The sequence below is a fragment of the Bombus vosnesenskii genome, unplaced genomic scaffold (assembly GCF_011952255.1).
Source record: "Bombus vosnesenskii isolate JDL3184/JDL3185 unplaced genomic scaffold, Bvos_JDL3184-5_v1.1 scf7180000013309, whole genome shotgun sequence".
In the NCBI taxonomy this organism is placed as follows: Eukaryota; Metazoa; Arthropoda; class Insecta; order Hymenoptera; family Apidae; genus Bombus; species Bombus vosnesenskii.
In genome coordinates, this window is record NW_022882958.1 from 268,820 (window position 1) to 325,329 (window position 56,510).

The 56,510-nt window shown below is 32.3% G+C and overlaps 18 protein-coding genes and 1 long non-coding RNA gene across 27 annotated transcripts; 10 read left to right on the forward strand and 9 right to left on the reverse strand.

Annotated features, from left to right (window-relative positions):
- The first annotated feature begins 487 nt into the window (after positions 1–487).
- LOC117234855 lies at positions 488–1,789 on the forward strand. Of its 2 annotated transcripts, none has more exons than XM_033496435.1 (3): positions 488–1,003; positions 1,065–1,185; positions 1,421–1,789. In XM_033496435.1, the coding sequence occupies exons 1-3, from the start codon at positions 728–730 to the stop codon at positions 1,729–1,731; spliced, it is 708 nt and encodes a 235-aa protein (XP_033352326.1). In that variant the 5' UTR covers positions 488–727; the 3' UTR covers positions 1,732–1,789. The 2 variants fall into 2 exon arrangements, with proteins under 2 accessions (XP_033352326.1, XP_033352327.1); XM_033496436.1 differs by having other exon boundaries at positions 1,104–1,185.
- A 530-nt stretch (positions 1,790–2,319) lies between these two features.
- Positions 2,320–4,036, forward strand: LOC117234863. The gene is made up of 3 exons (XM_033496445.1): positions 2,320–2,537; positions 2,892–3,218; positions 3,591–4,036. The coding sequence occupies exons 1-3, from the start codon at positions 2,358–2,360 to the stop codon at positions 3,990–3,992; spliced, it is 909 nt and encodes a 302-aa protein (XP_033352336.1). The 5' UTR covers positions 2,320–2,357; the 3' UTR covers positions 3,993–4,036.
- Positions 4,037–4,574: 538 nt separating this feature from the next.
- LOC117234857 lies at positions 4,575–6,211 on the forward strand. The gene is made up of 5 exons (XM_033496439.1): positions 4,575–4,616; positions 4,810–5,053; positions 5,229–5,386; positions 5,447–5,623; positions 5,993–6,211. Exons 2-5 carry the CDS (start codon positions 4,869–4,871, stop codon positions 6,148–6,150), a joined length of 678 nt encoding a protein of 225 aa, XP_033352330.1. The 5' UTR covers positions 4,575–4,616; positions 4,810–4,868; the 3' UTR covers positions 6,151–6,211.
- A 1,627-nt stretch (positions 6,212–7,838) lies between these two features.
- Positions 7,839–9,289, forward strand: LOC117234861 (heme transporter hrg1-B-like). The gene is made up of 3 exons (XM_033496443.1): positions 7,839–8,231; positions 8,686–8,859; positions 9,008–9,289. Exons 1-3 carry the CDS (start codon positions 8,105–8,107, stop codon positions 9,157–9,159), a joined length of 453 nt encoding a protein of 150 aa, XP_033352334.1. The 5' UTR covers positions 7,839–8,104; the 3' UTR covers positions 9,160–9,289.
- A 249-nt stretch (positions 9,290–9,538) lies between these two features.
- LOC117234856 (peroxisomal membrane protein 11B) lies at positions 9,539–11,080 on the reverse strand. The gene is made up of 3 exons (XM_033496437.1): positions 10,681–11,080; positions 10,227–10,342; positions 9,539–10,152 (listed from the first exon to the last, which is right to left on the reverse strand). Exons 1-3 carry the CDS (start codon positions 10,734–10,736, stop codon positions 9,626–9,628), a joined length of 699 nt encoding a protein of 232 aa, XP_033352328.1. The 5' UTR covers positions 10,737–11,080; the 3' UTR covers positions 9,539–9,625.
- A 174-nt stretch (positions 11,081–11,254) lies between these two features.
- On the reverse strand, positions 11,255–12,786 carry LOC117234860 (ADP-ribosylation factor-like protein 6-interacting protein 1). The gene is made up of 5 exons (XM_033496442.1): positions 12,728–12,786; positions 12,423–12,556; positions 11,911–12,148; positions 11,706–11,790; positions 11,255–11,616 (listed from the first exon to the last, which is right to left on the reverse strand). The coding sequence occupies exons 1-5, from the start codon at positions 12,752–12,754 to the stop codon at positions 11,513–11,515; spliced, it is 588 nt and encodes a 195-aa protein (XP_033352333.1). The 5' UTR covers positions 12,755–12,786; the 3' UTR covers positions 11,255–11,512.
- Positions 12,787–12,810: 24 nt separating this feature from the next.
- LOC117234858 (ubiquitin-conjugating enzyme E2 S) lies at positions 12,811–14,935 on the forward strand. The gene is made up of 5 exons (XM_033496440.1): positions 12,811–13,190; positions 13,338–13,485; positions 13,965–14,155; positions 14,236–14,364; positions 14,448–14,935. The coding sequence occupies exons 1-5, from the start codon at positions 13,173–13,175 to the stop codon at positions 14,598–14,600; spliced, it is 639 nt and encodes a 212-aa protein (XP_033352331.1). The 5' UTR covers positions 12,811–13,172; the 3' UTR covers positions 14,601–14,935.
- A 550-nt stretch (positions 14,936–15,485) lies between these two features.
- LOC117234853 (THO complex subunit 4) lies at positions 15,486–18,798 on the reverse strand. The gene is made up of 5 exons (XM_033496434.1): positions 18,436–18,798; positions 17,727–17,864; positions 16,461–16,608; positions 16,040–16,180; positions 15,486–15,965 (listed from the first exon to the last, which is right to left on the reverse strand). Exons 1-5 carry the CDS (start codon positions 18,643–18,645, stop codon positions 15,853–15,855), a joined length of 750 nt encoding a protein of 249 aa, XP_033352325.1. The 5' UTR covers positions 18,646–18,798; the 3' UTR covers positions 15,486–15,852.
- A 256-nt stretch (positions 18,799–19,054) lies between these two features.
- Positions 19,055–20,067, reverse strand: LOC117234859 (protein seele). The gene is made up of 5 exons (XM_033496441.1): positions 20,025–20,067; positions 19,850–19,940; positions 19,643–19,758; positions 19,365–19,571; positions 19,055–19,292 (listed from the first exon to the last, which is right to left on the reverse strand). Exons 1-5 carry the CDS (start codon positions 20,040–20,042, stop codon positions 19,113–19,115), a joined length of 612 nt encoding a protein of 203 aa, XP_033352332.1. The 5' UTR covers positions 20,043–20,067; the 3' UTR covers positions 19,055–19,112.
- Positions 20,068–20,696: 629 nt separating this feature from the next.
- LOC117234826 (protein dispatched) lies at positions 20,697–26,221 on the forward strand. Its single transcript, XM_033496392.1, has 11 exons — positions 20,697–21,121; positions 21,236–21,412; positions 21,492–21,617; positions 21,734–22,354; positions 22,436–22,823; positions 22,912–23,113; positions 23,211–23,598; positions 23,671–24,249; positions 24,912–25,212; positions 25,279–25,579; positions 25,668–26,221. Exons 2-11 carry the CDS (start codon positions 21,275–21,277, stop codon positions 25,900–25,902), a joined length of 3,279 nt encoding a protein of 1,092 aa, XP_033352283.1. The 5' UTR covers positions 20,697–21,121; positions 21,236–21,274; the 3' UTR covers positions 25,903–26,221.
- A 2,152-nt stretch (positions 26,222–28,373) lies between these two features.
- On the reverse strand, positions 28,374–30,247 carry LOC117234832 (protein WVD2-like 1). The gene is made up of 7 exons (XM_033496406.1): positions 29,689–30,247; positions 29,530–29,620; positions 29,313–29,439; positions 29,112–29,240; positions 28,967–29,044; positions 28,736–28,894; positions 28,374–28,646 (listed from the first exon to the last, which is right to left on the reverse strand). The coding sequence occupies exons 1-7, from the start codon at positions 29,933–29,935 to the stop codon at positions 28,473–28,475; spliced, it is 1,005 nt and encodes a 334-aa protein (XP_033352297.1). The 5' UTR covers positions 29,936–30,247; the 3' UTR covers positions 28,374–28,472.
- Positions 30,248–30,759: 512 nt separating this feature from the next.
- Positions 30,760–33,211, forward strand: LOC117234828 (Bardet-Biedl syndrome 1 protein homolog). The gene is made up of 7 exons (XM_033496394.1): positions 30,760–30,803; positions 30,912–31,086; positions 31,156–31,365; positions 31,443–31,738; positions 31,827–32,076; positions 32,154–32,333; positions 32,410–33,211. Exons 1-7 carry the CDS (start codon positions 30,790–30,792, stop codon positions 33,034–33,036), a joined length of 1,752 nt encoding a protein of 583 aa, XP_033352285.1. The 5' UTR covers positions 30,760–30,789; the 3' UTR covers positions 33,037–33,211.
- A 57-nt stretch (positions 33,212–33,268) lies between these two features.
- LOC117234838 lies at positions 33,269–33,708 on the reverse strand. The gene is made up of 2 exons (XR_004493577.1): positions 33,510–33,708; positions 33,269–33,388 (listed from the first exon to the last, which is right to left on the reverse strand). It is a non-coding gene; the product is annotated as an uncharacterized LOC117234838 (long non-coding RNA).
- A 303-nt stretch (positions 33,709–34,011) lies between these two features.
- LOC117234827 (post-GPI attachment to proteins factor 6-like) lies at positions 34,012–40,268 on the forward strand. Its single transcript, XM_033496393.1, has 13 exons — positions 34,012–34,384; positions 34,621–34,792; positions 34,870–35,083; positions 35,156–35,283; positions 35,357–35,640; positions 35,727–35,989; positions 36,079–36,207; positions 36,279–36,484; positions 36,572–36,729; positions 36,815–37,047; positions 37,120–37,314; positions 37,378–37,518; positions 37,606–40,268. The coding sequence occupies exons 1-13, from the start codon at positions 34,282–34,284 to the stop codon at positions 37,804–37,806; spliced, it is 2,427 nt and encodes an 808-aa protein (XP_033352284.1). The 5' UTR covers positions 34,012–34,281; the 3' UTR covers positions 37,807–40,268.
- LOC117234837 (dynein-1-beta heavy chain, flagellar inner arm I1 complex-like) lies at positions 40,014–43,650 on the reverse strand. The gene is made up of 10 exons (XM_033496410.1): positions 43,410–43,650; positions 43,098–43,180; positions 42,278–42,617; positions 41,777–42,106; positions 41,399–41,681; positions 41,163–41,328; positions 40,951–41,093; positions 40,545–40,872; positions 40,288–40,460; positions 40,014–40,134 (listed from the first exon to the last, which is right to left on the reverse strand). The coding sequence occupies exons 1-10, from the start codon at positions 43,522–43,524 to the stop codon at positions 40,038–40,040; spliced, it is 2,058 nt and encodes a 685-aa protein (XP_033352301.1). The 5' UTR covers positions 43,525–43,650; the 3' UTR covers positions 40,014–40,037.
- LOC117234830 (guanine deaminase) lies at positions 42,785–45,804 on the forward strand. 7 transcript variants are annotated; one of them, XM_033496397.1, is made up of 10 exons: positions 42,785–43,049; positions 43,130–43,174; positions 43,935–43,985; positions 44,113–44,355; positions 44,440–44,658; positions 44,743–44,850; positions 44,931–45,038; positions 45,102–45,267; positions 45,354–45,500; positions 45,578–45,804. In XM_033496397.1, the coding sequence occupies exons 1-10, from the start codon at positions 43,029–43,031 to the stop codon at positions 45,775–45,777; spliced, it is 1,308 nt and encodes a 435-aa protein (XP_033352288.1). In that variant the 5' UTR covers positions 42,785–43,028; the 3' UTR covers positions 45,778–45,804. The 7 variants fall into 7 exon arrangements, with proteins under 7 accessions (XP_033352288.1, XP_033352295.1, XP_033352291.1 ...); XM_033496404.1 differs by lacking the exon at positions 43,935–43,985 and having other exon boundaries at positions 42,786–43,049; positions 44,246–44,355; XM_033496400.1 differs by lacking the exon at positions 43,130–43,174 and having other exon boundaries at positions 42,786–42,936; positions 43,844–43,985.
- LOC117234836 (low molecular weight phosphotyrosine protein phosphatase-like) lies at positions 45,790–46,860 on the reverse strand. The gene is made up of 5 exons (XM_033496409.1): positions 46,640–46,860; positions 46,366–46,556; positions 46,144–46,305; positions 45,986–46,064; positions 45,790–45,895 (listed from the first exon to the last, which is right to left on the reverse strand). The coding sequence occupies exons 1-5, from the start codon at positions 46,674–46,676 to the stop codon at positions 45,879–45,881; spliced, it is 486 nt and encodes a 161-aa protein (XP_033352300.1). The 5' UTR covers positions 46,677–46,860; the 3' UTR covers positions 45,790–45,878.
- Positions 46,861–47,074: 214 nt separating this feature from the next.
- On the reverse strand, positions 47,075–48,236 carry LOC117234835 (low molecular weight phosphotyrosine protein phosphatase-like). Its single transcript, XM_033496408.1, has 5 exons — positions 47,851–48,236; positions 47,577–47,767; positions 47,350–47,511; positions 47,187–47,265; positions 47,075–47,101 (listed from the first exon to the last, which is right to left on the reverse strand). The coding sequence occupies exons 1-5, from the start codon at positions 47,885–47,887 to the stop codon at positions 47,079–47,081; spliced, it is 492 nt and encodes a 163-aa protein (XP_033352299.1). The 5' UTR covers positions 47,888–48,236; the 3' UTR covers positions 47,075–47,078.
- Positions 48,237–48,376: 140 nt separating this feature from the next.
- Positions 48,377–50,560, forward strand: LOC117234829 (U3 small nucleolar RNA-interacting protein 2). 2 transcript variants are annotated; one of them, XM_033496395.1, is made up of 8 exons: positions 48,377–48,578; positions 48,707–48,819; positions 48,891–48,988; positions 49,058–49,285; positions 49,357–49,466; positions 49,545–49,741; positions 49,817–50,154; positions 50,243–50,560. In XM_033496395.1, exons 1-8 carry the CDS (start codon positions 48,528–48,530, stop codon positions 50,473–50,475), a joined length of 1,368 nt encoding a protein of 455 aa, XP_033352286.1. In that variant the 5' UTR covers positions 48,377–48,527; the 3' UTR covers positions 50,476–50,560. The 2 variants fall into 2 exon arrangements, with proteins under 2 accessions (XP_033352286.1, XP_033352287.1); XM_033496396.1 differs by having other exon boundaries at positions 48,894–48,988.
- The last annotated feature ends 5,950 nt before the right edge of the window (positions 50,561–56,510 follow it).

Below are 56,510 nucleotides of genomic sequence, written 5' to 3' on the forward strand. Positions count from 1 at the left end.
TGAACTTTCGGGTCGCTAACTGTTACGACTGTTACGACTGTTCGGGAACGATGAAAACGCCTGAATGTCGCCAATGGTTCCCCTTCGCTGCCAGAACTTTGCTGCTTAACCGATCAAATTCTGTCAACTTTGTCCGTAAATTTTCCGCCGATTAACATCGACCAAAACATGTACCATAAAACACTACGATGATTAAGATAAAACCATTAGTCAACGAAACACACGCGCAGATACAAACGACGGAGTAACGTTGGATCATTCGATAATCTCTGAAAGAAATTCTAGTAAGCAAATATACGCAAGATATGGGGGTTAATCGTAGATATCGCGACTGAACGAAGATGTAAGTGAAACCGAACATCGTCACGATCAAACAATTATTCCGTATTAATACTATCTACGATCTTTATCTACGATAGTAGATCTTTTCTAGATCTACTATCTACGAATTTTGATCGTAATTGTTGATCGTAAATTTCAGCAATTGCCACTTGATTTTACCTTCGAAATTCGAACTAGTAAAGCAACGGATGATACTTTTTATGGGATGGCCTGGAACGAAAAGATTCGACGCGAAATTTAATTATAACACGCGTGACTCACCTTTCGTCGCATATACCTTTCGTCGAAATTAGACTGATATGAAAAATGCGAGATATAAAAAGTCTATAATGAACCATCGATTCAAAAATAAAATCACCGCTGGAAAATAAGAGGTGAACGCGCTATGGCCCGATACCTTACGACGTATAAAAAGGATTACACGTGGCCCTCGACCAGGTACAAACGCAAGATAACTTCGCTAAGCGAATATGCTTCTTGCAAATGCCACGATCGTCCACGAGAGATAAAGCCGCTGGTACGTTGCGGGGACGATTACGACTGGAGTCGCACGGGTCCCATGGGGCGGCTTCTGGACCCAAAGCTTTATCCTGCAAAAACGGGACCGCATCCGGAAACCGAAGCCACGAGATTCGATCAACCAGCCACGTACATGAGAAAGGTAAACGCAATAATGGTGTAAATCGCCTTACGATCGCATTACGTCGAGACGCTCGTTTCAGTTGGAAGAGAAACATCCTAATCTCTATGGAGTTCTACAGAGTACTCCTATCGACGAAGTAATTAAACGCGTTGACGAAGATCGACTGAAGACAACGTACCAGTTGGATTATTCCGACAGAGGTGAGTTTTTTCGAGAACGCAACCAAGAATATACGCGTATAATTCCGCAGAACGTAATTGTCGGTCGAGATAAAAACGTAGAAACTCTGATCCAGCTGAAGAATTTGTAAAATATCTTGTAATTTGAAAGTCTATACCTGATACGTTCTATTTTATTTCCTACGAACGCGCCGTGCGTTACTTTCGGTGTTATCGGAAAACAAATTTTCTGAATCGTCGTTCGATGTTACAACAGCCGCGCCAATGGAGGATATCTCTACGGGGGCTCCCTGTGGTATCGGACAAGAAGAAGCAAAGGACATAGACTGTCGACCCTCTACTCGAGCTAAGCTATCGAAAGTATCTAGTGGAGATGACAGAGACAAAATAGGAAAGAGGCGGTCGAAGAGAGTGGCCGGGGCTGAAGACGAATCGCAGGAAACGCGATTACTTCCGTGGCGATCGGAATACCAAGATACTATCAGTAAACTAGGTCAATCGATTCTAAAATACAACATTCATCAAAAACACGATAGTGCACCAGCTTGGGCGGCAGCTGCCTTGTAGAAATTAATTGTATCGCTGTGTTCAATAAACGATATTCCATCCGGATCCAGTTCTCGAATACGTTTAACGCGATCTTCACTCCTATTGCCGATACGTGTAAAAGAGCGTTCTTATTTCACAGAAATACGTAATGTCCCTTTCCTCGCAGAAATAAATAATATCGAAATATTCGAAGACATTCAGAAATATCTAAAACCTTGAAGTTGCTCGAGGAACTCAGTCAGCCTGCTCGCAGTATGGAAGACGGACAAATTACGTAGAACTAGAAAATAATATAGTACATCAAATTCTGTGTAATAATGCACAAAAGCGCTATGCATCTCTCGACAACGTGTTTCGCAGAATAAATTAAAATAGCAACTTTCTCTTCGAATCGTGTTCGCAACGAACTATCCAACGGGTAATCTCCCTCCTCTAATAACCTACATCTGCTGTAACTTACGAATTTTCTTCGAAACTAATATTATCGTAATTATTTTTTCTTTTTTCATCGTATATTTCTTTACTTTTATCTCCTTTGTTTCTATTTACATTCTATTTACCTCTCTTATTACATATATATTTATTTATTAATTTTACCGTGTAATATTATGTAACGCTATAATCGAAGGTGCCTTCAAAGCGAAATGGACAATCATCGGGAAACATCGTCGCATAGAGAAATACACCATAATTTGCCACGTTATAGTACTTCGAACGCTTATCAAGAGGCTTACAACAGCGAGCACGATATCCGATTGCCAGAAGAGAGATCTTCCGTGGAAAGTGTCTCGGAGATTGAGGAACCTGGCATTAATAAAAACAACGTATGATTAAACGGCGTTTATTTTAGCATCGTTGCGTATTTATAAATCGAATTATATGACGTAAGAACGCGAGACATTGTAAGTGCCAAAAATGAAATTTTTGGTATTCTACAGGCGAGTGGTTTTCCCTTCTGTTTATATTTATGTAATTAAGTAGAAATTGAACACGAAATTAGATTTCTACGATTCTCGTGTGTTCTTGTTATCCCTGTGTTAAGCATGGACCAACGATTTTTAATCTGTTCGACCTACGAATCGAAAAGAAATTACGATTCGTTTAAACGAGCGGCGGGAATTTTTATTCGAAGCTTTCGTCCATTGCAATTTCACCAGGCGGAAAATTTGTTTGTATAGATATATAATCCATACCCGAATGAACCGGTTTACGGCAAAGTGCTGCCAAAGAGTAAGCACGCCACGCTTCGTGAGAGATACCAACGATTCAACGATTACTCGGAGCTGAATATGCCAGAGGCGGTAACCGCGATGCAAAAATTACAAAGGCTGAAGGAGCTACAGATGAAACGAGACATTAGCGAAAGATACTACTCGCAAGAAATCAAACGATTGATCGGCGAATATTATTTCGGCCCGAGAGTTGCCTCACCGTCCTCCAAGTTCACCACCGGAACGTTGCAAAGTTCCAGTTTTCATCCATCTTCGGGAGGTCGGTTGAAAAACGTATGTAAAGTATCGTCGAGAGACAAACTACTATTTTAGACATAAAATATTTTATACGTATAACATTTTACGTTAGGAAACTCGTTGCTCGATGCTTAACTGCATCTGTTAACGTATCTGTTAACTATAAACCTCTATAATTATGAAATTAAAAACGAAGAGTAAAGACAATTTGTTCGAGATCGTGGATTTTAGTGTTTGTACATCTATATCCGAAAGGTTAATAAGTTAACAACGAAATCAAATTTCCACTGTAGTTAAGAGTATCTTTTAAATGTAGCGTTTAACGGAATGAAAATATTAAAATATATTTTAATTGTATTTAATCGATTAATATGTGATCGACTGCATCGTAATTGTCTGACGATTCAGAATCTCGAGCCATGTGGCACAATGACGACGATCACACGGTTGGACTGTGGGTGTATTCAGGAGACGACGAGGCCAATTTTTACGACGGCAAGGGGCCGCGTTCAAAGGAGAAAATGCAATCTATCTCAAGATGAGAAGCTTTTGAAGTTGACTTCGTTGAACCCCCAGGAACACTTGTTTTCGTCGTTAGAGCAACCTAAGGATACGTATCGCGCGAAAATGAAGAAACGGTTGTCCCTGGACTCGCGAATGTGCCCGAAGATCTCTCCTGCCGGCGATCAGGAGTTTGAGACGGAAAACGAGAAGAAAAACAAGGAACCGGAACAAAAGATATCCGAACATATTTCGAGAACAACGTCCCCTCAACGAAAATTTAGCGATACATCAGCGACTTCGTATTAAAATGCAAATTTATTTTCTACTTAAACGTACTGTATTTCGTGTATAATTAACAACGATATGTCGTCCTGATGCGTACTTTTATTAACGATGAAAATTGTCATATCGATTACTCTCGTTTCGGGCATCGTGAAATTACCTGAAAGTATTTAATAAACGTGAACTCTTCGAACTGAATCGTTTGTATCAAATATCAGATTGGTAGAACACGAGTCAGTTTCGATAAATCACCAGTGAATTATACAAAGCTTATTACGTCTACGGACATTTGAAACGACTAAAACGACGAAATAATTCCCAAATTTCAAGATGAACGATTTAAGATTAACAACCGATTCCGTGATCGCGCACATTGGTATCACGTTTTTAAACGCTATATTACATTACGCGCTTTACAGAGCTGTCATTGCCACGATCATGCTGATCAAAGAAACGATTCTTTGGCTGTTCCGGAAGGTGATGAAATTTCGTAATACTAGAACCGACGAATCGATTCAGTCCCCATTGCCATGTAACGTTTAGTCGCTGTTTCTTTTTTTTTTTTTTTTTTTCGCGAAGAAATTTCTGCCGAGACAAATTTTCCTTCGAAATCCGTTGATTTCGTCGATAAAAATGAAGATTAACCAGGTATGACGTAATTCAGAATCTTTTACCTTTCATTATAACCTTTAATTATAAATGTTTGTTTAAAAAGAATGTTAACCTCGACGAATGAAAAATTGTTGTTTCTCTATTTTTTCTTCTTTCATTTTTGACGAGTTAATTGTATTTTCGTACGGCGAAGAAATATCGTACATTTAAACGAATATTCTTTCAACAGAGACCCATGTAAATCCTGATTGTATGCTCTAACTCGCGATTAAATTACCGGTATACACGATGACCACCGCGTTGGAAAATTTTATCACGATCACTCATCGTGACTTTAATTGGCCGTATCCTGTACCTCTTATTACGAAACCGGCACAACCACCGAAGAGTACGGGAATTCGATTATACACCCCCAGAATCGATCCCGAGGATTGTTCGTGCGACGAACATGGCCAACAGAGTAATAAGGATAGGTAAAAGTAAAATGAAAATACAAAGTGATTTGTACGATATGAATATTCTGCACGCTGTATAATCCTTCGTTAAATTAAGACTCAAATTAATTAAATTAAAATCACGACTTTCGACGTCGTTATCCGTGGCGAAGGAATGGAAATTTAAAGTAATATTTTAAAAAAATGCATCCAGATACAAATACCTGGCTGACAAGGAACGCCAATTTCTGGACCAACTGAAGAAAGTGAACAGTGAAATGACGAATCTCACGAAGGCTATGCTAGACGCTAACTGCGAGCCAATGGACGAGACGATGAAGAGTATTTATAAAACGGATTACGCGAAGAGAGGTATGGACCGGCATCGAAGGAACGTGATATCGTGCAAATAACTCGTTCGAATGAATTCAGGATTGCCTATCAAAGTGTACAGGCAGCTACAGGCTGCGGTCGACTCATCGTACTGTTCACCTTTTCCGGCGGAAGTTACGAAAATAAAGGAGGGTTACAGAGATCCAACGAGATTTCGATACACCGCCATCGAAAGACCGCATATTCAGCCAGCCAAAACGATTAATTTGTTCCAAGGTATGAAATATTTTCGAATGTTCCCGTTCCTTTTAAATCTCCAAACATTGTAGATGAAACGGATATTATTAGAGGAAAAGTGTTATATTTTAATCTAAGAAAAAATATTTCATATTTTTGGCGTGAATATTAAATACCAGCGACTAGACGTATGCGTGTATATTATATTATTGATCAATAACTGTTATAACAAAAAATGCTACTTCGTTTTGGCAGACGTTCCTGCTCGACAAAAGATTCCTAAATAAAATACAATTTTTACGAAGGAAAGATATTTTGTAGAATGTTATTAGGCTGCTGCTCGCGAATGTTTCTACGATAACAGAAGTTAAACGATGAGAATTTAATATTATGAAAATTCATTTGCAGTTCCAGAATCTTTCTCTATGTGGGAGACACCTTTCACCGGTCGCTCGGAATACATGGATACTATCAGCAAGATGGGTCTCAGTAACATAAAAAATCGACAACAATATCTGGAACCGCTACCTTCGTCAAGAAGAAGATTTGGGGACTGTAAATTATAAATTCGAATGATAAAAATTTCTCTCATCGACCAGACACTGCCGATTTCTCAAATATTTTATTGTACAAATATTCGATTATATGAATACAATTGTTAATTATTCGCTCGCGTTCTCGTGTTTCTAATGTATAAGAAAAAAAGATACGAATCCCTTAAATTTCCCCAAAAATTCAGCGTAAAAAATAAGAGACATACGATTACTAGCATTTATTTGTTATTATAACCAATTAAGTTCAAACCGACGGAATCATATGTGTATAACCTAATTTTTTTGTATCTCGCGTTTTTCTTTCTACTTTTTTTTTCTTTTTTTATTTTTTTACCACTTCATAATGACAGATTTATGTGAATTTTTTTCTACGGAATATAGCCGCAACTTTAGGAAGAAAAAGCTACAACCAGCTGAGATGTAAGAAAAAAAGATGTATATTATCGAAATTACAAACAGATGGACAAATTCTATCTAGGAACAGGAATTATATATATTTTCAGAATATATCACAAAGATTATTTTACGGATCGTATAGAAGAAGGAGAAATCGATCCTCGTATAGCATCGATCCCTACACGATTGGACGAAGCTGCTGAACAATTGGTTCGTAAACATATCCTCGACAGACTGCGATCTGTTTATCAAGTCACCTATAGACATCCTAGTAAGCTAATAACGTATAGAAATGACATGATAAATAGTCGATTTCTTGAAAAATTGGTACATGATGAAGTATAGAGGCTCCGCGCGATACGAGAGAAGTTGGGGAAGAGATCAAAGAAAAGGATCTGCAAAGTGAATTAGTAGCGTATATTCATGATTTATATTTCAATGCTCAAGATGAAAAAGTTCTTGCACCTCCAGTGACGGCAAAAAGAAGCGAGTACAAAGATTTTTAAATATAACTTCAACTTTAACTACTAAAATACATCTAAATATATTTAAATGTATATAGTGCTCGGCTATATAAGACCGAAACTATTGCACGGAGATCTTTCGATATACCAAGATACTTTCAGTCGTACAGGTGCGACAATAATTATAGAAGAACACGAGAAGAAAAAGGCAAGAACTTCCAAAAATGCAAAAATACCGAAAGATCCTTGCGCGGACCTTGATTATAAAAAATAAATAATTTAATTTTTCTACCTTTCTTTATATTTATATTAAATTTGTTGTACATTTACTACATACGCAACGTACACAGTGAAAATAGGCCTCTTACTGCTTTCATAAGTGACACAATTATTTGGAAACTTTTACATTGCACGAATAACCATAGAAAACACTTATCTATCGTTTGGTAATTAAAAGACTTGTGAAGTCATCGTTTACGCAATGTTACATATATGTAGGTATAGCAGAAAAAACTTACAAATGTAAAAAGTAATCGAATTCTTGTACCTCGATTTCTCTTCACTTGTCGAATATGAAACATCACAAAGGAATTTTTACGCAACCGAAACACGCAGACCAAGTATCTATAAATTATATTCTCCGCGAATATATTAATAATATTATTCACAATAATTTTTAAATAAACTAAATGAGATTGTAAAGTCTTCGCTAAAGTCAGAGAAAATATTGCAGCAAAATTGGCAAACATCGTTTCCACGTAACCTCGATAGATGGCGCATCGATTTATCAAGGAATGACACTCATTTAATGGTATTAAATTTGGTTACATGAATTTCACCAATTATTCAGTACATATGTTTCACAAATGTTATTCACAAATGTTTAGAATGTAATCCAATTTAGAGAATAAGGTTCGATAAAATACTTCTGAAACTTCATTAATACAATAATTGTAAAAAATATTGTTATTAATTACCAATAACTTATTTTGTACAATTTGAAATATCAAGACGGGCATCTACACAAGCAAACTAAGTTTCCTTAAGGCATGACGTGATACGGTCGGCTAGTGCACTACGTAGTAGATAATTACAAGAACCTAAAAATGCCGCGAGGTGTTATAATACATTTAATAATAAGCGTCTTTGGTATGATTTTTGCTATATCAGCATTTATTGTACTCTTTGTTGTGTATGGGAATTTCGACGTTGGATTTTGGTCTATCTTATCAGGTTAGCATCACGCGTTACATGATGAACGTCTTATTATATAAATTATCTAATTTTGCAACCTTAAATATGGTTTAAAATTAATAGCAAACGATTTGAAAGTTCACCAGACAAATATTTTACAGTAATAACAAACCATATTCTTCGTTTATTACATACGAAATAAAAATTACCTCTTTATTGCTGTGCATATTTATCTTCTAATAATTATGGTTTTAATTATGGAACTATGCTTTTTCATTCAATAATTAGGCAATATTTTTCGTAATATTTGTAGGAATATTACCCTCTGCTCATTTTTTAAACATATTACAAATAGTAGAAATTATTACTTCAGAAATTTCATATTCTTAATAGTACATAAGAGTTATTCGTATGCTAAGAGATATTTTTATATAATAAATTTAACACAAAATTAATATAAATAAAATCTTGCTTTACTTCACGTATCACATAGGTATGTTAGCTGCGGTTTGTTTTCACCTGCATTGGCTTAAAGGAAAAGAAATTTTAGAAAGATGGCATACCGCATCTACATTGAAAAATTTAAATGTCGTTGGTTTTGTCAGTACTGTAGCAGGAACTACTGCGCTAATTTGGTATCTCTTCCTCACATTTTATTACAAGATCCGTATGTATATTATTTAATCTCCAGTTAAATATATGTATATTATTTAATCTCCAGTTATATATATATATATATATATATGTATGTATATATATATGTATATACATGGCAAAGTAAATGTAAACACGTACACATATTTCTGATATTTTAGCCATTGTACCCATTGGGGAAAGTACAACGATATCAGCTATTTGGTCTATGATTTGTGGAAAGTGGGGAATTTTCTTGATGTACTATTCTCACAAATATGGATTAATTATCGCAATAAACTCTCCAGCCATATTAACAGAAGATAATGCTTAAGAATTTTTTATACAAATGAATATAACAATTTTTATATAGAGTATTTTTATTAAATGTATTTATAAAAAATGTTTTGTTTGCAAATATAAACTTATTTATAATAACATGACATAGAGATAAGTTACATTGTAAATATTATGTAAATATATTTACTGAAATATAATTTTATGATATAAAACAGATTTCTCAATTTTATGTATAGTATTTTATGCTACTTTCATGATACTTTATTTAAAAATTTGCAAAAAATTGGTCACAAAATAGTTATTTAAGTATCACAGTGTAGAAACATATAGTTTTTTTTTCTAGACGCACAGTAAAAATATATACATCAAAAATATATATAGAAATCATGAAAATCCATAAAAAAAATATTAATTTAATTTTAATGATATACTTCCTTTAATTTGAATAAATGCTTTGTAATCGTATTCGTGTACATAAAAAATAATTATGTTGATTAATTTTAAGTTGGTGTTAATTTATACAGAGGATAAGTTAATGTATACAGACTTACAATTGAAGATATCACACCAAGTATACCGATTGTTCCAGGGGTAAATTTGGTAAAACCTAGTGCTGTTAGAGGAATACACAAGTCACATCCATTTTTAATTGTATCCATTACAACATCTTTGTGATTTCTTAAATGACAGAGTAATTTATATCGTTTCCATAAATGATGCGAGAACTTCGATGTCCTCGTTAATACACTCTCTCTTTCATGTTCAAAAATTTTTACGATTTCATAAATATCTCTTATTAGATTCATTATAATACCCATTAACCAATACTTATTAGATATTTTGCTCCATTTTTCAATATTAACCCTATATAAACCCACACGGCCGACCCAAATTATATGATCCGTTAATAAGAATAGAGCATTGGCAATTTTTGATAGTGTCAAAGTGGCTCTTATAGTTAGATCTGGATATTTCATCATTTTTAAAGCAGAATATAAACTGTCCAAACATCTCCCTAGGCGTAACACTATAAAGAAAATGGGAATAAACTGTTATTATCGATAGTAATTGTATTAAAATTATAAATATCGCTTTAAATACATTTTCTAAAGGAACTAAATGTATATTCTAAACTTCTTAAGACTTCTGCGGAATGTTGTGTACTACGAATATTCTGACCATAATACCAATAAGCTCTGCTTCCATATTGTAGCAATCTGTAAAAGTATTATTAAAAAGTAATTATATAATGTTAATATTATCTATTTACTTTTAATTGTACTAAATTTGTTAAATAAAATTAGTATATTCTTTTATGTAGAAAATTAATATACAGGTTTTTATGAAATTTTTAATAACATGCATTTTTGAATATATTATGAGAAAAATAGTAGCATTAAACATAATGGTAAATAATAAAATTTAGGTTATGTAAAACGTACCATTAAATTTATATCAATTCAAAATAATTTAGATCGTATAATAAATATATATCAATTAAATCAATTATTCTTAATGCGGTTAAATATGTTTCAGAAGTAAATAAATTATATACCTGATAATTCTGTCTCTGCCTATCGTTTGCTCATTTAGCTTTATTACTATATCCATAATGAGCGATATATTTCAAAACGCAACGATTAATTGCAATAAATTTTTATATAAAAGTAATTTATGAGAGTTTCACCATAGTAACGTTTATTTGTAAGCACATATAAACAATTAATATAAACTATTAATATTCATATTGAATAACTTACTCTAAACGAATTGATACGTAAAATAACGTTTACTAATGATTATCAAAGAATCCACATTGACGATTATTTGCAACATAATGACGCTATGCATTTCTTGCTTCAGTCGCAATGTTTATCTCGTAATATACATAAATTATACATAAATTATAGTATTAAATGAGCAACTCCCACTTCGAAAAATTAGGTATATATAATATTCTTATTTATACCACTAGCGCCATCGGATATTTAATTTAATTAACCCGCCATTTTCAAACATTTTCATAAAACATGTTCATAAAAGTATAAAATTAACGCTAACATTTAATCCAATCTCATTAACGGAAATCTCATTACTTAAGTAACCACTTTCGTGGAAATAAAGTCTGATGAAAGATGAAATAATTTTATTGTTATCGATGAATGGAGAATAATGTGGAAGTGTATTTATATTATAAAAGTGCGTGTAAAACGAACTGCAATCTTAAATATCACATAAAACGATGAAAATAGATGAAGACACAATTTATATTACAGTACTTGTACGTTTAAAAAGCTGAAAAGCTAGTTATCCCTAACTATGAATTAATAAATTACAAATTAATTTATTGTAGTTAAAGTCAGAGGAAAACACATACAAAATGATGATTATGATTGTCTTTCGTGAAATAGAAATTCGCACACATATGCTATACTAACTGACATCGCACGTCCCTTATGTCTGAATCCTGGTGTAAGTAAAAGGACACTCACTGTAACATTTAAGTAAAGCAAAGTTTACATTAACATACATTCATCTTACAAAATACAATATCAAATAAATTAATTAAAAAATTATTACCTGCAATATAAAATAGAAGCAAGTTATTAACTGTGCTTCCAATCCATATACAAAGAACAAGACAAAGTATTATGCCTGGATAATACTGCAGAAGATAAAAAATAGTTTAGAGCAATTTTTCTTGTAAATACTGTACTTAATATTTGTTACATAAATATCTTCTAAAACAAAGATTCCTTTTATCTAGGATAGCTTCTTAACTCACCACATTGGGACGATCATTTCGTGTTTTTAACAACAATTTCCACAAACTTTGTAACTGTAAGATTGTTACAGATAAATTTTGACATATCTCATTTAACTTTTTCTCTTTCTGGCCTGTCCATTTGTTGACAGGGCTCAGCAATGATAATACAACTGGTACAAGATAATCAACCAAAGCCAATATAAGAAGGGTTATAGATATTATTGTAAGTATAGCAGGTTCCAACATCCATATTAGACTACAAGCAAATTTTTATGAACATTGTAAAACATATATTAACATATAATTATTTACAAATATGTAACATATAAAAATAATCAATGACTGATATAGTAATACATATAGTATAGTATATATTCATATTTTATTCTAAAGTCAATGTTAAGAAACAATTAAAATGAGAAAGAAGGAAAAAATGCATTTCTTTTATAGTATTAAAAAATAACACATAAAACAAATAACTTATGACAAAAAATATATATATGGTTATATGTTTTAAAGTTTCTACTCACAAAAATGTTATGGTTGTAATTCCAAATATAAGGCCAGGGTACCAGGACCGTTCCCATAATAGAATGGAATTCAGTGGAAGTATTACTTCACGCCAACATTCCATTCTACGTTTTAATTGTTTCATATGCTTTTCCTGCAATGAGATTATGTTGTTTGAGGACAAAAATGAGCGTCACTGTCATTGATTTTTCTACCATAGTAAGACTACATGGTATAATACAAAAATCCGGCATTGATTAAACATTCAATAAAACGCATTGATCATACGTTAAATATTCAACCTTTAAAAGATGTGAAGTCTTACCCTTTCTATTGCTGCACTATCAGCCATCCTGGCTACTAAATAAAGTATTCAAATTCGCTGTGAAGAAACAGTATAATACGACAAAGACTTGAAACTACGCCGAAGTTATAGTACAATGCAACTACAATTTATTCACATCATCTAGGTTTATATTCCGTTTCATTCAAACATTTCTTTGTTCTTTAATTTGATTATCGTGATATGCCCTCGGTGAAACTCAGAGACGCCGGATGCTTCTTGCTTGAAAACACACGAAATGACGAAGAATCGACTTCTAGTTTCGAGATTATTGTAACTCGCACGCGATTGGCTATCAGTTCAAAATGTTGGTTATTGCAGGCGATACTGTGCTGATGTTGTGACGTTAAAGATTTTCTAACAGTATACTTCAAACAATCGCGTCCTAAACGCGTTTAATTGAAACTTTATTCAAAATTTGCTAAATATGGCTGCTGTGAGTTCTGTAAGTACTCGATGATACGTATTAATTTCTGTCTGCGAACTTTAACAGCGGTACTTCTTGTTTATGTCCTGGTTAAGGGGACAGGTTTCTCTGAATATATCTTCGTTCTCAAATAAATAAATCATCTGTCACCGTCTATTATTTCAGATATCAAATGTCGAAAACTTATCTCCACAAATTATTCGACGTGTGGCTAAAGAAATGAGTGAATTAGCTGAACAACCACCCGAGGGTATTCGAGTTGTTTTAAACGAAGAAGATGTTACTGACATTCAAGCTATTATAGAAGGACCCTGTAAGATTAAAGTTCATTTAAAAAAACTCTTCTTGCAAAATTTCAATGAAGTATTATGTACTATATAAAAAATCGCACAGTTATTGAAGTATAACCTATCCAAATGTCAGATTTACATGCACACCTAAATACATTTATGCATGTATATATATATACATACATACATACATACATACATACATACAGATATAGATATACATATAATTTTATTTCTATCAATTATAAGAGAAAATATTATTTGCATAATCAATTTGATAGATCAACAGAAATAATACTAATAAAAACCTATATATTCTATAATATAACTTTTAATATTCACATCTATTCAGATATAATTCAATGTCATTGAAAGTTTTTATTTAACATTACATATTTCACAAATTTATATACATGTAGGATATTTGTTTCATTAAAATTTATGGAGGTTTGTGTATATTATAATGTTTATAAGTTAAAAGTATAAATTTTCCTAATATTAGCGGGAACGCCATATGCTGGCGGTTTCTTCAGAGTAAAATTAGCTCTTGGCAAAGATTTTCCTCAAGGACCACCAAAGGCATTTTTCCTTACAAAAATTTTTCATCCAAATGTTGCAAAAAATGGAGAAATTTGTGTCAATACCTTAAAAAAGGATTGGAAATCAGATCTCGGAATTAAACATATATTACTAGTAAGCTATTAATTGGTATAACTGATACAAGAGATATTTAATGGATTTATTGAATTAACATATCTATTTTATATTTGCAGACTGTAAAATGTCTCTTAATAGTGCCAAATGCAGAATCTGCTTTAAATGAAGAAGCTGGTAAATTATTATTAGAAAGGTATGACGATTATTCCGAACGAGCAAAAATGATGACAGAAATACATGCACAGGTAAACCTGTTGTCATATACATATATTAAAATTGAGTTTCGCATACATAATAATAAATAATGAAAAATACATTTATGTTTTAGGGAGGCGGGAAAGGCAGCAAAGCAGGTCTGGATAGTTGCACATCCTCTGAAGTCGGAGGACCCCTCCCAAAAAAGCATGCAGGAGATAAAAAACTATCAGCAGAAAAGAAAAAGATATTGAAGGACAAGAAGAGGACACTCAAAAGATTATAAAAAAATCAACACAATTTATCTATCTTTTATAATTTAAAACACTGGTGTGGTAACATTGCCTCATATTGTACACAATTATTGCATAGTAAAAATTTATTATCTAAACTCGACTGATCTTATTATTAAGTATTTAGAAAATTAATAATTCTAGAAGCATTAAAAATGACTTCCTAAGATACAAACAAGTACAACTTTGTAGTGATCTACTTTACAATCAGGAGTGGAAAATAATATAGTCCACTCTGTGGTATCTATTAGCGAATATTTTTACATATGTACAAAATGATACCTCATGTGACTATTTAAATTAAATAAAAAGTGTTCTTCAAATAAAAGTTTTGTTTCTACTTTAATATTTGCAATTATGCACTAATTTTGTATACCTTTTAAATGAAATTTATTTCTGCAATACTTAAGAGAATTAAACATAAATCTTTGATTAGGTGAGAAATGAAGATGGTCATTTTCAAGAACATTATTCTTTATTAGGTAATGGCTCATCAGTTTCTTTGCTTCAGTCTTGTACCACTGCATTGGCATTCATATGCTGCATGAATAAAACCATGTACATTGCCTTACAAGCCCATTACTGCGCAGTAAAATATTTCATTAGTAGATGACTAGACGATAACAGTATGTCACAGCCTTATTCCACTAGAAGCTATTAGCTACATATAGTGGTGCGTACGTTTTATTATTCATGGTAAAAAACAATTCATTAAACATAATTTACAAAGATCTGATGCTACTAAACATAGTGATACACGTATATCAGTATATAAACTATGTTCAAAGATAGGTTTTGAATATTTTGATAGTTAATTATTCATATGAACTAATTAGATTGTGGGCTAGAAGCACTTCTGTACTTAGATAAACAACAACTTGTAAAGATGAATTTTACTGTATTTTTCATCTGATAACCACACACGCACGATAGTACATACAAATCCATACAGTCTTTACATTATAACTTTTTATTATTATTTTTTTTGTTCTTGTTACGATACCATAAAAAAATCTATGAACTCCTACAAATCATTTTTCTTAAGTGTCTGTAAAAATTGTACGCCAATTTTCAAAGAAACTGTCAAAAATAAAAAATACCCACTTAAAAAGAATTTCTTACAACATTTTGCTAATGATATATTTATACTTATTTTTATATATTCTCGTGAAAATTAGAGAAACACATTGTATTGTGTTAAGTCAGATCAGAACAAAATCTTAAGTGCGAAGATTTGTGACGTTGTTACTTTACTTCTTTCACATAAGCTTCCAGTTCTGCATCTAATTCTTCAGCCGTAGGAGTTTTCGTTACTTGCCGACTGCCGCCTCTGCCGCCACGTCGACCAGTTCCACGACCTTTAAAAAAGTAAATATTAATGTACTTTTTGATAACTCACTCGCCTCATTTTTAATATACACCAATTACATACCTCTGACGGATCCTGCTCCACGGCTACCCCTAAAGCGGGACTGAGGTCTCTGTGTAAAATTACTGCCGCTAAGTCTCGGTCCTCCTCGGATAGATGTGACTGGTATTTCAGAGGTAGCAACTTGTATGTTCATTTCACGACCTGCCGATGTATACCACATATTGCAATAATAGATGTGAATAGTTGTGCAAATCATAATTCACAATAACTTCTTTGAAATTTGTTTTTCTTTAATGTCATCCCATGTTGGAGTATTTATGGAAGGATAAAAGAGAAAATGCTCAAACTGTATGTTGCTAGGTATAAACTGGAGACCAGATTAATAAGTGATACTGAAACCCTAAATATAGGCGGAATTTTATAATTAAAAAGAGACATTCAAAGCAAAACTTATAGTACAGACACAAATTTAACTACACACCATCTAAGGGTACGCCATTATATTGTTTCATTGCTTTAATAGCATCTGCTCTTCTTTCAAATATAACATCTGCAGACCCTAATGATCGACCTGATCTATCGTAATGTACTGCTGCTGACTTTAAGGGGCCAAATTCACTAAATAATTCCTAGAACAAACAAATACATAGATTATTGCAATTTTATAGTAACTTTTTAAAAATGAAAAAGCTAAATGATTTTTATGAACTTGAGACTGAAAATTTATCTAATTTTTGAATTTGAAGTAATATTGGAGCACTAGAACTACCACACCAGTCAAAATGGCTGGTTTGACAACTTTATTTAAAATTTCTATTTCATGTTGTATTTCTTCTCCGCAATGGCGTAATGACTTTTACAGGGATAGCTAAAGGAACAATATAATGAACTTTAATTTCGTTTTATTCATTTAAAATAAAAGTAATTTTGTATCATGGCTACTTATACAAAATTGGAAAAAACGAAAAGGGCCTACCTGAAATGGTCGAATTTTATAATAAAACAAAATTTGGGGTAGATATAGCAGACTAAATGGCGAAAAAATATGGTATGAAGTCGGGATCAAGAAGACAGACACTTCAAGTATTTTTTAATATTTTAGATTTAGCTGGCATAAATGCCTGGATTTTATATAAGGAAACCACAGGTGAGCAGATATCCAGAAAAGATTTTATTTTTCAATTAGCAGATGAACTTTCCACTGACAATGAAAAATCATGGATAGAACAAAGAGCATCCGAGATCCACAATATGTCAAAGAACTCACCTTATTCACACAAATGGCGTCAGATAGGGTACTGTAATAATAATAATAAGACCACCGCCATTTGCAATCTTTGTAAAAAAATATGTATGCGGAAGGTACACGCGGAAGAACTTTTACTTTTGTAAGAAATATGACTAATGATAAGTTTTGTACTTAATAATTTAAGTTATATTTGTATTTTATTTATTCCGTTATGCTTATTATTATATCATACTTCTTATATTTACCAATGGAAATTTATTTTAACATTCTTGTTACCAAAGATCTTGGTACTAAATATCCTTCATTACTGTACTTATTGTTATTATATAGTTTTTATCTCAGAACATGGAGTTCCTTTTGCAAGGTAATAATAAATCAATAAATATAAATATATTCTACTATTACGTATTTTTTAAAGACCGGTCATTTTGCCTGGTTTTGGTAGAGATAACTACATCTCAAATGTCGGTAGTTCCAGTGTGAAATAATAAAAAGTACCTGAATGTCTGAATCGGATACTCCAAAGTCTAGATTTGATACAAGGAGCTTGGTTGTCCCTGCGCTACCTATTGAACTTCGGCCAACCTTTTTTACTCCATCAAACATGTCGTGTTTCCAAGCACTGTTTACATCACCCTATGAATGAAAATTATTTATTACTGTACAAAATTTGTGGTATCTTGCAATACTTAAGGACATAGTATTAGTCGCATGTGTATTTTTATAAACTAAAAAAATTACTAAATCTATAACAATTACATCTAAAACTAAAAACATTTCATATATATATATTTTTACTAAACATTTCACATTATTTTATATAATAAGCTATTCCATGCTATTCCATTAGCATTTGAATATGTAAAAAATACACATGGTCGTCTTTAAAATTAACGAACATCCCACCATAAAAGCGCGGACTTTTATCATTTCCGAAAAATTCTAAGTTGAATACTCCCTCGAAATACGTAAAGTATTCCTCATCTGAACAGTATAAGAATCACAGGAATCACGTTTCTATCTTACACAATTATTTTACCTTAAAATACGATCGTTAATCTATCTCATGATTAAACTGTTTCATACATAAGCACTTAAGGCGGAAGTAATACGATAGGTTCTCATATACGGTACACGTGACAAAATTAATATAACATTAATAATGACGATAATAATAGAAAGAAGAATAAATAATTTGATTTCTTACCCTTGTGTATGGAAGAGAATTTCTTGTAATGCCACCACGATTGCGTCCCCGCATGACGCCACCACCAACTCTTTGGGTTCTCCGTGCTCCTCTACGTGGTGAATTACCGGCACCTCTTCCACGTCTGCTACTGCCGCCGCGTGGTCTTGTTCCTTTATTTTGCTTGATAATATCGTCGAGACTCATGTCTATTTTATCAACCATCTTCATTTGTGCTGGATTTCGTATAATGACACTGCCACACGAAAATGAATGAAACCAACCTCTTTCGTCTTCGTAATGATGGCGACGAACGAAGACGAAACAATCGCGCACAGAAGCCTGGGTATAAATGACCGTAACTCACAGAACGATTTCTTAGAACCCCTACGTATTTGATTCGTCGATCAGAGCGCTCTCTATCGGGAAATCAATGAAATAAAATAACGGTTTTAATAAATACTTTTAATAAATATTGTCTTTTGTTATTAAAGTACGTATTTACATTTGTTACTTATACCTAGCATATAAGCGCATTTCTTTCTTAGAAAAGTGAATTTATATTTTAACATTTATATTTTTGTAGTTTATTCCTGTTCTAGACATGCTACATTATAAATAGTATATTTAATTTTTTAAATTTTGAATATCAAAAATATATATAGATACAAATGTATCTCATTTTCCCCTATACATTACTATAATTCATAATGTTCTTCATTTGTATCATTTTCCTCATTATCTTCATCATCCTCATTAAGATCTGTAGAATTACATAGCTTTGAAACATTTGTGCATAATTGTTCTTTAATATCATTTTCTTTGCGAATAAATAGTGAAATCATAGAGTCTTCAAATTCTTCCACTATTCCCTCACACTGAAATAAAGCACATCAAAATAATAACTGATAAAATCTATTATGAAGTATAAATAAAAAGAGAAAACTTACATAATATTTTAAACTTTTATTTAAATCGCCATCCTGAATAATATCAACTTTGCTCATTTCAGGATTCATACTACCAGATGGACTCATTAAATTTAAGATTGTTAATTGACCATTTGATTTATATGTTGCTCTTACATAGTCTGACATTTTTTCACAAATATTATCTAGGATGTCAGATATATGTACCTCAGATTGTGCAAGTGGAATCTTTAAATAAAGGTATTTATGTAGAAATATGTTTTGATTATAATCCAAGAAATATAAAAATTTATTATTACCTTCTTTTGAATAGCATTTCCTTGTGCATCTAATCTATAATTTCCTATCTCAATTTCTCTTGAAGGATCAATTTTTGCTAATTCTTCTTCAATTTCTTTTACTGTTGACCTACAAACTACAAATATTACAAATATTAACTTATTATAATCATTCTTTATATTCAAGGTAAATAGCTATGACTTACTATTAACACTTATTTTACATACCTAAACATTTTAAAAGCTTATTGTCAATTTCCGCAGTTTTGACAAAACCATTTGTGAGAAAGAGGGAAAATGTTACTATTAGAATTTTCATCTATAATGAAAATATGCATTAATAAGTTGAATTGTTAAAAATAACATAAAGAAATGGAATTGTAAACATTTAATTTATACTTACATCGTATTTAATCAACATATTTAATAATATTTATCTATTTATTTATTTTTTTAACGCTGAAGAAGACACGTGTATATTACTTATAATTTTATACATACGTACTGATGTATACATATTAACTATCGTATATATACTTAAATACTCCACAAAACACGAATAAGCTTTCATCACGTGTCACTTTGAGAGATACCAATATAAAAGAATATGGACTAAAGACACTATTAAATGCAAAAAGACACTATTGAATGCAACAACACAGTACATTATCGCAGTTTAAAACTGTAACAATGTAACCAGCTATAATCGATCTTCCAAAAATCAACTAATCTTCTAAACAAAATCATAAAACATAAATTTCAATAAATGTATGGAACAGTTTTTAAAACTTTTCATAGTTATCCTTATCTAAACTCATTTTATTTAAACAAATATATACAATATATATGGAAGCTGGCAGAAATAAGAAAATTTATTTATTGTCCCTGTAGTTTTCTAGGATAAAGTTAAATTTAAATTTTAAAAAAGCAAAGAATATTTTAATACTATATTAGCAGAATAAAATGTTTTTATTTTATACTCTAGAGAATTATACACATATATGCGTATATATGTACATATATATATCAGTATACTAGTGTATATTGTATATGTACATATACATGTGTATGTATATCTATCCACCATAGCCTACGGATCACGATCGTTGTCTCTACGGATCATCCCATTTGTTACTGCAATGTGAACACGTGCCATTCCTTAAAGTGGGAAGTCCATGTTGCTTTTTAAATTGAACAACCATGCTTCAATGTTTTATATAAAATTACGTTTATATTTCGAAGTCCTTACATAAATAGTGGCCATAATTTCACTCTTGTAATATTTATATCTATTAGTTAGTTATAAGTCTTCAAAAAATAGACAAAATGATTATGCGAAAATATTACAAATTTAATGACGATTACAATAAAAGAAAACATAAAAATGTATGAAACTTCAAGTTATTTATAGTACATGTTCTATTCAGTGGTTCATTATTGAACTATACGCGTCAAAAACTGATTTTCGCTAGTACTATACTACAAAATATAATTTTTAATGTGAGTTTTTCCAATCTGAAAATTGTTTAAAAAATAAAACTATAACATCGTATGATTTAGACAAAGATTAAGACAATCCTGCCTTAGTAACTTGTATATTACAATAATTTATAAGAAAATATGACTTAAGTTAAAAAAGATATAATTGTCAAAATGGAAATATGGTGGATTTCTCGAGTAATAGCTCATCATCCTTATACCATTCTAATGGCAATATTTATTTTTTCTTCAACATGTGTGATTGTTCCCTTAGCTATTAAAAAGTTTCCTGACTTCTCTGATCCTCAGTTAGTAAGTATATAAAATTAAGGTAGAAATATAATATATGTATAATGTTTTTATTAATTTATACCTTATTTGTGCTGTTAAGGGTTTTGAGGCAAGAGGCACAATGTTAGCACAAAGACTTATCGCTTGGCAAAACTTATTAGAATCAAATAAGCCAAGCGGTCAATTGATTGATAATCCTTTGGAACATTATTATTATATGCAACAGGTATGTCTGTCGAGCTTTGTATGTAATATATTATTTTAACTGTGTATAAGTTGCTTAGGATATTGCACGTAAAATATAAGCCATTGGATTTACAAACTAACACTACAATATTTCAGAACTTAAACGTAAGAACAAAACCCAAAAATAAGAGAAAAGGAAAGAAAAAGTATCAAAAACAAGTAACTAATAAAGAAGAAAAAGTAAATAAAGCTGAAATTAAAGATAAATGGGAAGAACTAATAGAGCTAAAAAATAAAAATGCGAGTCAAGACTATATTGAAAATGAGAAATTTTTTTGTAATCTACCATTACCTGGTTATGCACGCGTGGTTATTGGTAGAAAGTCTGAAGATTCAAACTTATGGTCAATGGAAGGTGTACTAGCGCAATGCTATATTGATGCAGAACTTAGATCAAACCCACACTTTCCTTCTTTATGTCAAACACAAATAGGACATAATAATATAGGACAAAAGTGTTGCAGAAGTTGGTCACCGGCAAATTACGTTGCACTTCTGTCTAATCGAAGTTCTTGCCTGGGTGTAACAGAAAACGATCTTAGCCGTGTAGAAACTCTTTTGAAACAATGTGTTTATTATTATAAAAATGGTCATCTAACATCAAATTGTGAAGAAGACTTAAATTGTCAGAAACATGTTCCAAGTGAATGCTATACGCACAATGCAGCCTATCACTTGTTGCATTACTTATTAGATATTGATTTTATTTCAGATCATGTAAGAGAAAACTTTTATATCATAGAAATTATTATGAAGAATAGAACAATTGTCAATAAAATGTTTCATATTTTGTTCTAGAGACAAGATCCTCAAAATAAACAAAACTCAACGTTGAAGTATGCAATGTTATTTTTACCGATTGCTACAAGCTCAGCAACTTTAGACTTTTATAAAGGACTTGGTGATAATGATCTATCCTATGGAAAATTTTGCGTGAAGGGCATGCAATTGGGTTTAAAAAGTACATTGTTTAACCAATTGTTAGTGTCAGATTCTATCTTACTGCTTGTTGGTTTCGCCTTTGTAACAGTTTGCATATGGGCATATACTGGTTCTTTTCTATTAACTGTCACAACCATTATTGCTGTAATTTTTAGTCTTGGCATTTCATATGCATTTTACACTTTAATTTTACATATCAAGTTTTTCCCATTCATGAATCTCTTGGCAATCGTCGTTGTTGTAGGTGAGAAACTAAAGAATATATGAAAATTGTTAAATTTACGATTTTTAATAATAAAAGTTATTTAACATACAATTTTATTTTTTTAAAGGAATAGGAGCAGATGATGCATTTATATATTGTAAAATTTGGGAGAAAGAAAAAGAAAAAAAGATATCAAATAATGGATTGGTCAGACTGGTGCAAGAAACAATGAAACATGCTGTTCCATCTATGTTTGTTACATCTTTAACTACTGCAGTAGCATTTTTTGCATCAGTTGTTAGTAACGTTACCGCTATAAATTGCTTTAGGTATGTGAAATAATTATTTAACTAATATTAAAATATTAAGGAAAGATAATATAAAAATAATAAAGAAATATGAACTTTACTAATCCCATAAATACAGTCTATTTTCAGGAATGACTGTTATTGCAAACTTCTTCTTAATGATTACTTGGCTGCCGGCATGTGTCGTTGTGTCGGAACGATTCAAACTAGGCGTTTTATCTCCTGCAAATTTCATAACACGAAAAATTATTCGACCTTTACGATTATTTGGAGATAAAATGACGATAGGTTTTAATACTATCCTTACAAGGGTAGTTATAAATTTTCGATGGTGCTGGTCGTTAAGTTTAGGTATTATAGCAATAGCATGTTGCATCATTGTTTTTCAATACCCTGGCTTACAGTTGCCGGATACTGCTGATTTCCAATTATTTGATAGTTCTCATCCATTTGAAAAATATGATTTAGTATATTCGCGAAAATTTTGGTTTGAAAAACATGGGATGGTATGTACAGAAAATTACAAAGTTTCTTTTAATGTATCTCTCACAAAAATTTTGAATAATTAATAATTGCAGATTGATAATGAAGATGTGTTACCATTAAGATTTGTATGGGGCATTAAACCAGTTGATAATGGCAATTATTTAGATCCTAGTTTAATTGGTACGCCAGAATGGGATGAATCTTTTGATGTATCTCATCCAGAATCACAAGTATGGCTTGAAAAATTTTGCCGCGATTTACGAGCTCAACCTTTCTATCGCGATACATTAGGACCTTTATTACCCAACTGTTTTATTGAATCGTTACATCATTGGATGCAAAGACGTTGTGAAGATCCCATTGATTCACATATTAATTATACACCGTGTTGTAAAAAAAGTGAATTTCCATATAATGCTAGCACTTTACAACGATGTGCGGTTGAAGCAAATGCAAAATTATATAGCACTCCATCGTATTTGTGGGTTCGTAATGGTGTTTCTGCTGGTTTAAAATTTTTGAATGAACCAAATCTTAAACAATTACAAGTATCAAATGAAACAAATTCTATAATAATGCCAACGCCTAAAATTAAAGCTCTAGTCGTCGAGTATGACAGCATATATAATTATAGCCTTTCATTTGCAAATATGGATCAGTTTTTTCATCAGGTAAAATAAAATCGTATTTCGTAAGTATGTATATATATATATATATATGTGTCGAGTTATGATCCGAGTCACGATCCGAGTCCGGGCTCGAGTCGCTATCGCGGCGAGGACTTGGGGTAGGTAATGATTCGTCACTGAAGTTATCCATCTTCGTACAGCACGGAAGTGCCTTTGTGCTGTGTAAGTGCCTCAACATTTGGTATTCATTGTCCGAAGGAACCGTTGGCATGTTTTACTGTCAGGTATTTACTGTCAGGTAGCTCTATGGGTATTTCCTTTAATGAGGGTCATAACATCACTCCACACCTTTGTTAGACGAAGCGCTCGTCCCGTTGACCGCGGCTACGTTGGGCGACAGACTGTCGCCCCGAGCCAAAGCTCACTGTCACTAATCCCGGACAATTACAATCGGCTTGGGTGACTACGGTTGTTTAATTACAGCTATAGTAGACTAGCTTAGACTAGTATACTAGATAGACTAGTAGTCTAGATTACAATGTCGGGGGGTTATCCTGAAGTTCCAATGGGCGGCTCCGACGTCCTTTCGTCTCCGACATATATATATATATATATATATTTGTTTTTTAATATTTCATATTTTTGGAAGCAATCATAATGCTTAGTTATTGATAAAACATTAATAAAAATTATATTTTTTACAGGTTGAAACATGGATGCAAAATCAGTTAAAAAAAGCTCCGTTAGGAATGCGCGGTGGTTGGTTCGTTAGTAGATTAGAATTTTATGAATTACAGAGAACATTGTACGAAGGAACGCTTTGGGCAATGGGCGTTTCATTGGTTCTAGCTCTCATAGTGTTAGCTTTAGTAACATTTAATCCTCTTATCAGTTTGTATGCAATTGTAACAATTGGAGCAGCAATTGTAGTAACAATTGCTGGTTTGATTCTTCTTGGTTGGAAATTAAATGTCCTAGAAAGTGTCGCAATATCTACAGCAATAGGTATTTTTTAATAATAGGTAATTTTAATCTTCATAATGTACATAACTGAACATATATTATTTTTAGGTTTGACTGTAGATTTTAGTTTACATTATGTAGTAAGTTACAGAGCATGTACTTCTAAAGAGAAAGAAGATAAAGTAAAAACGGCTCTTGCACAGATGGCTGGTCCAACTTTAATGGCTTCTCTCACAAGCGGTGCGGCTGGTGTTCTTATGTTACCTTCGTGTGTATTAGCATATATACAAATTGGAATCTTTTTGTTCCTTGTAATGAGTATAAGTTGGATATATGCTACATTTTTTTTATGTTCGGTATTAGCTGTAATAGGTCCATCGTCTCAGTTTGCTCAGTTTCAATATCCCAGGTAAATAACGCGTAGTTGTAATTCGCAAGTAATTTCGCAAGTATCAGTTTAAAATGTTTATATAATTTAACATTTCAAATTCATGCAGATTAAATCTATTATGGAAATATCTTCGCAAGAACAAGTCTGGAGATGTGCCTGAATCAAGTACAGATAATAGTGGAGCTAGAAGAAAGATTAAAGGAAGAGGAATGTGGTCAGAATCTACTTTAAGTACATCTAGTACAGTATGTCAATTCCACTGTAATGAAATAGAAACTTTCACAAGACCACCGCCATCACCATCGCTACCTCCATCACCGTCATCAGCATTACTTCAGTAAGATGAAGATTAAGTGATAAGATGGGCATATTTTAGACAAAAGGGGAAAAAATAATTATGATATGATATATACACTTCCGGATTTTAAACCGATGAATTTACTTGTTCATGTATAACTTATGTCCTATATAATCTATGATAATGTGTGTGACTAATGTGTCATTGGCTGTGTTCAAAATAGTTTTAGGATAATTATTCGTATATTTGCCTATCATTAACATTCAGTGGGCTTCCTATCAGTTACGCAAGAATATGCATATTGTATACATTGTGATATGAGTCAGGCTTTATGTGCCAAATATATCGCAGACTGTTTTATATTTTACGATCTATTTTAGTTTCGGTTTCTAAACAATTTTGAAATTGCTCTATATTCATAGATGTAGCTTTAATGTAATTGTTACGTCCGGTGACACTTTGCGTACCGCAATAATCCTAGGATTGTTCCTTGCGGTCCGACTAATTCTATCGACCGCCCCGATCGAGGGATAGATTCTGGACTACGCAGAGTCACCGGACGTAACAGTAACTGATGATACTGATAGATTATTGTACTGTTAGACTTGCATTTACATATCTATGAATGCATTTAAACTTAAACTTTTTTATTAAAACTTTTCTATTATTCGTTTATATTTAATTTGACATAGATATAGATATCTTTTACATTTGAGTATTAATAGGTTTAGTTACCTTTTTTGATAACATTAAATTTATATATTACAAAATAACTTTTTAAAATAAATAGACTTTAATTCTACGAATAATTTAATATGTTAATTATTATACCAGTTTAAGGGAAAGAAATAAAAAATGTTATTTCCGATATAGGTTTGTAAAATTCATAACAAAGTTTACATATAGAGACTGTTTAGTTTTCGAATAAAATATTACAATAAATTTAATGGAATGAATGAATTTATTACATATTAAAAAATAACGAGGTATCGATTCAGCTGTTTTACCGAATAATGCTTTCAACCTCATAAAAAGATGTGTATGTCTGCAATTAAATTTAAGAAAAAGTAACGAAATGTGGTATAGATATCACACATGATTTTGTTTCAAAATTATCTATATTTATAAACTGTATAAAGTATATACTAAAAAAAAAAAAAAAAAGAAAAAAAAGACTGACGGGTTTTTATGATTTTTATCAATAGATATTATTGAATATATAAGACAACATTTAAAACAACTTTTCTTTTCAGAAGCATTTATCTAGAAATATCTTTTGAGCTGTCATGTAGTACAGCTAGTACTACGTATAGCAGCAATATTTAATATTAAATGAATATTTATTATGTTTTTCGATAGCTTGATTAATTATTTTTATTAAGTTTGTAATATTGCAAATTATTGCATGTAACAGAAAATGAAGTTCATCACCTTATACACATTTCGTTATTTTAAAAAGGAAGCTACGAATTGACAGTTTATGTAGTGCAACATCATGCCTTCGAAAACATAAGAATTTATGCTCTTAAAAAACATTCATTTTTGTAATTACTGTATATGTGTTTATCAATTATTTAAATATTTGTAACTATCGTATGTTAGAAATATATATCGATATTAATCTAGAATGCACACTGGCAATCTTTCATCATATATCTACAATATATATATATACTATATGGATATCTATGTTACAATATATTAGAGCGAGCTTGTTATGTATGTTAAATATTTCATGTTAATATTTATCCAGCATAAGCTGTGGTAAATATAAATTATAAAAAATTACATCTAAGTTTCACTATATCATATCTACATCTACAAAAACTTTTTTCTAGTATTTTAACTAACAGTTATTTAGCATTTACAAGTATATTCCGAATAATTGTTATGTTTTATAAGAAATGTGTTGGACCGTTCGCGGAGAGACGCGATCGCGAGGAAGCGCGCCAACGAGAGTCGTAAATTTCCGTTACGATTATACGATCGACGCCACGAAATGATCGATCCCCTATTTCGTTTAGGTCAATAGAGGTGACCAGCGATGTTGACCGAGTTAAAAATGTAAAGCCAGTGAAAAAATGTTGACTGATCTGATGATGAGAAACGAGAGAAGTTCGGTGACGATGCTGTCGCAGAGGAGAACTCTTGTTGGGTGGCGATCGCCTCACCACTGGTCGCTTGCGGGTGGAAATCTATTATGGGAAAACGTTTGCCCCTTTTTACCTGATGAGGCAATAACCGTAAGGAAATGCTTTGTTATACTACAGTTTCTTAGGATTATTACGGTCCGAGGGATGGAATTCAGCCCGTATTCAGGGACCTAACAAATGTTATTTTGAGAAATTAGAGATACAGATCTAAGAAAATTGCCTTTACTGACAAAATTTATAGAGTCAAAATGTATATGAATGTGCTACTATATTACTAGGTGTAATATCAAGTATTATTAATTTACATCATTATATAAATATATTTATTTGAAAAGAAGGGAGTAAAAAGAAAAATATCTAATTCAAACGTAATTACTAATGTACTGATACGAATGAGATACAGAATCTTTTACAATGTGCCATACTATTCCCGAGATATATATATATATATTTTAAATATTTATATGCGGCGACGACGTTTCAATACTATCGGACTTACAGGATCGGTTAAAGGTCGTTTTTTAATTTGCGGTAAACCAATTTTATATTTGTGAATTGGTTGAGCTTTATGAACCATTTGTCTTCTTAGTAATGCAATTTCTTCCTCCTCTTGCTTTTTCTTAGCAGCAATTGCCTATTATATATATACATATTTCTTAGGATATATATTATAATATTGAAAACAGAATATTATTTAATTACAAAATTACAGAATATTATTACCATTTGTATCATTTGCTCTTTTTGTTTGTTCTTCTCCTGCATATTTTCGTCAAAGCGTTTTCTTTCTTGCGCTCGAGTCGCTGTACGTAAAGGTGGAGATTTTGGTGGTGGTAATTTCTGTTTTGACAAATATGGTACAAATGGTGGTTTCTTCCACAGCTGGTTTATTTCAAAAGCAGAAAAATATATTTATTACTTGTTAATGCGAAGTTTGATGTTGTTTATACTTACGTCGGTACTCCTCTTCATTTTCTTATTGCAATTATTTGATTTTTCTACCCCCTTCGCTTTGTTCTCATCTTTCAATATCTAAGAATAATACAAAAGTATATATCCTTTTAATAGCCTGTAAGATTAAAGGGTGTGATTTTCATACCTTTTTAATATTTTCTTGTTTTCCCTCTTGCGTATTTTTTTTTTGCAAATTAAAAGTGAAGGGGTATACGGCCCCGATTCTCTGCATCATTCTTGTTTTATTACATGCTTTGACGTTAGCTTTAGGCTCCTAAAATGTTAACCTCGATCTTTTACAGATCAATCATAATAATGACAATATCAGCTATGTAAATTGACATACCAGTTTGCTAGCATTATGAACCACATAGTTTTCTTTCTCTTTTTGCCCCTGAGAATCATCACGATTTACGTATGTTCTTTCATGATTATCGAATGTTATATCGGATAAATAGAAATTGCTTAGAGATCTAAAAGATATTAAGTGACATTTTTTATTATCAGATGAGAAGAAAATAACTTAAATCTGATTTAAAGAAATTCACAATTGTAACCCTTACGCAGTCAACGTTTCATCGTCTACTACCATATTCGGATGTTTTGTGTTTGTATGACCCTGATTTGGCGTGCTTGTAGTTACAATTGCTTTGCCTGAAAATAATAAAGAGGAATGGACACCAGGATTCAAGAATTGTCCGATCTTTATAATTTTTATTTACTGAAAAACGAATCTCCTATATCCGATGGATTAAAAAAATCCACAAATTGCGGAGATTCAATCTCGTCCCAATTGTGATCCTTTCTCGAATCTCTATATTTTCTCCAACAATGTCCAGATCGATGGTTCGAATTGGTGTCATCAGTTTTCGGTTTTACGTTCTCCTGCCAAAATATCCAGAATGGTATTTTCGAATCATTCTTCGTGGCTCCTACCGGTGTTAATGTTTGTTCGAATGTTGCGTCCATTATTATCGAGTATGTCCGTATTATTCTTAATTCTAAGAGAAACCGTTACAAAATGAACTTTGTCAATAAGGGTCAACAATTATCGGTTTCGAAAATTCGATGTAAATGCTTCACTACCCGGCGAAGAATTCATTGAAAACATGCTTCATCTCGAAATCCGCTTTATATATACAAGCTATATAAAGGTCAAATTGGATTTAATCTTCGAAGGAAAGGAAACACGCGACAATAACAATGCTTTAAATAGAATCTACCTGAAAACATAGAATAGGAACGTTACCTGAAAACATAAAGTAAGAAACTGAATTTTACGATCGACTCATCGATCTAATCTATCATAAAGATAATCTAGGTTTATCTTATATTGATACCTTATATTGATTAAAATTCTACAATATCTGTTATATAAATTACTTCTCATTCATTACGATGTAATATTAAATGAGACGAGCTGCGCGCGATCATTGATATTCTGTGCACGTGAACATTTCTATGGATACAAATGTTCACAACAAAGCGCGATTCATTGGTATTGTTTCATTGTTTGGCGAGTTTTCTAAACAGATTTCCCGATATGATCGATCTCTCCTCCATTCGAAAATTACAATTGCCACGGTGTTCATTTAGATTAATTCGAAGAAAGAATTCTTTCAGCTCAAGAAGACTCATCGGCGTATTAATAACGACATGACGATCTATCTATTATACGCTGCGCTATACTGCTACTGTACATAGAATGCGTATGGGTAAACGTTTAGACAGACGTACTAATAATGCATTTTGATTGAAGATAACGGTTTGTCGTGAACATTAAAAAAAAAAAAAAAAAAAAAAGAAAGAAAGGATTCTCGAACATGCACGGTTTACGGTAAGAAAAAATGATTCTCTCTTTCAATCCTTTCTATTCAACGTTAACTTAATCGCGATTAAACGTGATAGGTACATTCGTCTTTTTATTATTTCGTGCAATTTTTAGAGCTGGACATAACATTGGTGATCTTGGTACCAGTCGATGGTTGGAAGCGCTTTGGGAACCAGCAACCCGATTATACACTTTACCAAATGCGCTCGATATGCTAGATGTAAGCGGCGATGGAGACGCTAGACTCGTCTGCGTCGATCTGGGGACCCTCGGTGTCAATTCGCCTAAAGTAATGAAATAGAATTTTCAAAGCTAAAAAAATGTCGGAATTCTCGATGTTCTAATATTTTATCTTTAGATAAGAGTTTATAAAGGAGGTGACCAGATAACAGAACACAACATGATAGATCCACCCTGTGGAGTGGTTGGATTTTACACAGAAAATGGAGAACCTCGATCGTCCGTACTGGCAGTGGGTGTTGGTTCTAGCGTCTACATCTTCAAAAACATGAGACCGTATTTTAAGTACTGTTTGCCACACATTGACGTACACCCGAAGGAACGGGAGGTACAGGCAATTCTCTGATTTCTTAGTGACCAATGCGTCTCTGATTTTCAAAGTTGAAACAATAAATTTATTCGTAGATCTGGCATAAGGCTGGAATGGACGAGGAATTGAACGTGTTAACACTGGCCGACGAACTGGATTTATTGTTAAAGGAACTCGGAGCGGGATTTATCTCACCGCGAACACTAAAATTCCTATCCATGGATCCGAATTTGAGGTCTAGCTTCGCGGAACAATACAGAAGAGTTCCACTGATTAAAAGTAATGCTTTGACCGCGATTTCTGTGATTCGAAGAGACTCATGGAACGATCCAGCGAGTAGTTGTCTCGTGCTGGGCACGGAATTCGGAGAAGTACTTATTTTGGATCCTCGGTACCACTTCCCTTTAAAAACGATTCTTATACGAATAATGAAAAATTATAAGATTAAACGCTCCTCGCTCGCCATTCTTTCGTTGTAGAACATTTTCTGTTATGGATAAACATTTGTTGGAATGGCCGCCGGTCGCTTTCGCGTGTACAGGTTTATGGACCGGCGATGGGAGTGTAGTAATTGTTGGAAGAGATGGTAAGATAGGCGCGATAAGAAGAGGAAGACCCGTGAAACTTTGGGAAAAATTAGCATCGCCGGCTGTAGCCATTTCAGCCCTTAATAACGGAAGCGTCGCGGTTACCATCATGGATAGCACTTTGATCGGCTTCTCTAGGAAGGTACGTAGAATATTTTTACTTCAGCCATGTATATCTTTACTCGAATCGTTACAGATAATAATAAATTATTGATACAGGGAATTAAAATTTGGCATGTTCGTGTTCCGGGTGCGATTTTGGATTCGGTGAGTTTACCAGTTCCGCAAATTGGCCTTTCTTTGCTCGCTGTGAGTACCGCTGGTTATGGCATCCGCGTGTACGACGGGAAACATCACGTGGACACGTTAAAAATCATGGAACCAGTTTCTGCGATGAAGGTAATTTACGAATAATTATTATTCCAAGTTGAATACTAATAAGATAGAAATATTGTGCATTGTCTTTTGGAAACAGTACGGTAAAATGGGTCAAGAAGAACGAACGATGGCGATGGTCACCGTGGGAGGTGGACTGTGTGTAAAAATTCTAAAACGGACTGCGGACTTCAATATTCACAACGCGATATCCAATTTACCGTCAACCGATAGCACCAAATTTTTAGTACCGAAGAAAACGCGATTGTTCGTTGAGCAAACGATACGAGAAAGGTCAGAAGCGAAGAAGATTCATTCTACTTTTCAGCAAGGTCTTCTTCGACTGAGATTGATGGTAGCCAAAAAATTAGTCGAATCTTTGAACGATAGTCAAGTCGCGGGACCACATCTGCTTACCATGGAAGCTACCGTTTTGGGATTGGGACCCAATTATCAGATTCGTATTTTATTGACGAACGTATCCGACCAATTGTCCGATACGGACCTGTACATCGTTTGCAGAAGCGAAAACACGGAAGTGAAACCACGAGTGATGGACGTACCTTTGTTACCAAACGCCATTTCGATTCCTATGATGATCAATGCGATTTTGAAGAGTAACATTTCCGGAAGGATAGAGATTTTGTTGTGTAAGAAATCGAAGACGAAACCAGTGACTGTGACCACGGTAGTTTTACCTGCTGCCGAAGAAGATATCGAAGTTTAATCTTCTAGAAAGTAGAAGTCTATGAAAAGATATTTTTTATGTGCTTTGTATAAAAATGTTCATATATTACGTTGTAGTATTATAATATATCGTTGTGTAAATATTGATTGGGAAATGTTGAAGAAAATTTTGTAACTGTATTATAAAAAGCCAAGAAAATGTTGCGCTAAGGATATTCCCTTCATTTTCTTTCTATCCTCTTGTTATCGTAATTATATTTTTGTCCATCTCATTTGTGTATTTTATATGTTGTTATTCCTCTCATTACATATTTCATCTGTGCTAAGATGAATACAATGTTTCTTCGAAATGTTTAAAATATCGTGGTGTTGGCGAGTCATCGGTGCATTACCTGTGCAAACATAATTAGTCGGACCGTAATAATCCTAAGGAACTGTCATAAACCTCAGCTTTTCTATTTTACAATTAAGGCCGTCAATTCAGTCATCTGTTTGACTTATATCTATACGTACCGTGCGTAACTATCTTGTCTACAAGTTGTTGAAATACAGTGCATTGTAATCTGTTATTCTCGGTGTTATGATCAATTCAACCACCTCTATTATCCTAATCGAAATAAGGGATCGATCATTTCGTGGCGTCGATTCTATAATCGTAACGGGAATTTACGATTCTCTTTGGCGCGCTTTCTCGCGATCGCGTCTCTTCGCGAACGATCCAACACATGGTATTTTCGTTAGACCGTCACAAAGGTCACTATCGCTCTGTTGCGCCAGCGCAGCTCCGCGTTCGTCGTCTCCATCGCTTTCCAAGCAACACCGCCCGCGCAAGCAGCTTCTGCTGTCAGACGAGGACAAGGAGTAAACGTTATCTCCGGGCGACTGCGCTAGGCAGTTACTATGGTGCTCATCTCGAGTACAGTTGTCCCACGTGCGCGCTTCACGGAAGTTTTTAACACCGACGAAATTAAAGTATTCATGCACTCTTAAGCATTGTAGTAGTATCACAAATTGTTGTGAATAAAGGTTTTCAATAAAACCAAGTTAGCATTCGTTTAGGAGTTTACAGCTTGTATTCATTCCACCCTTTGCTATTTATATGTCGTCCACTACAGCTGATCGAAGGAAACCCATATAGACTAAACACGCAAACATTGCGGGCTAGCTAGTCGCGGTGATTTATCGTCTGTGCAAAATGTGCAGTCAACACAGGAGTGGGAAAATGATCGATAATTAATAAGAAGTGGATGGAAACATCCGATCGAAAAAAAATTTTCATCTTTCTATGATGTCAAAAAATATTATCATGCTTCCGATATATTATATTCCAAGGCGATATCTCATGATTCTTCAATTTCACGTCTTTTTAATCTTATTACTTTTTCCAGGTAAATTTGAAAACAGATCTTTTCGTTTACAAAATTGATAATTTTGTTCCTATCTTTTATTTTTTAACGACTTATATCTTTTAACAGTTTATATTCCAAGATGATACTACACTTTTTTCTTTTAAATAACGTTTACCTAAGCATGGAGAATGTTATAATTTTCATCTTTATGAAATGTATTTTATGTAAATAAATTTATATTTAACTTAGAACGTGCAAATAATTTATATTGACAGCTAAAGAATGTACTATGCCGGAAGCAAGTCAGGAAGGATCACTACATTCGTTCAAAAGTTATTCAGATATAGCCATGTTTCATTATACAGTTCCAAAAGAGGTGCTTAGAGCCACTTGGCAGTTTGCGGCATTTATGGATGGGCAAGATTGCCCAGAGAGAAAAGTACATATGTAAATATTTGTTTTTGCTATCGTGAACGTATAGGTATTCGTAATATGATATTTACTTTTACTATTATGATTTTCAGATACCTGCAATGGGGCAGTTACCCTGTGATATCTATAAATAATGATACATTTCCTAATGATATGTATCATAAGCGTAATCATACCATTAGAGTTTCTGCAATTACAACATTTGAGCTAAAATCCGCTGCGATTATACCAGTTTATGGACCAGAAGCTGGAGATTGGTTTGTTGGAGCATATTTGTCTCACTGGGATGAAAAGGTTCAACAGCAGGTATATCTCGATTTTATCTATCTTCCAATGTTGTATTGTTTTATATTAATTCTAAAGTTTTATATACTTTAGGGACTTGGCCATAAATGCCACTATAGTATAGGTTCTATAGCTGTATGGACACAAACCAATAGTATTGAAAATATTCCTATTGGTTACCAACAAACATTAAGAACAAAAGAATCTACTTCTTACTACAAGTAAAGGGTATAACTATCATATCCAAACCATTATAGAAATTGAGAATTACTAATATATTGTATTCTTATTTAGGATATATATCCCGTCAGGAACATGGAATTTTCGTGTAGATATTTGGGGTTGCAATTTTACTGTGCATAAATCTCGTAATGTACATGAACTTTGTATTAAAAATATGGCACTAAAAGGGCGTTCTTTGCCCGTTTTCAATCACTCTCAATCATTTGAAACTGGAAACTTAACTATGCTGGGTTCATATACCTTTACAGAATCTTCCCCTTATGAAGATAGTTATTATTATTTAATGATTATTTCGGATAGTATTATTGAAGTAAATGTGAAGGTAGTCGCTTCAGGTAAATTTACATTACTTGTGACTTTGTTTAGTTAACAGTTAATGTTAAACTTATAAATTATTTCTGCTCTATCTTATTCTTTTCAGAATGCCCGATTAGAATAACAGAAAAATCTTTTATAAGACAATATTTCGATGCACCTTTATTTTCTAAAGCATTAGCTCAATTGAGCATGAAAGATTTAACAGAACATGATGAAGATAAACATAATGAATCATCTTATAATGGAGATGTTACGAAACATATATTTCGTATACCGGATGAATATTTTGATGATCTATGTTTCCCAAGATATCAGTTTACTAGAATCAAGCACTCACAAATATTTTCAGGGATCTATTTACTACAGGTATCAAGCATTTCATGAATATAAATATAACAAATAAATATGAAATATATTAATTATTAAATGTGTTTGTGTAAAAAACTGATCTTCAGAGTGAAGAATGGTTAACTTCTTGGATAATCTTGACTGATGCGCATCCAGTAATAACGCAGTTTGATATTTTGCCATTAATTGACATTGGTGGTACGCTTGATATAAGTGCTCATTTGGAAATGGATAAAGTAAGCAATAATTACTGAAACTCTTGTATATAATTTCATAAACTATTCAATCTGTTATATATATCTTTCAGAAAACAACAACGCAATTAGTTAAAGTTACACTTTGCGTTCAGCGTGGGCGAATTCCAGATAGAATTAACAATAATATTATATGTGAAAATTCCGAAATGTCAATAATCTTGTCTTCATTTGATAGAAATGATGGAACACTATTGATTCCATATCCACAACCAGACACTTGGTACGTTAGTTTAGATGCAACGTGCTATTTTAACGGGTAAGATCATATTTTTGGAAATATAAATAGAAAATATTAAAATTAAAATCAAACTACAATTACAAAATGATATTATCCATTAAATAGAAAACCTGTAAATTGTGAAATGGGAGTAATATTAGTATCATTGAATATACGAACTAGGCAATGTGTATTTGATGGTAATTATCCATGTGGTCATCACGGAATTTGTGAAGAAGTTCATCATAATATTCTTTATTACACAACATGCAAATGTTTTGAAGGTTTGATTACTAGTTAGAATAACTACTATTTATAATTTATGCATATAATTCTTTCTATTATACCGATATATATTTTATTACACAGGATACAAAGGATGGGGCTGCACTGATGCTACTAACGCCAATCTAGAATCTTCTCTTCTTATAACAACATTGATGCTAACTTTGAGTAATGGTTTCTTCATACCTGCTATATATTTAGCTGTTAAGCGCGGATTATATACCGAGGGATTAGTCTATTTGGCAACTATGCTTTTTTCATCTCTGTACCATGCTTGTGATCAACATGTTATGACTTATTGTGTTGCTAAATATGAAGTACGTAAATTGTTTCATAACAATTGTATCATATCTTTTCTTTTATAAATAGTTTTATTAAATTTATTTCAGGTTTTGCAATACAGTGACTTTTTTTCAAGTATATTAGCATTTTGGGTAACACTTGTTGCAATGGCTGAAATACCGACTCGTTTTGTATCATTATGTCATATGTTTGGAGTTCTTATTATAGCTTTTGGTGTTGAATCCAATAAAACAAGTTTAACTAGTATATTAGTACCATTAGGAATGGGCATTATGATCCCAGTAAGTAATTTAGAAGAAACACTTATAACAGCGTTATTTCTTTTGTTTTTCATATATTTCCAGATGGGGACATATGCTTATCGTTGTTTTCACTTGAGAAGGCTGAAGAAGCCTGAGAGGATCTCAAAATTATTAACAGGATTAACACTAGCTATTGTAGGTTTATTGCTCTTTTCTTTAGTCGAGACAGAAGCCAATTATCAGGTACGTACATTATAAATTAATATATATATTAACAAAAGTGAAAAATTGTCTCTATTATTATAAAAAGTATTCGTATTTTCTTTGTAGTATGTTCATAGTGCATGGCATATGATAATAGCGATCTCATTGATATTTCTTTTACCATCATCGCGGTTAGAACAAGTTGGTTCTTCGGGTACCAGCTCGTTTAGCGACGATAGTGAATTACTTGATTATAAGGACACACCGGGTAGTCCAATTTTTACGGTAACGAGTGGTGAGGAAAATCTGGTAATTGCATCAAATTGAAACTGCAGTAAAAATAGGTAGGGTAAAAACAAACCAAATACATACTATTATTTAAGTTATCTGTGCCAAAAGAGTGTTCTAATTCTCTAAGCAAAAAGTAGATTATAGCATTATGATAATCAAAATTTAAAAAATGAATGCACATGTACTAGTATCGTGTATATGTACATAAAATATTTATGTATTTTATAATAGTTCCTAAGTAAAGATGCATAATTGATCATAGGGTAATCTATGCCAAAGTTTCCAATTTAACACAGCTCAATGTAATATACAACTAGTTTCAGCCGTAAAAGCTGAACGAACTTATAAATGGTGCTATTCTATTATTACTGCTGCTATGTTATTTTTAGAATATAACCAACAACACTAATATTTAACGAAATATTTTTTATATTTTTATTGTTGGAAGTTGTATCGTATCGTGTTAAAGAAGTCACAAAGAAAAGTTAACATTTATTTTTTCTAGGAAGTTACGTAAATCTAATAATATGTACCAGTAAAATATTGATGACGATTTATTGAGTTTATTACACCAGTAATAATTATATTTCTTCATGATCTTCTCTATAGCCATAGGTATGATTTTTAGAGGAAACTTGTTATAAAATTTATTATATACATAAATACACGATTATACATGTATTCTTATATTTGTTGATAGTACTTAATATGCTATTTTGTTTGCTATTTTGTTTTGTAAAATAATTTATTTCTCTCAGAAGCATTCTTATATGTATGTAATTTATGTATTTTATGTGCCTAATAGTACAGAAAAATATTAATTGCATAGATTACCCTATACATATTGCCACTGGCAAATTACATCCAAAAATACTCATTATATTTTATTTCTTATCGTTTAAATATGTTTTGTTATGTATAAAAAAATATAATATATATCGCGTGCATATTCTGTGTAACTACTATAACTTTGGGAAACATGAAAATGTAATGCAGTACATATGTATCTTAAGAACGTAGAAGAACATGTTATGTGCCCAATATTGTTACATCTATTTTTCACATTTAGTGTTTACACTTGTGTAAGGGACCACAGAATATGATAAAAGGTACTAATAGCATATTAGGAAATGAAAGTATGAATGTTGTGCCTAAATACGGGTAAATTATTCGGGAATAGTATTCAAATTTCAAAAATTAAATAATTGAGTAATTACAAGAGTTTTATCGTTTTTGATATTAAAATTTATGTGTAAAAACTGTAACAGTATTCAATTTGATTTATGTTCTAAATAAACATTTTTTTAGAAATTTTCAAATGGAAAGGTAGAATATAGTAAGTAAGAAATTGGGAATTGTTTTAGGCATTACATGAACGTCATATAATATTAAAAATTCCCAAAGTTAATTAGTTTTAATACAGAAGATACACTCATGCTGTCTATAAGTAAATTAAAAGTTTATATATATATATATATATATATATTTCAATATTGTAATTTCATTCTTTTTTTGTGATATTCATTCATTTTATGTGATATTAATTGCAATATGTTATTCAAAAGATTTTTATAATAATGATTTAATAGAATATAATTTATTATCATTTTCAATTATGACTACAACCTGTATGAATTCAATTTGATATGGTAAATTACTAAAGCATAATATTTACTTTAGTTTACTGTTCAAATACCTCACAATGTGTAAAGTGCCATCTGAGATTTCTCTTTCATCCTATGCCAATTATATTACAAATCTTATTTTTACACTATTACAAAAAGGCAAGGTGATTGATAAGAAGGAATTCATATAATGCAAATCTTTGAAAGATCTATGTACGCTATATTACTCAAGATTTTAAACAAATAAAACACGTAGAATGAACTTTTATCCTGAAAAGTATCAACAATGTGAATTGTGTTATAAGTCTGTCACAAATTCAGAGTGAACATAAATAATATAATATTTCGTATCGAATAAAATATAAGAAGGCATATATTCCGTATTATGTCAGATAGATACTTAATTTTTTAATTTGATTTCCTATCATTTCTTTTAAGTCGAAGATAAAACGACATATATTTAGAAAAATTACGAGTACAGTACCCCGTCCGAAATTGTAGCAATATCATTATTTTGATAATGAAGTGACAGAAGAGGTTCTCGTTATACGAAACTTTTTAAATCAATCTTTTATTATCTTTTCTCTTAAAATGAAATTATTTTTACCTTCTACCACAGTTTTAATAACATAAAATTTCGCATTATATATATTGCGTTCCATCTGTATTGTAAATGTTAAACATCTTTCTTCTCTTGTCAATTACATCTACTACATGTTCATATCGTTGCAAAACACAGCTGAAATCATGCATAATACGTCCTGTTCAGAGATACGAATGTAGAGAAATCATGTTATAAAAAAGATGTTTAGCAGAAAGGAATAAGATATTTAAAGAAGGAAATCTATCATTTCAATAAATCTGTTTAAATAATCTAGATTGCTTTACTCACTTTCCAAAGTCGCAATTCCCTATCCAATCTAATGCATTTGTGATTATAGAATGCTGATTTCTTAAGTATTGTAAAATGCATAACAAAGTTACACCAACATCAGTCTCTTCCCTGGATCGATTAATCGCACTGATGTAACAGTATTCGATTTCGTTATTAAATATTTTCCATATCTAAGAATTTGTTTATTATTATTAATAACTATTGTAAATAACGTTTACTAGCGATCAATTAATACACACAGCATCGATATATACCTGTATCCATTTTTTTTGCAATAATTCTCGTAAATTCTCTCTTTTTTTAAATTTTTGTAAAACGTAAATAGCCTCGATACCTTCTTCTATATTCTTTACATTTTTAAATATATCATTAATTAAATTTACTACCATATTTTCTAATTGCAAATCCATATACCTAAATTGTTTGATCTTTATAAACCAAATGGATCCTGTAACATCGAACACGATGTCACGTGCCATTATAATTTCATTTAAGTTTTCGTAAAATAAAGATTCAATTTCCCGTAAATATGCTTCATACTCGGTTCCGTTTGGGCCTCCGATTAATCCTATTTTAACGTCTCTATTAAATCACATAAAAATGATTATTAATTTCTATCTTACTTTTTTTTTTTCTTCTTCTTCTTCTTCTTTCAAATACCTTCCAAATACTATTAAAGCTTCACAAATTTCAATGACATCGTAGCATCTTTGTTTAAAAATATTAATTTTGCTAAAAACTTCTTGCTGGTTTATGTCCCATTTTCTGTTAAGATTGATACGACATGTAACATTTATCATGACCTGCAATAAGTGTTAATAATCTACCAATCAGCTGTTAATACAAGAAAGTATATTTTATAGAAAGCATACGTTATCATATATTGTTTTATAAACATTACAACAAAATATACATTTCTCTAGCATCTGTATTCCCATTTCGGGATTACTCCCAAGAGCAACGTCCAGTTTGATATATCTTTTACATTGCTCCATTATTTGTGAGCTTAATGCCCGACATAATATTTTTATATTACGCCTAGAAATATTACTATATAGAAATATCACATACGGAAATATTATTTTTCAACATAAGTCATTGTTCTTACTTCGTAGAATAGAATGACGATTCCGTCCAAATGAATAATATAAGAAGTAATGCTTCTGTCACAGAATTTTCGACATCTTCTGGAATGTTTAAATTTTTACAAAAACGAAGTAGAATATTTAAGTACATTAAATTCGACGACGCTTCCTCTAATCTTGCATCAATGTGGATAGTTAATTTCTCTAATTCACTCGCGCTTGGAGAATGCAAATTTTTCAAAATGTCGATGATTAATCGAACTTCCGTATTAAGAAGTTGAGTACACAAATGATTCAAATTTGAATCTACAAGGAATTCGAAACAGATACTTTTTATTAAGAAAAGATGTAGTGTGTAGCTGAAATTTAAGCAAAGTTAATTTAACTAATGAGAAACTGACGCTTTGCATTCCAATAGTCCACTTCATCTTGTATATTATTAATTTGTCTTCTCGTCGACGTTATCGTTGCTCTACGTATCTGTCTGATCCAAAAGCAAACTACTTTCTCTAGCCTGTCGACTAACTTTCGTTTTCTTTCATCTTCTTCGGAAATGGCCGTTGTTTTATTTGTACCCAACAAAAAATAATTGCCTGTATCCGATTTTAAAAATGTCTGAAGAAGACGTTCTTTCGGTACGTATAAGATAGTTCTACCCATTGGTTTATAAACTTCCTCCATTAGATGTACGATAAACTCGTGTAAATTTAAAAATACGTCGTTTCTTAAAACTGTTCGTTATGGGAAATTGTAGCTCTAATATGGGTTATTTTTGTTCGAGATAATGAGGTAATGATAACAAATAGAAATAAAATTTTGAAACTTTGTAATTATTATACCACGTATACTATTCTACACGAACAAAATTAAAATAATAAAATTATAATATTTTATTTGGATACATGAAGCGTAATCTTCGCTGTGCAGCACAATCGGTGCATACATATTTTCCACAAATTTTAGGACATTACTCTTAATATTATTGTTAATACTGCCAAATGAAACGGTCTTTAAAAAATTTTCTGGGGTATAAATTTGCCATGATGATCTTAAGAAATATGTAAATCCCTTAGATGCATGTATCGGGATATCCAACGTAGCATTTAATTCATCTTTATCGTAAAATGTAGTTAGCACTGTATATGACGGATTTTTAAAATATTCTTGAATTGTTTCATCGGAATGCTCGTTCCAACTTACGCCATTGCAAGAATATATCGTTAAATCTTTCACATATTTCACCTAAAAGCATATTCAAACGAAAACATTTAATCGTTTCAATGAAACCTACAAAAGTATTTCCACTTCTGTAACAGGATCTTAAAAGTCGCGCCGTAGATGGCATTACAGTAAATTCCTATCATTAGACTGATAGGAATTTTTCATAATACTAAAGTGTGACTTCTAGTCTAATTCTTTTTCATTCAAACTATAAATCGGTTCTGCAGTAATGTTTCATTAGACTGATTTATTACAATTTTGTAATACTATATAAAATTTGATGCATAATTAATTTAGTATTACTTCTTAGATAGAACGAATCAAACGATAATAAATAATCGTAAGTCCGCAATGTTTTTATCTGTACATATATATTAAGTAGATATTAAAAAAAAATATATTTTGCAATAAATTATCTTGTTATGGACTCTGATGACCCGATTTGGGCAACAAGTAAGTTTTAAAATTTCAAATTGCGTTGGTTTACGTTGGTGTTCTTACTAAAGCAATTAAATCTTTCTCGGAGAAAATAGGCTTTTCCGGTTCTGAGGGAACGACAAATTCTTCGCCTGCATCAGGTGATTCTACAATACAATTAAATATCTTAAATTATTTTCTCAATTACAGAGAACAGAGATTTAGATATCGTAACAGAAATTAGAATTATCATGCATATATTTAAAATTGTTTTGCACATTTCCTCAAAATATATTCGAATTTAGTAATTCGATTCAATATAACTAAATCTTAACCGATCGCTGATCTTTTATGATTTAATCGAAATTTTAAGATGTATGTATTTAATTATCGTACCTTGGTGACCAAAATCTTCTTCATCGGTATCCATATCCAAAAATTCTCGATGAGTATCCATCGTCTTATCCGACTTTTTTAAGATTTCAGATTTTTGTTCTTTCTTTACGATCATCTTTTTTTCTTTTTTTTTGTTCTGTATAATATACGAAGATAAGTATATAAAAACAAATATAAATATTCGTATAGCTTCGGCACGATATTAGTTTTATCTTCTTATTGTTTGTTACATCGATATGTTTTCCGTTACTATACTATAAGACAATACAAGACGTACTATTCAAAGAATATTAATAGGATATTAATAAATAGGTGAAAAGTAAAAAAAATATACAATATTTATTAATGATAAATATTAAGAAAGATAAAAAATTGTTGTAACTATTTTATATTACATTTATCTTATTCTTAAACATTTATGGTGCGCGTTACAGTAAATTTGGAATATTAAGAAAGATTAACACAATGTCTCAGTCTGCCAGAGAAAAAATATTTGTTGGTCCATTTATTCACTCTAACGAACAGGGAGAACTGATTGTCGTCGACCGTGGTATGATACACGTTAAAAACGGCAAAGTATGTATCGGTCTATTTTTATTTATTTTTAATCTGCAATATCATTATTTATCATAATAAATTAAATATTACGCCTAATGTAAACCTTATATTTGTTAAATTATGTAATATACTTCTTTATGCTTAGATCTCTAATATAGTAATAAATCCAAACTTGGATGGTATAAAAAACGAAAATGTTAGTGTTCTCAGCAATAGTCAATTTTTAGTACCAGGATTTATTGATTGTCACATTCATGCTGTTCAACTTCCTAATTTAGGAGTTGGATATGATAAACAACTTTTAGAATGGTTGGAGACTTATACTTTTCCTTTAGAAAAGAAATATACAGATGAAAAATTTGCTGAACAAGTATTTAATACGGTTGTGGTGAGTTCAATGTAACGTAATATCAAAATATTTTTTAGATTATATTTTATATAAATGATGATCGTATTATTTCTGAAATTATAGCAACAGACTATAAAGAGTGGTACAACAACAGCATGTTATTTTGCATCTCTCTATCCAAAAGCATCTATAATTCTTGGACAAGTAGCAGCTAATAAGGGTCAACGGGCATTCATTGGAAAAATAAGTATGAATGTAAAACGTAGTGATAATTATTATGAAACTACTGAACAATCTATAGAAAATATAAACAAATTTATAGAAGATTTGGCTAAATTAAATGTAAGGTTGTGAATATCATTTAAATTTATATTTTACTTCTTCTTTATAAAGATCAAATTGTTATTTATATGATAATTATTATAGAGTCCTCTAATAAAGCCAATTATAACACCAAGATTTGCCTTAAGCTGTGATATGACACTAATGAAAAAATTAGGAAAACTAGCAAAAGAAAAAAATCTTCATATACAGGTACTATATATGAGATATTTTTTATGTACAAGATATTCTATGTGTATGAATTGTTTTAACATACATGTAAAATATTTCAGACTCATGTATCAGAAAATCAAGATGAAGTAAAAGCTGTGAAGAACAACTTTCCTGAATATCCTTCTTATGCAGCTGTATATGATGCAGCTGGACTTCTTACAAATAAGGTATACAAAATAAATAATTACATATATACAAAATATAAGAAACTATAAACTGCTTATTTTCAGACAGTGTTAGCTCATGGGATATATCTTACAGATAATGAACTTGTATTATTAAATGAGCGTGATACAGCAATTATACACTGTCCTTCGTCAAATACATGTTTAAAAAGTGGTCTTTGTGATATTCAAAGACTGAAAAGCAAACAGATTAAGATTGGTCTTGGCACTGGTATAAATTTATTATTTTTATTTAATAACTTTATAGTTATATGACAATTATACAGTTTACTTCAATAAATCAGTTTTTATTTTTAGACGTATCAGGTGGACAAAGTTGTAGTATTTTAGATGCAATGAGATCAGCTTTACAAGTATCGATCCATTTGTCCTTAATGAAGGATAATTATAAAGCAGTTAATTATAAAGATGTATTTCATATGGCTACATTAGGTGGTGCAGCAGGTAGTACTGTTCTTAGAATTAAATCAAAATTATTCACTGCATCAAGTTACCGAATCTCTAATACAATATTCCTTTAGCCCTTGCGATGGATAACCAAGTAGGGAATTTCGAAGTCGGTAAAGAATTCGATGCCCTTATTGTGGATACAGATGTAAGTGATGGACTTTTGAATAATTTGCAAAGTAGTAGCTTGGAAGAACGATTTCAAAAATTCATTTATTCCGGAGATGATCGTAATATTATTGAAGTGTATATAAGTGGTTGTAAAGTTAAATAAGAATAATTCATATTCGTAATACTTACATATTTCATGTTTATTCCAATGTACAATAGTTTATATATAAGGTATATATGACAATGCAATTATAATCAGTGTAATTATGTATTTACTATATCTGTAAAGGAAATTATTTCTTGATAAGATAATATAAAAATAAATTATTCGAATGACTTAATAAATGAAATATCATGGTATATAAAGCTACCTTTATGTCGTTCCAGAAATACTTTTATGCTTCTTGCAGCTTGCTCAAATGCCTTTTCAAATCCAGCGCTGTCACTGTCCTATTATTTTAATCGAAAAATACTTAAATATTTAATAACAACAAAAATAATTTAACAATAATACGTTAACAATTCTTACAAATAACGGGTCTCTTATATTTAATTCTCCATTCGGATCATATTTTCCAAGAAGTTCAATTTTTGCTTGACTATCTTCCGGTTGCATTTGACAGAGGTCAAATACTATTCCACTATCCATTCCAAATATCCAATCGAATTTGTAGAAATCTTCCTTTGTTATCTGAAAACAGAAGGACACGTTTTATCTTGCATTTTAAATAAAACAATTTGTTATATATACCTGTCTCGCTATGTGAGTATAATCTGTAATGCCTCTTTTTTTGAGCGTAGACATAGTTCTAGGCTCTGGACCGTTACCTACGTGATACTGTAAAAGTGCAACGCTATTTACTTCCCAAATGTCAGAAAGATTTAACTTTTTTATTTCATCGTAAAATACTGCTTTTGCTATTGGAGAACGACAGCTGTTTCCTAAGAATTTTTAATACTGGTATAACGAAAGATGATACGCTTACAATATTACTCTGCACAGACAATTAACATTCTTAATATACCTAAACACACCATTAACACTTTCTTTTTTGGTGACATGTTGCTGTTTACTGATTTTAAATTAATTTTCACCTTTAAAAAAGGTATTCATACAATAGTGTCCTTAAGGTTATGTAAGAAACCTTGTAAAACGAGGTAAATACATATATATGTTTTTATCTTAAATAACTGTTGCTTGTACAAGTAAATATGTAGTTACACGAGTATTAAGTTAATAGAAATCAGAATCGGTATAAGTTACATGCATTAGTATGATATGAGACTAGAGAGTTATTTTATATACGAAAGACGATTGAGAATTTCTTTTAAAGAATACTTGTAAATGATAAATAGTAACGAATCAATACTTTAATTCTGTAATGAATTTTTATTGTCTCTAAGAATTTATACACATATAATATTTTAATAATTTTAATTATACATATTAATAGCTTTTAAGTTTTATTCTGGTTTTAAAGTTTCATCTGGAAATAAGAAGCTTGCTATAATTATATTTCTTTAAATTTAATTTATAAATTATCACAAGTGCAATACATCTTTTGATAATACCTTTATGTTGTTGCAAGAAAGCTTTTATACACCGTGTACTCTGCTCATATGCCTTATAAAATCCATTATTGTTGTTCATCTGTAAATAAATCTGTTTTAATTTAGCTCTTGTTTTATAATAGAAAATTTTAAGTTAACATTTCGTATTAAAATAATTATGTACATAGTAAGGATCTTTGATTATGATTTCTCCCTTTGGATCATACTTTCCAAGAAGTTCAATCTTAGCAGTACAATTCGCAGGTTTCATATAATTTAATTCTTCAATATTACTATTATCCATTCCAAATATCCAATTAAATGTGGTAAAATCATCTATCTTGACCTACAACGACAAAATAAATTAATACTAACATTAGACATTTTTTATATAACAATAAATTTACTCACTGTTCGTGCTCTATGAGAATAGTTAGTGATACCCTTTTCTCTTAGCGTAGCCATGGCTCTTGGATCTGGACATTTACCTGTATGATATTCTATGATTGCCGCACTTTCTACTTCCCACGATTCGTTCAAGCCTAATGCATTTATTTCGTTGCTGAAAACTGCTTCTGCTATTGGTGAACGACAAATATTCCCTGTAAAATAAAAATAATGTTTTTTACTGTTATGGTATACGATTTTTTAAATTTATTATACACTCAAATATTTTAAAACATACCTAAACAAACCATAAGTACCCTTTTCTTTTGAACCATATTTTTTTTTTTTTTTTTTTTTTACATAAATATTATAAATATAAGGGATCAATAAGAATTTACAGCGGTTCTTAACCCTGTAACTTACAGTATCGTGTGAAAGACGTAGTACGTCGTTGTTATTGATTTATTATTTACTCCAAGATAATAAATTTTCCGTGTTCAATGATCAATTGGTAATGAAATTTATCAAACATCTTGCAAAATAAAATTAGTTGTACATTACACATGCACTTATATATCAGAAGACATGTGCGATCTGCCCAACTTTGAACGCTCGACGTGTGACCGATCTTGCTTATTGTTTATTGGAACCTAAATCGCAAGGCAAGGGGTTAATTTTTTTCAAATAATTACATTATCTATGAATAATAAAACTATAAATAATAGCCATAGAAAAATGTATTATTTTCCGGTCAGGTTTGCCAATTACGCATTATTCGAAAAGTGTACTATGTTCATCGAATATAGAGTGCGCCATCGCCGTATCCTACCGGTGACTTTCCATGTAGCAGTTTGTTACATAGATTAATATCGGGCTTTCTTGATTACGGTTGCTGGCAGTGCTTGTTTAAGAAAAATAAGCCATGTGGTAGGAATGAAATAGGTTAAAATTCGTTTGAAAAAGCATTTTGTAAATATGTCATTCTTCATTCGAAATAAACAAGGTAGCGGAGGAATTAAAAGAAAGGTATAAAAAAATGTGTATATCCTTAGAAATATTTGATTTTTGATATATAAAAATTATTCTGTGTCGCAAGATGCAATTGAATTTATTTGTAATGTACTACAAAGGATTACAAATTTATCATATTCTAGTTTAATGGTTATACTAAAACAAAGGGGAAGACAAAGAAGATAAATAAGCCTGTACCTGATGATAACGAAAGTATTGCCAGTACAGACGAAGAACTTGCAGAAGAAAATCAGAGGTGTTTATATATTTCCAAATTTAGATTTAATGATTTTATTTTTAACTGTCATTAATTATTATTTTGTATAGAAGAAACGAAGAATACGAAAGCGAGGAAGAAGAAGAAACTGCTCAGGAGAAGCGCGTAAGACTTGCAAAGAAATACCTTCAGCATATCGAAGAAGAAGGTAAATTATTATATGAAATGGTCCTTCTGTGTGTTCACTTTTTAACGCCAGTTTTGTAAATAAATATAGAAAGAGATAGAGCAGAATTTGAAGAAGGAGCAGTAGCAAGAAGATTACAAGAGGAATATTTAGAAGAAAAGGGAAGATTACGGAAGACTGTAGCTTCAAATTATATCAATCATGGAGAACCAATTGTTCTAAAATGTAAAGAACATAAAAGTTCAATTACCTGTTTATGTCTCTCTAGCAATGGAAAATTTTTATATTCTGGTTCAAAGGATGGTAGTTTAGTTAAATGTATGTTACTTTTGATAAAACAACCATTGAATTACGAGAACAATTTTACTTAAGCGAATATTACATAATAGGGTGCTTAAAAGAAGGAGCAAAATTGAAAGCCGTTAAAGGAAAAAGGAAATCAGAGGCTGGAATGAAATGTGTACAATGTTTGGCAATTAGTACCGATGGTAAATTTTTGGTAAGATTATATAAACTTTCATTTATAATATATCTGCATTCACAAGTATATATAAATATCTATTTCTTACGATGAAAGGTAGCAGGAGATAGCGGTTGTAAACATATTCTAGTATTTTGTGGAGATACCTTAAATCACATAAAAAACTTGCAAGGTCATAGGGATAGCGTTACCAGCTTAGTCTTCCGTAGAGATACGCACACGTTGTATTCCGGTTCTAACGATAGAAGCGTAAAAGTATGGAATTTAGGTGATATGGCATACGTTGAATCTTTGTGAGTATATCATTATCGTTGTCATCATTTTAACGTAGCTTACTCTATTATAGTCGCATTTTATTACTTTCTTAGATTTGGACATCAAAATGGCGTTACATCGATTGACGCGCTTGCGCGTGAACGAGCTATAAGTAGCGGTGGTTTCGATGGGACGATACGAATTTGGAAAATCGTAGAAGAATCGCAACTTATATTCAATGGACATGGTGGTAGCATAGATACCGTAAAGCTTATAAACGAAGAACACTTTTTTAGTTGTGGAGACGACGGACAATTATGCGTTTGGGGTTGTTTAAAGAAAAAACCTTTGTGTTCGGTGCTAGACGCACACGGAAGAGATGAAAGCAATGATCAACCAATGTGGATTTCGAGTATAGCTACTTTACTCAATACAGATCTAGTTGCATCGGGTATTAAATACTGTTTTCTTTTTTAAATATATGATTCGTTTGTCTCTATGAAAGAATGTTAATCGTTTATCGTAATTATGGAATATAGGATCGCGAAATGGTGTTATCAGATTATGGCAATGCGGCGATTCCTTTAGATCATTGAATCCGCTATTTGAGATACAACTAACAGGGTTCGTCAATGCGCTATGTTTCACTTCGGATGGGACTCAACTTATTGCTGGAATTGGTCAAGAACACAGACTTGGAAGATGGTGGCGGATATCAGAAGCAAAGAATTCCATAGTTATAATACCGTTAATTCAAACAAAAAATAAATAGTTTATAATATTAAGAAGAAACGAACAGTTGTAAATTGAATATGAATAGTTAGGTAAATAAAGATCGTATAATTTTTTACACGTTTTATCTCGACAAACTTCTTTCTATATTAAACAAAAAAATATATTGTTTATTATTTCATAGTTGATGTTTGTCATTTATTTTTCACATAACATTTGTCATCTGACTTTTTGTTATCTTCGAATATCTCATTTACAATGAAATCGAGTCGTAAACATGCGAATGAAATAAAAGAAATATTGGTCCACAGTACAAGTATTTATTTATTCTGTACAAAAGTTGAGTTATAAAATATTATGTCCCCATTTTAGGTCTTGTTCTTAGTCTTGTATACCATGCCGTCTTGAGTTCGTTCGTATAATAACAATGATCGCCGCAGAGGACATTAGCGTTTACAAGAATGAAGTGATTACCGCCATTGATTTATTCGCGTCTACTGACTACGAACCAGAAAGAAACGAGCATCGATTTCGCCAGATCTCTTCCTCATTCATACGTAAATGCACCTGTCCTTGCACGAACCTCGGGCTCACCGTGTACATATACAAATCAAATCGACTTTTTTCCCCTTATATTCGCGTCAACAAACGAGTGTACAGCGATTGTACGCTACTTCTTGTATGCATTCTTGCAGGAATGTTTTTCAAACGAGTGCGACGACCTAGGCCTTTCGGTATGGTTTTCTTCCATCGTTTCGTCTCGCATTATTTAAATTTCTTTGTTCACTCTTACTTAGAACCTTATAACTGCAAGTATGCTTCTACGCGGATGACCGAAGCAGCATTGCTTCCCGCCCGATTAGTTTCTTCTCCATTGGCTCTACTTTCGCGAGAAGTCTATGTACTCCGACACGTGTTGCCTAAAATGCTTTCCTTTTCTCTCGTTTGTCTCGCGTTTCTTTTCTCGAGTTGCGCGATCCTTAAGTTATGCGCGCTTCAAATCAGGCATCGCTTTCGTTCGATTTATCCGTTTTTCCTTCTCGTTTCTTCCGTTTTCTTCTTTCCGCGAGCTCACCCGATTGTTTCCATTTTCAGCGAATCAATGAAATTTACCAGTGGAATCGTTATCTCAAATTGTTATGGAGTTTAACGGTGAATAATTTTTCTATTCGTCTTACTTAGCTGCCTGAAAAGAAGGAAAGTGATGGCACAAAAATGGCACCTGTTAACGCTAACTTTCGAAACTTAATACTAAAACTTGTGATAAATATAGACCACAGTTTATCGTTGCATTCTTTCCCATTATAGAAGTGCCTTGGAGTAGCGCTTGGAGAAGAAATACGTGCGAGTGTATTTCTTTGGTGGTTAGAAGTAGAATGCGTGCGAACGTGTAAGACAAGACTTATTCAGCGTGACCGCAAACGAATATCGTAAACACCGGAAATCATCATACAGCACACTTACAAGCACACTTAACATTTTTTCGCATCGTTCTATATAATATAAATTCGTTCTATATAAACAATCGTACAACGATTTAGGCTCCAAATCTCGCGTATATCTCGACACGCCACAGAGGAACTGACTTTTCATTTTGCGAAAATTTTGCACCGCAAAAATATTTCTCGTTTTCATGTGTAACACTCTCGCTTCGGATTTAGTATCGATAAATAGCTGTAAACAACGCGACGAGCGTACCTTACAGATTCAAGTAGGGGAAACGATTCGTTCGAGCGCATCTTCTTTCTTTTCTTTTTTTCTGCCAAATACTCTGTTTTTTCAACGATTTATAAGTCCTGTCCTACGTGACGACAGTTTTGCACTCAAAACAATTGCATCGAGGGATCGCAGAAACTATTGTCAGTCGCGAGTCGCTTGGTAAGTCGAGAGATTCGTTGTCTGTGAAGCATACACGGCTGAAAGCCTTAGGCGAATCGAATGGGGGCTTGATTAATCGGATCGAATCGATCGAAAGGAAGTGGCATGGTCGCGTGCCCGTGAACAAGCAACGCGGCTCGAAACATAAGCATCGTTCTTTTCGGCATTGCGAATCGTCAGATTTCGTATATTACACGCCATCGCGATTTTCTCTATTATGTATACGCTATGTACATTTGATCTTGTAAAGCACATAACATCCGGATCGATAGTTAACTTTTCAGGTGAAATTATTATTTTATCAAATATAAAATATTCAGACTAATATATAACAGGTTTTTACAACTCCAAAGATGTGGTTCATACGTTACTGAGTAGTTTGAACGATTGAAATGTTTGAATAGAGACAAAATATCTTAGAATTAAATGAAAGACTTAGAGGAAGAAGGAGGGAATGAAGCGACGGATCAATGAATTCAGTCTGAGTTAACAGTCAGTCAGTGTGGATCTTGTTTTTAGATTACTAACATTTCAAACTGGTGGTGGATAAGGTAATGTTGCCTTTTCTTTTTTCCGTATCTAACATTTCAAAATAATATGTTTTAGTATTCTACGTGTTGTATGTCCTTTAATGTCACATATATAAAATATAAAGCGATAAGAAATTTCTGGCAAAGTTTTGTTTAAAATCTTCAATTCTCCATGTATACACACTCCATTGAACGACATCGTGGATATTATGTGCTTTTTAAGATGTACTGCTTGTGAATGTAGCGCGTTCATCTTTGACAGACGGTATTTCAACTTCGATGGAACGTGGAACGAATTGAAACGATTTTTATATATGATCAGCGTCGAAAGACTCGCGAAATTTAAGAATGCGATCGAACCGGACATCCGTTTTCGCTGCGAACTCACATTCCTCCATACTCTGTAGCTTCTATCTCTCTTTTTTTAACATTCGTTTTGCAGGGTAGGACAACGAATAAGTTACGGCTACGATAATTACCAATCGCTTTCGAGGCTATCGATTACGTTAATTAAAAATGGCAGTTTTACGTTTTAAATTACATTTCGCTCGTTTCACGCGACGCAAGAAGTAATCGTCGTCTTTACGTCTGTGCGTTTGAATTTCACGCGTTCAACCATTGATTAAAACATATGAAATCCTTCGAATCGATCAAAGCGTATACGTGTATATATATAAAACAATACGAAATTTCATGAAAAGTTTGAGCTTCGATAAAAACGTAATTCAACCTATCAATTTCCTCTTGCATCTCGTGTTTACAGCGTTTCGAAACAACGGTAAAAGATGTGTATACGTCTAAAATCGGTAAAAGCGGAAAAATCAGTGCAACAGAGCGTATATATCGTTTATTTGTGTTCTCACCGTTTTCAATAAATATCCATCGAAATGATCGCGAATGCAGTTTTACACGCAAATCGTTTTCATTCGTTTAAAAAATAGAAACATTTGGAAATGAACCGCGAGGGGATTCACGGATGCGCTTACAACCTTTCGAATCGAGCAGGCAACGATCGTTTAAATATAATTCTTTTTACAACCAATTTGATTCCAGGAACTCATTAATGCCTGTCGAGGGTTCAACGAAAGAGGCGTGACACGCGATTTCCCCAAATTTACCATTCAGCACTGTGAATCCCTCTGGTTCCTATACAACCCACGCAATGGTGCTCGTCGCTGATGGCCTCAAACGCAAAAAAGGAAACCTGATTTCTTCACCGAATCCGCGAACTAGAACTCGATACCCTGGTATCTGAATCGCGTGGAACGTGGATCGCACGCATCTCGTCCATCGAGAAGAACATTTCTTTTTCTTCATCATCATCATCGTCGTCGTCGTCATCATCTTCTTCTTTTCTTTCTTTCTTTTTCTTTTTTTTTTTTTTTTTTTTTATTTGTACTTAAACGATTCGAGACGACTCGCGCAAGGTACTTTCAAAATGAAACGTTTCGACGCCGACGTATTTCGTCGTACGCGTCGACGTACTTTGTATGTGTTATGTGAGTGAGTATGTACGTGTATTATTATTATTTTATCGGGGGACGCCCGGTCTCCCTGTCCGGCATTTTAACATTTTCCAGTTACTTTTTCACTTTTTTTTTTATTTTGTTTCGTTTGGTTTACTTTCATTTTCCATCGTTATATGTGACCGTATATCGACATGCATAATACAATATAGCTATATAAATCGCGCGACGCCGACGAGTTTACGTTTAGAGCATCGTCGACCCTTTTTCCCACCTTTCGTCTTTCTTTCTTTCTTTCTTTCTTTCTTTCTTTCTTTCTTTCTTTCCTTCTCTGCTTCTGCGAGTGAATTCACGCGCTTTTGCGTTTTACGTCGCGTGGTCGTCGAAGTCGCGTCGCTTTTGCATATGTGTATATCGTGTCTCTGTATCTGTGTATGAGTGTACATTTAAATATATACTTTTTTTTTCTTTTTTTTTCTTCATATCTCTAGAGTAACGCCGCACCTTTTCTCGCGACGCTCTCGACAATGTTTGAAACTGTTTGTATCGCAATATGTGCCAATATACATGTATATGTGTCGTGTGCACGTGTCGTAGTGTGTATATGTGTGTGCGTGTCTTGCACGTACTTCATGAAGATCGATTCACGTTTACTGTGTACTTTTTATGGTTACCTGTAATTTTTCCGACGATTATGTCGTTTTTTCGGTTCTTTCTTTTTTTTTTTTTTGCTTGTTTGGTTGTCTGTTTGGACTGTTTAAACACTATTTCGCTACAAGTGGACTACCATTATGAACACTACGCTACTTTGTATTGTATCTGTAATGCTTTGTAATGAACGACTGTACTGTACTGAACGTGCATACTTAGCGAGCACACGCAATCTATAATTGATCGATCCCGTTCACGAATGCCACACGTGGACCGCGTTACTATTTTTACAATTTTTTTCAGCTTTTGCTTTTTATCTGTTTACTCGGTTCAAATTTAGATCGAGCGAAGGTGAGGCAAAAGAGAGATAATGGCTGAATAAATATTGTTGCGTCGTAATTGGAAACTAGGTCGTTTGATTGTCAGACAACGCTAACCGATCGAACTATTCAAACCGTTGATACTTTCTTTCTCCAAGCTGGTTTTCATATTTTTCTTTTTCCTTATCCTCGATATATCGTATCGATCGATCGAATAAACTGTGTGATATCATCTTTCGACATCTTTTTCCCATTTTATAAACATGATATCCCGACTGTTGTTTAATTTATATGTAAATACGTGTACCGTGTTCAGGAGAGAGAAAAGAAATGATCTAACGGTTGCTCCGGTGATAACGTGGCGCCTGCCGTATGGCTTCCGTGACCGTGATCGTATGTGTCATGTAATGTTACCTGTTACAAAATTAATATATGCAACGTGAGAGAATTCATGACCTGGCTAAAAAGTGTGGTTCTGTATTCAAACGCTCTTTTGTTTAATTAGTACTTGTGTTTCTCGATTATGAGTTAATAATCATAGTTTAATAATAACCACTTTGTGTTTTTTCTTATCTTTTTTTCCATCTTGTTAAAAATCTTAGACATCAACGTACATTCACTTTTATAATAAATTGTTATTAGAAACCTATCCTCATACTTGCTATGTATTTAATATAAATTTCATCGTGTTATCGTTATTGATCGTAATCTTTTTCTTGTTTTTCTTCATTTCTCTATTTACAACGACGTACCTACGAAATCATCTCGATCCCATTTTCACGCTCGATAAATCCGCGACGTTGTCAATTCGACGCGGTAAATCTAATTAATCGATCCCTTCATACTTTTCCCTTTCCCATCCCTGTTACTTCTTTCTTTCTCGTTACTGCCCTCGTTTTATCTCATCCCCATTATACCCCCTGTCTCGAGAAGAGAGGAACAAGCCCTTTTCGCGTACGAATAGTCGCCTGCTGTGATCTCCATCCGCGAAGACCTCTAATCTCTTGACATTGTTCCAAAACACGCACACGAGAGGATAACACAATGAAATAGCGAAAATGAACGATAAAAATCGCAATGAAGGGGAGGTTCGGACGTCTTTGGATTAGAAAACTGTGAAACCTGTTCCTCGTTTTGTTCTTCGTGTGTTTCTGCTCGAAACGTGCCATCTGCAACGCGTCTACGTACTTATGCGTAACTGTATATCGGTCTGTGTACGCGATTAAGAGC

Coding starts and splice junctions, on each gene's coding strand:
- LOC117234855 (XM_033496435.1), top strand. CDS start 728: ATGGCCCGATACCTTACGACGTATAAAAAGGATTACACGTGGCCCTCG. Junction 1,004..1,064: donor CAGCCACGTACATGAGAAAG/GTAAACGCAATA, acceptor CGCTCGTTTCAG/TTGGAAGAGAAACATCCTAA. Junction 1,186..1,420: donor GTTGGATTATTCCGACAGAG/GTGAGTTTTTTC, acceptor ATGTTACAACAG/CCGCGCCAATGGAGGATATC.
- LOC117234863 (XM_033496445.1), top strand. CDS start 2,358: ATGGACAATCATCGGGAAACATCGTCGCATAGAGAAATACACCATAAT. Junction 2,538..2,891: donor CTGGCATTAATAAAAACAAC/GTATGATTAAAC, acceptor TTGTTTGTATAG/ATATATAATCCATACCCGAA. Junction 3,219..3,590: donor CGGGAGGTCGGTTGAAAAAC/GTATGTAAAGTA, acceptor CTGACGATTCAG/AATCTCGAGCCATGTGGCAC.
- LOC117234857 (XM_033496439.1), top strand. CDS start 4,869: ATGACCACCGCGTTGGAAAATTTTATCACGATCACTCATCGTGACTTT. Junction 5,387..5,446: donor AACGGATTACGCGAAGAGAG/GTATGGACCGGC, acceptor GAATGAATTCAG/GATTGCCTATCAAAGTGTAC. Junction 5,624..5,992: donor AACGATTAATTTGTTCCAAG/GTATGAAATATT, acceptor ATTCATTTGCAG/TTCCAGAATCTTTCTCTATG.
- LOC117234861 (XM_033496443.1), top strand. CDS start 8,105: ATGCCGCGAGGTGTTATAATACATTTAATAATAAGCGTCTTTGGTATG. Junction 8,232..8,685: donor ATTTTGGTCTATCTTATCAG/GTTAGCATCACG, acceptor CGTATCACATAG/GTATGTTAGCTGCGGTTTGT. Junction 8,860..9,007: donor CACATTTTATTACAAGATCC/GTATGTATATTA, acceptor CTGATATTTTAG/CCATTGTACCCATTGGGGAA.
- LOC117234856 (XM_033496437.1), bottom strand. CDS start 10,736: ATGGATATAGTAATAAAGCTAAATGAGCAAACGATAGGCAGAGACAGA. Junction 10,343..10,680: donor GGCAGAGACAGAATTATCAG/GTATATAATTTA, acceptor ATACTTTTACAG/ATTGCTACAATATGGAAGCA. Junction 10,153..10,226: donor ATTTAGTTCCTTTAGAAAAT/GTATTTAAAGCG, acceptor TTTTCTTTATAG/TGTTACGCCTAGGGAGATGT.
- LOC117234860 (XM_033496442.1), bottom strand. CDS start 12,754: ATGGCTGATAGTGCAGCAATAGAAAGG. Junction 12,557..12,727: donor ATAGTGCAGCAATAGAAAGG/GTAAGACTTCAC, acceptor ATCTCATTGCAG/GAAAAGCATATGAAACAATT. Junction 11,617..11,705: donor GCTTCTATTTTATATTGCAG/GTAATAATTTTT, acceptor TAAATGTTACAG/TGAGTGTCCTTTTACTTACA.
- LOC117234858 (XM_033496440.1), top strand. Junction 13,486..13,964: donor AGCTATTATAGAAGGACCCT/GTAAGATTAAAG, acceptor TCCTAATATTAG/CGGGAACGCCATATGCTGGC. Junction 14,156..14,235: donor GAATTAAACATATATTACTA/GTAAGCTATTAA, acceptor TTATATTTGCAG/ACTGTAAAATGTCTCTTAAT.
- LOC117234853 (XM_033496434.1), bottom strand. CDS start 18,645: ATGAAGATGGTTGATAAAATAGACATGAGTCTCGACGATATTATCAAG. Junction 16,609..17,726: donor TATCCGATTCAGACATTCAG/GTACTTTTTATT, acceptor TGTTTGTTCTAG/GAATTATTTAGTGAATTTGG. Junction 16,181..16,460: donor TAATGGCGTACCCTTAGATG/GTGTGTAGTTAA, acceptor ATACATCGGCAG/GTCGTGAAATGAACATACAA.
- LOC117234859 (XM_033496441.1), bottom strand. Junction 19,759..19,849: donor TAAGCTTTTAAAATGTTTAG/GTATGTAAAATA, acceptor TAATATTTGTAG/TTTGTAGGTCAACAGTAAAA. Junction 19,293..19,364: donor ATAAAAGTTTAAAATATTAT/GTAAGTTTTCTC, acceptor GCTTTATTTCAG/TGTGAGGGAATAGTGGAAGA.
- LOC117234826 (XM_033496392.1), top strand. CDS start 21,275: ATGGAAATATGGTGGATTTCTCGAGTAATAGCTCATCATCCTTATACC. Junction 23,599..23,670: donor GGTTTGAAAAACATGGGATG/GTATGTACAGAA, acceptor TAATAATTGCAG/ATTGATAATGAAGATGTGTT. Junction 25,580..25,667: donor GCTCAGTTTCAATATCCCAG/GTAAATAACGCG, acceptor AAATTCATGCAG/ATTAAATCTATTATGGAAAT.
- LOC117234832 (XM_033496406.1), bottom strand. CDS start 29,935: ATGGACGCAACATTCGAACAAACATTAACACCGGTAGGAGCCACGAAG. Junction 29,440..29,529: donor GACGATGAAACGTTGACTGC/GTAAGGGTTACA, acceptor AATATCTTTTAG/ATCTCTAAGCAATTTCTATT. Junction 28,895..28,966: donor AAATGAAGAGGAGTACCGAC/GTAAGTATAAAC, acceptor GAAATAAACCAG/CTGTGGAAGAAACCACCATT.
- LOC117234828 (XM_033496394.1), top strand. Junction 31,739..31,826: donor GTACTTATTTTGGATCCTCG/GTACCACTTCCC, acceptor CTTTCGTTGTAG/AACATTTTCTGTTATGGATA. Junction 32,334..32,409: donor AACCAGTTTCTGCGATGAAG/GTAATTTACGAA, acceptor TTTTGGAAACAG/TACGGTAAAATGGGTCAAGA.
- LOC117234827 (XM_033496393.1), top strand. CDS start 34,282: ATGATGTCAAAAAATATTATCATGCTTCCGATATATTATATTCCAAGG. Junction 35,084..35,155: donor ATGAAAAGGTTCAACAGCAG/GTATATCTCGAT, acceptor TATATACTTTAG/GGACTTGGCCATAAATGCCA. Junction 35,990..36,078: donor CAGGGATCTATTTACTACAG/GTATCAAGCATT, acceptor ACTGATCTTCAG/AGTGAAGAATGGTTAACTTC.
- LOC117234830 (XM_033496397.1), top strand. CDS start 43,029: ATGACCCGATTTGGGCAACAA. Junction 43,986..44,112: donor TACACGTTAAAAACGGCAAA/GTATGTATCGGT, acceptor CTTTATGCTTAG/ATCTCTAATATAGTAATAAA. Junction 45,039..45,101: donor CTGGACTTCTTACAAATAAG/GTATACAAAATA, acceptor GCTTATTTTCAG/ACAGTGTTAGCTCATGGGAT.
- LOC117234837 (XM_033496410.1), bottom strand. CDS start 43,524: ATGATCGTAAAGAAAGAACAAAAATCTGAAATCTTAAAAAAGTCGGAT. Junction 41,682..41,776: donor GGACTATTGGAATGCAAAGC/GTCAGTTTCTCA, acceptor AATTCCTTGTAG/ATTCAAATTTGAATCATTTG. Junction 41,329..41,398: donor TCGTCATTCTATTCTACGAA/GTAAGAACAATG, acceptor TAATATTTCTAG/GCGTAATATAAAAATATTAT.
- LOC117234836 (XM_033496409.1), bottom strand. CDS start 46,676: ATGTCACCAAAAAAGAAAGTGTTAATGGTGTGTTTAG. Junction 46,306..46,365: donor ATACTCACATAGCGAGACAG/GTATATATAACA, acceptor TTCTGTTTTCAG/ATAACAAAGGAAGATTTCTA. Junction 46,065..46,143: donor ATATAAGAGACCCGTTATTT/GTAAGAATTGTT, acceptor TTAAAATAATAG/GACAGTGACAGCGCTGGATT.
- LOC117234835 (XM_033496408.1), bottom strand. CDS start 47,887: ATGGTTCAAAAGAAAAGGGTACTTATGGTTTGTTTAG. Junction 47,768..47,850: donor GGTACTTATGGTTTGTTTAG/GTATGTTTTAAA, acceptor TTTATTTTACAG/GGAATATTTGTCGTTCACCA. Junction 47,512..47,576: donor ATTCTCATAGAGCACGAACA/GTGAGTAAATTT, acceptor TTGTCGTTGTAG/GTCAAGATAGATGATTTTAC.
- LOC117234829 (XM_033496395.1), top strand. CDS start 48,528: ATGTCATTCTTCATTCGAAATAAACAAGGTAGCGGAGGAATTAAAAGA. Junction 49,467..49,544: donor GTACCGATGGTAAATTTTTG/GTAAGATTATAT, acceptor TTACGATGAAAG/GTAGCAGGAGATAGCGGTTG. Junction 49,742..49,816: donor ATGGCATACGTTGAATCTTT/GTGAGTATATCA, acceptor TTACTTTCTTAG/ATTTGGACATCAAAATGGCG.